Source organism: Primulina tabacum, chromosome 15, assembly GCF_025594145.1.
Source record: "Primulina tabacum isolate GXHZ01 chromosome 15, ASM2559414v2, whole genome shotgun sequence".
Classification (NCBI taxonomy): Eukaryota; Viridiplantae; Streptophyta; class Magnoliopsida; order Lamiales; family Gesneriaceae; genus Primulina; species Primulina tabacum.
The window spans coordinates 30771239-30822611 of NC_134564.1; the positions used below are offsets into that span (position 1 = coordinate 30771239).

General features: G+C 33.8%; 4 protein-coding genes and 1 pseudogene across 17 annotated transcripts; 2 read left to right on the forward strand and 3 right to left on the reverse strand.

The window, feature by feature from the left end:
* The window catches only part of LOC142526493 (3-ketoacyl-CoA synthase 1-like), a 3162-nt pseudogene extending 2462 nt beyond the window's left edge, over positions 1–700 (reverse strand).
* Positions 701–16991: 16291 nt separating this feature from the next.
* LOC142527550 (putative protein S-acyltransferase 12) lies at positions 16992–21966 on the reverse strand. The gene is given in 8 exon segments (XM_075632386.1): positions 16992–17243; positions 17628–17693; positions 18491–18576; positions 18670–18796; positions 19032–19123; positions 19600–19750; positions 19753–19848; positions 21581–21966. Coding segments are annotated over 8 exon segments (924 nt in total). The 5' UTR covers positions 21770–21966; the 3' UTR covers positions 16992–17126.
* Positions 21967–26398: 4432 nt separating this feature from the next.
* On the forward strand, positions 26399–31306 carry LOC142527039 (beclin-1-like protein). Of its 2 annotated transcripts, none has more exons than XM_075631743.1 (10): positions 26399–26714; positions 27469–27830; positions 27903–28073; positions 28496–28620; positions 28814–28913; positions 29333–29491; positions 29599–29684; positions 29998–30069; positions 30378–30527; positions 30884–31306. In XM_075631743.1, exons 1-10 carry the CDS (start codon positions 26564–26566, stop codon positions 31074–31076), a joined length of 1569 nt encoding a protein of 522 aa, XP_075487858.1. In that variant the 5' UTR covers positions 26399–26563; the 3' UTR covers positions 31077–31306. The 2 variants fall into 2 exon arrangements, with proteins under 2 accessions (XP_075487858.1, XP_075487859.1); XM_075631744.1 differs by having other exon boundaries at positions 26400–26714; positions 28865–28913.
* Positions 31307–36071: 4765 nt separating this feature from the next.
* Positions 36072–40655, reverse strand: LOC142527570 (uncharacterized). Of its 3 annotated transcripts, none has more exons than XM_075632412.1 (9): positions 40227–40654; positions 38962–39091; positions 38268–38441; positions 38072–38177; positions 37690–37921; positions 37391–37561; positions 36932–37257; positions 36586–36678; positions 36072–36348 (listed from the first exon to the last, which is right to left on the reverse strand). In XM_075632412.1, the coding sequence occupies exons 2-9, from the start codon at positions 38974–38976 to the stop codon at positions 36269–36271; spliced, it is 1197 nt and encodes a 398-aa protein (XP_075488527.1). In that variant the 5' UTR covers positions 38977–39091; positions 40227–40654; the 3' UTR covers positions 36072–36268. The 3 variants fall into 3 exon arrangements, with proteins under 3 accessions (XP_075488527.1, XP_075488529.1, XP_075488528.1); XM_075632414.1 differs by lacking the exon at positions 40227–40654 and adding an exon at positions 38714–38839 and having other exon boundaries at positions 37391–37556; positions 37739–37921; positions 38962–39088; XM_075632413.1 differs by lacking the exon at positions 38962–39091 and having other exon boundaries at positions 40227–40655.
* Positions 40656–42045: 1390 nt separating this feature from the next.
* Positions 42046–45440, forward strand: LOC142526694 (zinc finger CCCH domain-containing protein 1-like). Of its 11 annotated transcripts, none has more exons than XR_012815312.1 (6): positions 42046–42267; positions 42937–43778; positions 44074–44180; positions 44575–44632; positions 44761–44878; positions 45006–45440. XR_012815312.1 is itself a non-coding variant. In XM_075631241.1 (4 exons), exons 1-3 carry the CDS (start codon positions 42219–42221, stop codon positions 44176–44178), a joined length of 996 nt encoding a protein of 331 aa, XP_075487356.1. In that variant the 5' UTR covers positions 42046–42218; the 3' UTR covers positions 44179–44180; positions 45006–45440. The 11 variants fall into 11 exon arrangements, 1 of the variants encoding a protein (XP_075487356.1); XR_012815308.1 differs by having other exon boundaries at positions 42047–42267; positions 44074–44878; positions 45006–45053; positions 45166–45187; positions 45326–45440; XR_012815311.1 differs by having other exon boundaries at positions 44575–44878.
* The last annotated feature ends 5933 nt before the right edge of the window (positions 45441–51373 follow it).

Sequence of the window (51373 nt, forward strand, 5' to 3'; positions counted from 1 at the left end):
TAGCTCAACAACCATCTCAAGCAGAGGAATGGAAAATATTTGAATAATGGTAGAGTGAAAAATCAAAGCAAAATAGCCAATCTGCCAACCAAATAATAGGTAATGTTGTTGACCAAGTGGCCATGTAAGAAATGAAGAGAAGATGAAAGTGCTAGCATTTACTCATCTCTCCATATACTCTGGGACAACATTCACACCCATTGCCACCCCTGGCGGTCGTCTACAAATTTTTTCATCCGTGTCTATTTTTGGCGGGTGCCGAGAGACGATTCCATAGATTTTAGTGAAAACAAAACCCTTTTTTTTCCAATTGAGGGAGGGGTATAGTAGTTCTTGGAGTACCGTTTTTTTGCATCTTGTGAAAGTTTAAAATTATTTGTTTTGATATTCAAAACGTTATTGGGCGACGTATGATTTAAATCATTCATAGGATATTTGGATTTGATTTACATTTGCGTTTAAGAATGCTGAACACTAAACCAGTCCGAGATTATCAGAGTTGGTCCTTCTTGTAATCCCCTACAAACAATCAATTGGAATCAATGACGTTCTTCATTCTTCAATCGTCAAATCTAGTCCAAGATCAAAGACTGCACTTCTCGTATAGATCACAATATAGATTTAAACAAAATTCTACGTTGAGATTCAATGCAGCAGTGGGCGGTGGAGAGACAGCGGCATTGCACGACGGAGTTGTGGTGGTCTCGACCGTGAGGCGGGTGGCCGATTTTGTGAGTTGGAGAGAGCTAAGAAAATCTCTGTGTATATTTTTTATGCTGTGTTGATTGTATGCTATCAACTTTTGATAATACATTTTTATTAAAAATACTCTCTCACAATATTACTAGGATTCTTCAATTTTCATTATTTAAAAATTTTCATATTGTATTTTCCACTTTTGATAATACATGATTTAATATAATTAAATAATCATTATTTAATTACTTAATCAATTTAATTAATTAACTCTAGACTTTTTTAAAATATTTAATGAGAATTTTACATAGTAGTCACTATTAGTCAATTATTGTTTATTAGCATATTCTAATTTTACCAATTAAATAATTATAAACTTATCATAACTCCGATCGATGATGATACAAATCTCGTTCATATAATAAAAAACAAAAATTTCGAATGACAAAATTTCTACTGATTCATTTTTATAACGGTCTATTTTGGAACTTCCTTACTAAGTTAGGCAGTTGCAATCTCCTTACTTAATTAGCAATCATGTTAACTTCCACAATTTATAATAATAAAATATACTTATATATTCTTTTATAAGCAATACATTTGATCACCATCAAACTAAAGTCGTCAAATTCAAATAATTGAATTTGACTATCTCAACAGGAATACTTATCCAATACTTGTAAAATCTTAAATGGTTCGGGGAAACAACTAGTCGTAAGCTCACACTTTCATGTGATTCAGAACATTTGTACTTATACGGGCTTACCCTAATTAGCCTCGTTCTTTTCATCAACCCCTTAACCAAGAACGTCAAACTTAAGTCTTATTGCACCCATCAGATCATGGTAAAAGATTCTAGTAGTAACATCTCATGATCTTTATGTATCATTGATAGTGCCTGCATGAACCAGCAAGTTATGATTAATGTACAATATGGCTCCTTCACTCATATATCTCAATTGAATCTATAACCATTGATATATCTATAGTTGCAAACGAATTTGATAACGATATCATGTATCTTTGAGCGATAATAGTGTCATGATATGTGCAAATAATAAAACACATTTCCATAATGCACGTGTCTTACTCTGGCCAGAGATTCTTTTGCTACTAATAAATTAGATCACATAGAATATCAACACATGTGGGTGAGCGGTGAATCTCTGACTACAATACATTAGCTCCTACGTATTTTGAAACTACACCCAACCTCGCTACCTGGTGACCCTCAATGAAATCGGTAAACAGATAAAAGTGAATGCTAGTACATAAAGCCTTTATGTTGTCCTGATTCTAAGAACTAATGTTTACAATCATAACTGCATAGTTCCGTTCGATAAGTGGTAAGTAATTGAAAAATTCGACGGAGGATTGTTTAGTGTATCTTCAAATTAGCACACATGTATGAATAGATATCTCCATGTCTTTACCAATAAAACGTGGCGTTTACATCACAGATACTAGTCTCAAGCTTAAGCGACATTTATCATTTTTAGACGACTAAATCGATTAGGAACGAATTTAGAGTATATAGTATAATTCCTTATGAATTTCATGATCCATTATATTCGTGAACCTCATGATATTTATAGTATATTCAATGACTTTATCTATGCAGGTTACATGAGTATACAGATAAAGTAAATGTCATAATTGAATAACACCATAAAATATTATTAAAATAAGATCATTTTTATATACGAGCCAATATAACACAAACCACAAGTTGTCTTGCTTGGCATATACTCTAATAGTTGTCTTCAAGGTTCGAATACTCGGTTGAGTGGAGTATGGAGAACATTAGAGATGTAAATGAGCCAACTCACTTGTGAGCTATTTGAAGCTCGATTCTGTAAAAACTCAATTGAACTCGTTTAATGATGGTTCATTAAGATAAAAGAACTATGTTCAAGCTTTACGTTGTTCGGCTCATTAAATTGTGTATGTTTCTTAGTAGGATCATCAATCATTTCTTAAATGAAAAAATAATAGTTTTGATATTTGATTTTATGGTTTAATTATGAAAGAAATCTATTAATTTATTTATTAGAATAAAATTAAAATTTTAAAAAATATTATATTTTCCTCTAAATATATAATTTAGTTTTGATGAATTTAATGAATATATTTAAATTTATAATTTATATTTATTAAGCTCGTTTAAACTCAATAAAAGCTCGTGAGCCATGAATATATTCGTTAAATAAATTTCGAGCTCAACTTAATTATAAATTAGGTAAACTCAAACATTCCAGAGTTCAGCTCAACTCGATTATATCTTTTAAAAGCATTTTGTCATTGGTCTTGGCTGGTGACTAAAATAAAACTTGATTTTATTTGCATTAAAAAATGAAACTCAAAAACTTGACTTGGAGGCCGGTCACCCCGGATTGTTGCCATGATCTGTCTATGAGGGTCAAGTCTGATTGCCAGACCATTAGCCAAACATAAGTTTCAAGAATTAAAAAAAAATGAAAAGACGCAGCATGTGCCCATCACTACAAGAATAAATGCTTATGGTGATATTCATAAATGTCGTCATATTCAATATTTAGTGACACCTCCAAAAAATGTCATCTATCTATTCCAATGTCGTCTTAAACTTACTGACATTTTTTAATGTCATTATAAGATGTTAATGACAACTTCATACGTGTTACTAATTATTCATATAATGACAATTTTAAATGTCAGGAAAACTCATGTTTAAATACATTTATAGATGCCTTGTTATTATAGTAATAATGACAAATTTATATGTCAGTTAAAATCATTTATAATGACAACTAAAAGTGTCGTGTATGTTATTTATAGTGACAATAACAAATGTGGGAATATTTGGGTTGGATAAATATAGGAGGAGGGAAAATTAGATAAAATAAATGTGAGAATAAAAAATATATTAGATTAGTTATCCTGACATTTTTAATTGATGTCATTTTTTATATGGAGGGAGACAATTATTTTCCCTCCTCCAATATTTATCTAACCCAAATATTCTCACACTTATTTATAGTGAAATTTTTTAGTTTTTTAACGATTTTTTACGATGTGGGAAAAGTAATTGTTTCCTCCATATAAAAGATGACATCAATTAAAAATGTCATGATAACTAATCTAATATGTTTTTTTATTTTACACATTATTAATTTTTTACAAGTGTCATTATTAAGTATTTGTAACAACATTTAATTAAAAGTGTCTACAAAAAGTGTCACAATAGCCATTTATTGTTGTAGTGCGTGTTTATTATAAAAAGAAAAAGAAAAAAAAAAGAGATATTTGTGTACTCTTTCTTGCTGGCAGCAGAGATATATGTAAACTAAACGTGCACAAAAGACCAAAAACGACTCAAGAAACCCATCCAACCTTAACAATGAAACAGAAATCAACAGATTTCCTTCAACCAAATTTCACATATATGCAGGTATTAATCAAAAAATTACTTTATTATCAATAATATTATGAATCATTTGTCGATAATTAATTGGATCGATGTTAACAACCAAACCACACCAGCAGGGGCAGAGCCACAAGCTCCGGGTGATCCAATTTTTTTAAAAAAAATATATATGTAAATTTTGTATAATTTTGAAATAAAATGATATTAGTCCGGATATATCAATTTAAAATATTAAAAAATTCTAGAGTTTAAAATTTCAACCCGGGTAGAGCCATATTTCTGACTCCGCCATTTCACACCTGGTAGTTAATAGTTGGGATAGCAAAACCCGCAATTAATGCGTATTTTAAGATATAATCCCAGGCACTTAAATGAATCAATCAACTAAACATCTAGTTATGACTTATGAGCCATCCCTTTTAACATTGAATTAATATTACATGGTCCACACAATAATCTTGTTAAGAAAATTCAACACGGTAAGCTGTATAATCCAAAAAAGGCCAATTCATTTTGACCACAAACTGAGCAAATCATAAATCCATTCCTCTTCGACATAATTTTTGACGTTTCATGTTATATTCCAAGACTGATGCACATCGTCTGCTGTCAATATTTGACAAAATTACATAAAAACATATACATAAATATATAATAGGAATGATCACGTGCGATGCACGTAGGTGACTAATAAAAAAAATAAAGATTTAGATAATTTTTAAAATCGTCTGAATAACATCTTGTTTATAAGTATTTATTAATCTAAATATGTCAAAACACAATAAATAAAAATACATAATGACGATAAATCAAATATATTCATTTATTTATATAACATTTTTCAATTCGTGTGATTATAACATAATGATAGCTCTTTCAAATTAACAAAGATATTATAAAGTAATTTTCATTCTTTTTAATTTCTCATTAATTTCTTTTTATATGAATAAAGTTGAAATAACTCAAAATAATCAAATTATATTGCAAATAAAATATTAGAAAAATTTACAAAAGAGCATATAGAATTTACATGGTCTCAATGTCCATTTTCATTGGAAAAATACGATAAAGAATGACATTTTCTGAAGTTTGATATGTGTATTAAGACATTAATTAAATATCACAATTTATAAATTAAAAATAAAATAAAGTATCATATTAATGTGTTTGAAATATTTGTCGTCCATTCAACTAAAATAATCAAATAAAGTTATTTTTATTTTCAATATCAATCTTTAGATCAGAAAATTGAAATTATGTGTTTGTAATATTTGTTGAATGTTTATCGTCCATTCAACTAAATAATCAAATAAAGTTATTTTTATTTTCAATATCAATCTTTAGATCAAAAAATTGAAATTAATATGTTTGTAATATTTGTCGTCCATTCAACTAAAATAATTAAATAAAGTTATTTTTATTTTAAATATCAATCTTTAGATCAGAAAATTGAAAAGTCACATAATAAATAAATAAATAAAATATTAATGAAGTAATTGTGAGTGAAATGGTAATTAAGCAAATTCACAATTCAAACTCATATCTCACCTAAATAAATAAATAAAACATTAATGAAGTAATGGTGAGTGAAAGGATAACTAAGTAAATTCACAATTCAAACTCAAATAAATAAAACATTAATGAAGTAATGCCTTGATGAGTGAAAGGATAATTAAGTCAAACATTAATGAAGTAATGGTGAGTAAAAGGATAAATAAGTAAATTCACAATTCAAACTCACATATTTTTAGACAGTATAGATATATATACACACACAAACATACATACAAAAAAATGATATATAAAGGCAAAGACATTGACTTTCCACGAGAAAAAGTGATAGATTTATTTTCAGTGAATGCACTGTGGCGGCGAGCCAGGGGCCACTAGAAAATCTAATCTAAGGTTAGATATTAAAAGAGCTGGGAAAAATAGCTCGATCTTAAGGGGAAGGTTCATTTATAGAAGCATAGGGCTGCAATATACTGTATGATATGCAGTTATGCTATAGTGTAGGTCTCTTGTGAGACGGTCTTACGAATCTTTAAATGTGAGATGGGTCAACCCTACTGATATTCACAATAAAAAGTAATACTCTTAGCATAAAAAGTAATATTTTTTCTTGGATGACTCAAATAAGATTTATGTCTCACAAAATACGAACTGTGAGACCGTCTCACACAAGTTTTTACATATGTGCTATATTATTAAGGTTGATGGGGTCAGGTTAATTAACTTTGGGTCCTTATACATTTTTTTATTAATCAGAAATGCTCTTATTCTCAAATTAATAAATATTTCATTTTTATTTAATAAAAAATCATAAAAACTTATTTTAGTAAATTTGTATATCATTTATATAATTATAATATACTAATCAAATATTTATTATATCTTTATTTATAACTTTGAATTCTTAAATGATCATATCACTCATAACATAGTATGATTAATTAAAATATTTGATTTTTTAAGTTATAATAAAAATTTAAAACATAAGAACGAAACATAATTTTTTTTTTTGGAAAATTGAAGATAAAATATAAATGAAGATGAAGATGAAGATAAAAGTAATAATTATTTTCTAATATTTGTTTTTATGTATTTTTACATTAATGATATCAACATATTTAGTTATAGTTTTGAGTAACTAGCATTCTAGATAACTTATTTTAGGAATTGAAATTATTAATGAATTTATTACAAACAAAAACAATCAATTAACAGGTATGTCATATTTTAGCATAAAAATTAAAGATGAGTGTATTTAACAAAAAAGATAGTGTAATTAACACTCTACATAACTCTGCTCCTCTACTAGACTATGCCTCAGTAAGAAAATAAAATATTTTCTCCTCTACTAGGCGATGCCTTAATAGGAAAATAAAATATTTTCTCCTTCCCAACTCTGCTCCTCTACTAGGCGATGTCTTAGTAAGAAAATAAAGTTTTCTCATTTCATAATACAACAACATTCATGCACAGAAAAGAAAAACTTGATTTTATTGAATTCCAACTGTTTACAAGGGAAAACTCAAATATGAAATACATCAACGATAAATTCCGGAATGATATTTCCTAAGGTGATAAGCATTTCAGGGCTTTTTTAAAGCCTTGCCTTGAGCATTCTCCAAGTAATAAGCTCTATAATTAAATTTCTCAATCACTCTAAAAATACCCTCCCACTCTGGGTCCATCTTTCTCCTCTGTTCTTTTCTTGTACCTTCAACAGGGCCAAGTCACACACTTCTTCATTTCCTAATCATGTTAACCTCCACGCCCGCCCTTTTTCCCTCTTCCCTCACTACCCCTTCATAACAACGACTCGCGACTTTTTGGTCCCCGCACAAGACTCCAACTCATTTTCCCACATGAAACTTAAGCTTCTGATGGTAAGTGGAAGCTACAGTTCTAGAATCCTTCAGGGCTGATGATACCCCATAGATGAGCCCATTACTCATGGCACATCCTTAGCCCAAATGGAAGACAGGAACATCACGGGCTCATGTATTATTCTATAATATTAGGTTCGGGTGTGTAACTCAGGCATTCAATATATTATTTTTTAGGAGCACCCTTAATTGCTCCCTCCTTATATCCTCAGTCTCTGACTTGAGCGTCGGAGGGACTACATCGGGACACCCTCCCGGCCTTCTTCTAACGGTCTTCTTCGTGATTTCAGGCTCAGGGCAAATTCGAAGCCTGCAAGCATGCATCTGTACTAGTGGCATTTGCTGGAATCGGACCCTAAATCTCCCGTGAATATCAATTAGTTATTTCAAAAGGTTACAAAATTAGATTTTCAAATGTTATTTTATATTACGCAAGCTAAAATAATTTAAATGCTACCTTAAAAATTGTGTGTGTGTGTGTATATATATATATATATATATATATATATATATATATATATATATATAATTCTTAGTTCTAAGGGCATCTCCAACCCTATTCTCCATTTTTTCATTCTCTATTTTTCAAAATGGAGTATTGAATTCTCTATTTCAAAAATCTTCTCCATCATATATTCTCTAAATTTTGTAAATTCTTTATTTTTATATTTTTTATTCCAAATTATTTAACATAAAAATATTAATTATGTAATATGATATTAAACAAATTAAATTAAATGTGACTCATTTTTTAAAAAATAATTCATTTATTTTGACATCAAATTTCAAGCCGCATACAACATTAAAACACATACATGGATCGATATAATTATAAACTACACATGAAAGAAGAAAATAAAATATGGAACGCTCTATTGGCTTTGAAAGAAGAAAATAAAATATTACGGATGAACCCTATGTCTGTTGATGAATCATTTCGTGCATACTTGCTCAAAAAACAACAAAACATTTGGCAGAAAAGAGCAATGAAGAAATTGAGAATGAGGAAATTCTTATTCATACATATTTCCTACATATTACAAGTATATATAGAGATATCTCTAGTAATCTCTATCACACGTTAAAAATCTTAAGAATCTACATATACTAAAAATAGTTCTAATTACCTCCACTAATTTAGCATAACATATATACACAAGATATTATACACAAGAATATTCTTATATGCTCCAATACTCCCCCTCAAGCTGGATCCAAAGGATTTATGGATCCAAGCTTGCTCAACAGCCTGTGGAACTGAGTAGACGTCAACACTTTGGTGAACACATCAGCTAGTTGGTCATTAGAACGTACATATTGAGTGTCAATTAATTTGGATTGAACTTGTTGACGAATGTAGTGACAGTCCATTTCAATGTGTTTGGTCTTTCATGGAACACAGGATTAGCAGCAATGTGCATAGCGGCCTGATTATCACAAAAAAGTTTCATAGGAATGGAGCTAGGACAGCCTAGATCAATAAGAAGACTGTTAAGCCATACAAGCTCACATGTTGCGGAAGCCATAGCACGATACTCAGCCTCAGCGCTAGATCGAGCGACCACAAGTTGTTTTTTAATTTTCCAAGACACCAGATTACCACCAACAAACATACAATAACCAGTAGTAGAGCGAAGATCAAGTGCATTACCAGCCCAATAAGAATCGGTATATCCCATAATATTAGTGTGACCATTACGGGTCATGACTATCCCACGAACAATCGTGCCTTTCAGATACTGCAGGATTCGTTTTACCATGCCTAGATGTTGAATGGTTGGGGCATGCATATGTTGACTAACAAGACTAACTGCAAACGTAATATCCGGTCTCGTGATAGTCAAGTAGATGAGCTTTCCAACAAGTTTCTGATAATAGCTTGGTGAGTCGAGGGCTTTTTCTGTAGATGCAAGCCTCAATTTGCTATCGAGAGGAGTAGCAACGGGTTTGGTGTGTAATATTTCAGCATCTTGAAGTAAGTCTAAAATGTATTTACGTTGGTTAAGGAATAGCCCTTTGCTGGAAGCCGCCATTTCAATTCCTAGAAAGTACTTCAATGAACCAAGATCCTTGATTGGAAATATGTGCTGAAGTTTCGTTTTTAATTGAGCAATGGACTCATTATTATTCCCAGTAATAATGAGATCATCCACGTATATCAATACTACAAGTGTGTCAACTGAACCAAGCAAGACATAAAGGGACGAATCAGCTGAGCTCTTTTTAAAACCAAGAGCTTCAAGAGCGGTGCTCAGCTTGGCGTGCCATGCACGGGGACTTTGTTTCAAACCATAAATTGATTTATGGAGTTGACATACCAAGTTTGGATTTTCACTTTGAGGATGCCCAGGAGGAAGCTTCATAAATACTTCTTCCTCGAGATCACCATGCAAGAATGCATTTTTTACGTCCATCTGAAACACGGACCACCCTTTATTGATAGCAACTGATAAAAGAACTCGTACCGTGGTCATCTTGGCAAAGGGGGCAAAAGTTTCTTTGTAATCGACATCAAATTTTTGGGTGAAACCTTGAGCAACAAGGCGTGCTTTATGCCTATCAACAGAACCATCGGAGTTGAACTTCATTTTAAAAACCCAACGACTACCAACTGCATGTTTTCCAGGGGGAAGAGGCACTATAGTCCAGGTTTTGTTCTCAGCAAGAGCAGTTAATTCTTCAAGCATAGCTTTCTGCCAAACAGCCTGGGATTTGGCTTCATGAAAATTCTTGGGCGGGCTCCAGATCATTTGATATAGCCGTAAGGAAAGCTGTATGCGAAGATGATAGTCGTTGGTATGACATACAATTAGTGACATGGTACCTCACTGTGTGAGCAACATAATCTGCCAGTTTTGTTGGAGGGTGACGCATCCGCGGAGGATTACGTCGGGAAGATATTTGGTCACCTTGTGTATGGAAAAGACCTTGCTCGGGTGATTCTATAATAACTTCCCTGGAAGGAGCACTAGAGATATCCAAGCGATCATCACAGTTTTCTGAAGTACCTTGACTAGGATGTAGATCTTGAGTAGATTGATGACCATAATCAATGCTGGGCAAAGGAAATAGCTCGGGCAGCTTCTCCCCCTGACTAGGGGCCACAAAGTATGGAATTTGTTCAGCAAAACGGACATCTCTAGTCACATATAGTTTCTTGGAGAGAACGTCATAACATTTGTATCCCTTTTGTGTTTTAGAATAACCAAGAAATATACACTTAACAGCTCGCGGATCAAGCTTGTCACGATGAGTAGTTGAGACATGTACAAAACAAGTGCATCCAAAAACTTTGAGATGAGACAAATTTGGTGCTTTGTCCTGCAATACTTCAAGAGGACATTTAAAATCCAGCACTCGACTGGGTAAGCGATTCACAAGATAGGTTGCAGTAAGAATTCCATGAGACCAAAACTGTTTTGGGACATTCATTTGAAGCATTATGGCTCGAGTTTTCTCAAGCAAGTCACGATTTTTACGTTCGGCAATCCCATTTTGTTGAGGTGTATTGACACAACTAGTCTGATGCAATATTCCGTTAGAAATTAAATATTTTGTCATGTTATGAGACATATATTATGTGCTATTGTCAGATCGAAGAACTTTAATATGAGCTGAAAATTGAGTCGTAACCAACATGTGAAAATCCTTAAAGAACTCAAAAACTTCACCTTTTGATTTCAATAAGTACACCCAAGTAACCCTAGAAAAATCATCAATAAAGGTTACAAAATATTTAAATCCATCTAGAGAGGAGGAAAAAGGCCCCCAAACATCTGAATGTACAATCTCAAATGGTTGAGTAGTACGAGACAATGATGAGTTAAAAGGAAGCCTAGAGGACTTAGAAAAATGACATATATCACAGTCAAGTGTTTCTTTACGTAGGACTCGATTTATCTTGCTAAGAACATTATTTGAAGGATGTGCGAGACGACGATGCCATAGATATTGCTCAGTAATGGGAGAGGAAACATCTTGGAATCCCTTGGTAACCTGAGAGTTAGGAGAGAAGTAGTACAGACCATGCAAATGAAATCCTTCACCAATCATCTTCTTGGTGACGAGGTCCTGAAAGATGACCTTGTAAGGAGTAAATATAACTTTTGAGCGAAGATGTCATTTTATGAACAGACAACAACTGAAAAGGAAAAGATGGAACAAATAGAACATCAGACTCTATAGTATCTGAAACAAGTTTAATTTTGCCTTTACCCTTTACAGGAGCACTTTTCCCATTTGCTACAGATACCAGAGAATGTGTAGAAAAAGAACGAAATTCATAAACATGGGTTAACTTATTTGACATGTGATATGTGGCACCAGAATCAATGACCCATACATCATACAAACTATTAATTTCGAGTGCAATCAGAAAAGCAATATGAATACCTTGGTTGGTGTCAGACTTTGCATCAGCACAAAACCAGGAAAATGACTAAGAAGTGCGGCTGACTGATCTTTTTCTTGATTAATAGCTCTTCCTTGGATAGCTCCCTTACCATTCCTATCTTGTAAATAATTTGCGAAATCATTAAGTAAAGCAGCATGATTAGAAGAAATAGATTCAATGGAGTGTGTAGCCACATGTGCCTTATGATCAGGAATTCGTTTCTGGTATCCTCCGCCCTTCTAATCTTTGGAGAATTTGGGCTTCAACTCTGGGTGAAGTGTCCAGCAACGATTAATCGAGTGACCAGTAATATGGCAATGCTGACATTTGAGGTCGGGGCGTTTTCCCTTGTAAGACTTTTCTTCAGAGGATGAGCGAGTAATATACGCACGAACATCCGGAGGAGAGGGATTAATAGAGCGTGGCATGACTTTCCGGCGTACTTCCTCACGCTGAATGGTCGCGCAAATATTTTTGAAGGAAGGTAAATCGGTATTCATTAGAATATGACTCCTTAGATCCTCAAACTCAAGATTAAGACTCGTCAATAGCTGAAAATACGGTCCTCCTCTGTTCTCTTCCGCAAAATAGCTGCGTCAACTGTAGGAGGTCTATAAATCTCCAACTCATTCCACAAACTCTTCAGACTCCCTAGCAAACTTACGAATGGCTTCCCATCTTGATGAAGATTTGCAATCTCCCTGTGAATTTGGAAAATCCTGGCAAAATTATTTTGGTTACCATACATGTCACAGACAGCATTCCAAAAGTCCAAAGAAGATTCTGAATAACTGAAGATTTCTGCAAGATCACGCTCCATCGAGTTAAGAATCCATGACATAACCTGTTGGTCCTTTGACAGCCAAGCCTCATACTCCGGCGAACTAGATTCAGGGGATTTCAGAGAGCCATTAATGAATCCCAACCTTGATCTACCACCAAGAGCAATGGTAATTGCTCTCGACCATGGAAGGTAATTGAATTCATTCAACAATACTGAACTCAATTTTTGAGAGATATTGACGTCACTATCAACAATATCCTTCGACCCTCCAGTGACAACAATAGCATCCGCCATAATAATAATTAAGAGAAATATGAGCAGCGTGTAAGGATCACTGCTCTGATACCATGAAGAAATTGAGAATGAGAAAATTTTTATTCATACATATTTCCTACATATTACAAGTATATATAGAGATATCTCTAGTAATCTCCATCACACGTTAAAAATCTTAAGAATCTACCTATACTAAAAATAGTTCTAATCACCTCCACTAATTTAGCATAACATATATACACAAGATATTATACACAAGAATATTCTTATATGCTCCAATAAGCAGCAAAAGGGGATGGAGCCGACAGATCTTCTAATTTGTTTGGCCAGTTCTTCGGCGGAACTTCTCCATCCGGGTCCGATCTAGGAGAGTACTAGTGTTTACTCATCATTGCAGTGGAATAAAAATATGTCAATGTGTATTTTTGTATGATCGTCTATTTTATATGTTTTAATGTGAACTGTTTTTTATATTTTAACGTGAATGCATGTTTAATTTATCTCAAGTTAACTAATTTGATTTGTGTTCAAAAAAAATATGTAATGTATTTTTTCACAATCTTATTTAATTGTTATTTTCATTTGTTTTTTTCATCAAAATAATTCAATTACAATAAATAAATAAATAATAAAAAATGAGAAAACTTGAAATAAATTAAAGAATACCAAAAAATCATTAAAAGTTAATAAAAGTATTGAAATAAACATTTAAATATATGAAATGAATAAAAGAGAAAAAAAAAATTTAAAAGGGTGTATTTGCAATTTTGGAGAATGGCATTTTCGTAAATAATGTCATTCTCCAAAATATATGGAGATGCAGCTAGGATTCGGCATTTTTGGATAATTAATGTACATGTCTTCAAAATGGAGATGGTCTACAGAGAATGGTTGGAGCATGATTGATTCTCCATTTTCTCCAAAATGGAGAATGGTTGGAGTTGCTCTAAGAAAAAGATTACGCGGAACGCTTGAGATTCCAAGCACGATCATTACTAAAGGGAAAAGTGCACGGTAATAGGCTAGCAGCTATGTAGTTTTCTTTTTCTCTCTTTTTTGTTTTAATGCTAACCTAAATAAGAACTTTGAATTTGAAAAATTGATATTTTATGTTTGATATAGATTTCAATATATTTAGTAAATTCTTATCAAACTGCAGTTGGAATTCAGAAACTCGTTGGTTTTGAATATAATAGAATTGTTAGAAAATATAGAACAAACTTATTCATTTTTGAATTCAGCTACCTTAAATATGATGAATCCATGACTAAGAATATGGTCAAATTAAAAGGGACCCGTGAATAAATGGCAAAAACTTGTGTAAGACGGTCTCACGGGTCGTCTTTTGTGAGACGAATATCTTATTTGGATCATTCATAAAAAAATATTATTTTTTTTATACTGAGTATTGCTTTTTATTATGAATATCGATAGGATTGACCCGTCTCACCAATAAAGATTCGTGAGACCGTCTCACAAGAGACTTACTCATAATAAATTTATTAGCCTGTAAATGTTCTTCCTTGGATAATTTTACATACAAAGAGAGTGACTGCCCCTAATATATCCATCCCAAGATATATATGTAAAAGACAAATCAATATTCACAAGAAACTGCACAAAAGTTATCCGGATAATTTTGTGATACAAATTTCCGACTTGAGCTTACTCGTTTCATGCATTGCATACTTGTATAATTTTTTAAATTAATTTGATTTATATTCAAATAAAAGTAATATCATAATTATAAAAATTAACATCGAGTCATATTTATTATTTATTACATATTACAATTTGATTTGATTATATTCACATGATACATATACCATAATTGTGAAAACTTCGAAATAATGAATTAAAAGAAAAAAAAATCAATTAAATGTTTTAGCTGTGGAGTTTGAACCTACGCCTTCAATTAAACAGATGTCATATTCACTGACCTTGAAACATATATATATATTGGTTTTCTCTGAAAATGACCTAAAGCAGAACTCGAGGAATAGCCAAACCCCATATGCCAAATTGAGGGAGGCTTTAACTCAATTAATCCAATTACATGATTATGGTATCACTAGCAATTTTAGTAATATTTTAAAATCCAAAAATCTCTAGCAATTTTATTAATATTTTAAAAGAGAATTTTAGCGAACAAAAGTGAAATAAATTAGTCGCAAAATAATATATTTGATTTTAATAAATTCGAGTAATAATAATAATATACTAAAAGTTTAAGAGTAGATCTCTTGTGAGACGGTCTCACGAATTTTTTTTGTGAGACGTGTCAACCCTACCGATATTCACAATAAAAAGTAATACTTTTAGTATAAAAAATAATACTTTTTCATGAATGACTCAAATAGAGACTCGTCTCACAAAATACTACCCGTAAGACCGTCTCACACAAGTTTTTGTCAAAGTCTAAAAACTTTGACGAAATACATATAATTTATAATTAAACAAGATTATTTCAATAAATTAGTCATGAAAGGAAAATAAAATAAAACCTTGTTAATTAATTAGTATAAATAATGGCTTGATATTTTACCTTTCCCACATAATCCTTCGCCCGCACCCACCATGAGGACACCCACATTGGTTGGTTAATGGATGTTAATAACACATTAACACCCATTAATTTTCGCCCACCAATGTGGGCGCAAGAATTAATAATCTTGGCTGACATGGCAGCCAAGAAATTCATCAGAATGAACGGCGTTATTTCGAAATTTGCGACGGTTTTTCGTAAACCATCGCAACTTTGCGACGGTTTTTCGTAAACCGTTGCAAAGTGAAAAGCGTCTGTTTTTTAAAAAAAAAGGTCGCTATTTGCGACGGTTTTTTAACACCCGTCGTTATGTGCGACGGTTTTTCAAAAACCGTCGCTAATTATCACCAACGGCTATTTTCAAACGGCAAAATTATGCACCAACGGCTATATTCGAAATTACTCATATATATACTAATCAATTTCTACAAATTCATCCCACAAATCTGAAGCTAAAAAGAGCAAATATTTGCTTAAGGAATACGAAATCCTTTCGAAAGACACTTCACAAATGACGCCGGAGCAGCTTATAGCTCATGAACATCTGTGTGACCAAATTAGAGAGAAATGGAATATGTAATTTTCGATTGATGTAATTCTCTTTTCAATTATCGTAATTCGTTTTCTTTGTATTTTGTGTTTTTTTTAAAGAGATTGTGTTGAATAATATTTTAAATAAAAGAGTCCAACTTTTTTTTCATTTCTTAATAATATTTTAATGAATATTGGAATTAAGTTATTTTTAAAATAATAATACTATTTATTTTTAGTAATATTTGTTGTAAAATTTTAAAAATATTAGAAAGATATTGAAATATTAAAAATAAAAAAAATGAGTAAGTGGACACTGGGACTCATAAATAATGAAAGTTGAAATTAAATGAATGTAGGTGTGTGTTAATAATGGGAAAGTGTTAATGTAATGAATATGTGGCTCGTGGACCCCATCATTTTTTATGAGATGGAGAGTTATTAACATGGATTAATTCCGACGGATGCAGATGCCCTGATAAATTCAAACCAATTTTCTTGCGGTTGGTTTTGAAATTAATGGATTAAATATCTCCATCCAAACACACATTTACAGTGTGATTTAAATTTGTGTGAATACCAAGAAAGTCAAGGGGAATATCAAAAGTGATCAAAATTAAGCTATTCATAAAAGAGTTCAAATGAAAGGAGTCTGTTGCCTAATTTATATGGATATTGTCCTCATTGTCGTCATTAAAAAAACATTAATCTTGTACGAGTGTCCAAACAATATTTTCATTGTCCATCTTCGAGGTGGCCCTACATGGCACTGGATGAACGCGGACACCCTTGGATCTTTTGGTGCTACATCGCCCTAAATAACTATGACTAGATCCAACGACCTCAATGTATTTGATGCTATGTGGTCCATAACTTAATATGTGGACGTCATGACCCCAAATGTATGGAAACCGTTGGATCTTGCCGTATGCCTGATCGACTCAACCGATATCATGCATAATGAAATCTAAAAAAAAGAAAAGAAATAATACATGTATATTACGTACAGACTGTTTTTTGTTCACTCGTACAAATACAGTAACAGTACCTGCTGAAAATTCTAATGCTACACCACACCTGTATATCTAGAGAGAAAAAATTCTTCATGCTTCAATTTCAGAACGAGTGGGAAAGTCAATGCCGTGAAGTGCAGGTACTCTCTCCAAATCTTCTTTCGAGAACAGAGGAAACAGCCAAAACACCTTTCTATTGCCAAAGACCTACATGGATGGGAAAAATACAGCAATAATACTGTGAAAAAGATATCGAGACATGTAAAATTTCCAACATTGGTGATTTTCTATGTTTCTTGGATGTTCATTTGCACCAAATAACACATATCTAAAAGGTTTATGTGACGATTATCCAGAGCAGAATTTTTTAACCGGTAGCTAATCAATATTGCTGATTTATCGGAAAATCTCATGGTATGCTGAAGAGATGACATGTTACTAGAATTTCAGAGTGCTTTTTGAGGGGTGATGTTCATATGACTATGATTCGTAGTTTCGACAGTTGCAAATTAATAGAAAAAAATGCCAATATTAAAAAAGTAGAGCTAAATTTCATAGAAAAGTCAAGTGACAATATCAGATGCTTCCGACCTGTTCGATGTTTTTTCTCCATCCCAAATCATATTTCCACCGTACACCTTTTTGCTTCTCATGAACCTGAAACATCAGATAAAGAGCTGAGAGCAGTCAAATGCAAGTGAGAGCTTAATGCAATTCAAGAAAAAGAGCAGATGAAACAAAAAATAACACATACAAAAGTTCAATGACATGGAAGTGTGATTTTAAGTATTTACTGCCAAAATACAACCTAGCAGCTATACGGCGATTGATAGAAGAAGACAATATGAGAATCATACCACATAAAAACCACAAAAGACACATTTTTCCGAAAAGAAAGTGGCATTTCAACTTCAGTAGGCATAATGGCCAAGCATGAACCCGCAAATCACGAAGAGTGGACTACGACCAGAAGAGGGGGGTGACTTAACAAATTATGCTCAACTTCAGTAGGCATAGCTGCCAAGCATGAACCCATGAATTATGAAGCGTGGAGTATGACCAGAAGAGGGATGGTAACTTAATGCACACGCGATGCATGTGAATTTTTTTAAAAATAATTAAATATTTTGATTTAAGTCATCAGTGATATGTGCTTTTTACTCCGTGCACCGATAATTTACTTTTTTGAAAAAGGTGAGATCAATCAGAAGTTCTTTCTAAAATTATATTTCATATCACTTTAAATTGGAAGTTATTTCCCACCCTATACGTTTTTCTCATGTTCAAATGATTAAATTATCTAGGGTTAAATTAGTAATTTACTTTAGTCATACCAAGAGACTGGCAATCCCTCAGACCTTCACCACCCTCCCCTTTCCTCAAACTCAATCTAACCCTGATAATAATATTTTAAGTACCAAGTAATTGCAGAAGAATCCACGATAAATCTTTACCTCGACCGACGTCGTGTTGCTGAGCACCAACGATGCATGCATAACAACGAAACAAAGAAGACTGAGCGCAAAAGCAAGATTCAGAACTGCATCAAGGTACGCTCTGTAAGAAGTAGGAAAGGAATGAGAAAACAGACAGTTGGGGATACTAAGATGATCTCGATGGAAAGAAAAGTTACCAAAGGCCAAGAAAGTGACAGCCAGTTTCCCAGGTGAGCTCGAATGATGTTTTACTCCTCGAAAGAAATTTATGAAATTGGGAAGCAGCACAAGAGTATTCAGCAATGTCTCCAGAAAAGTGTAGAGCTATAAGACGTTATAGGTCATCAATTTAGAATCAAACATTTTGTTAGAGGATTTGTTTCCAAGTCAATTATGCCAAGGCTTCATAAATGTTGCTTGATCCTCTCCCGAGGAAAATAAGTATATATGAGATCCCTCAATAAATGACACATGTAATTTCCAAAATTAAATTGGACTATATTTTATTTGTGGACAACAAACTTTTCACAATACCTAATATAGAGATGAGAGATCTCACCACAAAAAGAAGAAAGAATTTGTAGTTTTGAGCCCCAACACAGTTGACAACCCATAAGCAATGATGATCCATCTTAAGAACACATCGTTGGCCTGCAAAACCGACAGCACCATATTTAAAAGTCGAGATGATAAATAATTTTGTGTACCATCTAGTGAGAATCCGAGTGGGTAGCATAATTTACCACAAACGGTTACTAGATTGAAAAAACTGTGGTGATATTTAAAGTATGACGGTATAAGTTCGTGTCAGGTTAAGTTAATTGTGCTAAAACAATTTTATAAAGGGAAAATAAAATGCCAAATGTTCATTTCATGCTCACTCGAACCTACAAAATAACGAGGAAGGGGAATAGAGGGTAACTCAGAATTTACAAATATATGTCCATCAACAATGATCTTAATAATAGATCACAATTATTGATATCACCAGACATAATGAATCCAACAAAAAAACAAATTAGTGATCAACATGATAGAAGATAATAAAAATTTGGTCTAGAATGTAACCTACTAGGTGAATCTTATGATGGTCCATTTTCTAATGTTGGAAAAAAAAACCAGCTTACAAATAGAGCAATGATGGCAGCGTGGTGGCTTGCCATTTTGGCATCGATCACAGTAGCCTATTGGTTTTCTTTCCAACCCCTGCGAAGTATTCGTGGTTGCTGAGTTTGTGATCACCACCGAAATTGAAGATACTACAGAATTGTCGTCCTCAGCAGAACATTCTGCTGAGGCAACATTTTCCAGTTAGCAGGAACTGAACCAGGATCCTTTAGGAGAACCATAAAATAGCTCCACGACAATAATACAAGCTGCAAAAGTGATCAGCACTCAGAAGAGATTATACAGGTAATTCATCTAAGTAACAATGGGATACATTTAATCTACTGTCATGCAAATACTTAGTTGAACCACTTCTTTTCGCTGGAGCCTCAGTTAATCTCTTATTACTGTATCAACACTAAGTATCTGCATCGATGGGAATTAACATTAAACTATCCATACATTGAACATCAGCTTTACTGCTGCTGCTCTTTATTATATATTATGTTATTGTGTGTTAAAACTGAAATGCTGCCTCAGTCTCGATACCTTAATTAGCACTCTTGACCTTAAACATGTCATGTTGCTTTCTATTACTTACTGCACATGCAACATAGAAGGCATGACATGACAACCATGATTTAATGGAATGCCGTGATAATGGACTGAATGGAATGTGACGGCTACCACTGTTCAATAGTTCCATGCTGTAAAGTGTAGAGCATGAATCGAAATGAGTCGGCTGTAAACAGATGAAAAGGACATGCATCGATATCATGGTTGTCAAAAGCACAAGGCGCATTAAAACGCTCACGTGTCTTGGGGCTTAAAACTCATAGTGAAGCGTATGCTTTACGAAAGCGCGATACAAAAATATTATAAAAAGATAAAAACAAAATCAATTTATTTTAAAAAAATATGAAACATGTGATATCAAATATTAATCATCATCATTTTCATCTTCCAAGTATCAAATATTAAAATGTGAGCGCAGAAGATAAAGGCGACGTGGGGCAGAGGCAACGAGCGGCATAGAAAACAAGATTTTAGATCTTCTCCTGCTCTATTTTTTAATAGATATAGGAAAAATCACACTTTTAGTGTGCTATTTCTCATCTGTAACATTTTTGAAAACAAAAAATAAAAACTGTTCTTCTATGAAGCGCACAAAAGCACGTGCTTGCAGGATGTGCGCTTTGTGCTAATGCGTGCTTTTGACAACTATGATCGATATGGAATGGCGGAGAGTCAGTTTTAGAAAAGAATATTAGTCAAAAGGCGAAAAAAGTGAAATATGATGAAAAGAAAATAAATAAGAATAGGACAGAGAGATAAGAGAGAGTAAAAAAAAAGCTCATGCAATACAAAATAGGTAAAAAAAAAAAAAAAGCTCAAGCCATACAAAACAGGTAGCAATATACTCAATATTATAATCGGTGATGGAATATAAAAAAGTGTGTAGCGATCTGTCAACTAAACAAGAGTGATCGAGAAACAACTTATGGTTTCGTACATTCCACCACTGCACAAGTTATTAGCAATACATACCATATTCTAAATCGTTATGTTATATTTGTAATATCCGCAGGTGACATTCAATATAGAAGAAGTATAAATATCTTTTTCAAATTATTCCAGTGCTTACAAAGTCTATTGGCTTTGATAAATTATGATCATGTTTCCACTAAATAAATTTGCAACTTTACATGTTTTGATATCTTTCGAAAAATTTCAAAAGAATTTGTAACAGATGTATGAACACCTGCAACCATTCCATTAAATCACTATGGAACTCCGCGGTCACCGCAAAATCCCACGCGGCCATCCCTGTGATATATAACCACTACAACAGCAAATTTTAACCTAAAGAAGGGCTCAACGATTAAGATAAGCATGACAAAGAACATAACCTAAATTTAAAACAAACTGTTGACAAATCTATGGCAACAAACAATTCGCAAATAAAGGGGTAATGATTAATGAAGTTAAAAGTACAATTACCAGAACATGAAATAGAGCGAGCAGCACAACAGATAACAAGGTCATAGCTCCGCCATCGAGGAGGTGCGGGCCAAGGGTAAGCACAACAACGGCGTCGTATGAGACTCCGATTATGCCAAATACCACAATAATCATAAAGTATCCCAGAGACTTCAACGGGGAGCACATTCTGAAGAGGTTCAGATCCATTCTGATACCGAATATCCTCGACCCGATCGACGGAAGTACTAAACGGTGTGATCTCCGGATTGTAACCAGGCGTCGCAAGATTTGTGGAGCCAGATTTTGCGCATTTCCTCACTTCGCCGGAGCAAATGATGGGTCTCTGGGGGGATATATTTCCCGACAAGTTCAGCTTGTATATGATAGAAAAGTTAATGGGCTGATTTTTTGAGGGCTTTAAAGTTAACTAAGATGCTATTTCATGGGCCTAAAAGAAGACCATACAAAATTTATATATGTAAATATTTATATTAGAATATTTTTTAAAAAAAATTTACGTTGCATGTGCATATTTCGCCTTCCGTGAGTATGGTTTCATTTTGCATCAATGGAACCTTCAAAGAATGCTTTGAAGACTGCAAAAGACGTTTTCTGGTTTATATGTTAGATATAATTACTGGGGAAAACTCATAAACTGCAGAATCTATCATGCTAAATTATTAAGAATTTGACTGAAAAACTTAAGTGGAGACGTACCTGAAACCATGTTTCTGAATTCTTTAGAACGTGCTTTGATCTTCCAGATCTACGCGCTCTTTCCTTGAGAGAAACCTTTAGTTTTCTCATCTAAAATATTTTCTTAATGGAGAAGAGAATAGGGAACTTGATAGAGCGTGATATGGGGACTATGACCCATATATATACATAATATTTATCATTATCTTCTGATATTTCTGTTTTAGCACATCATAAAAACAAAAATTACACTTATGTCTCTACACATTAAAGGCCCACAACATATTAGATACATTAAAGCTCAATAACCTGAAATCTTACTTGATTACTTTATTTTGAGTTTAACTTAATAGACAACCAACAACGCATAATTATTTACGTATAAGCTCGTATAAATAAAATTGATCTAACAATCTATCACTTGAGTTATATGTGCAACCTTACTAGGGGTATTCAAATTTCGGATAAAACCAAAAAAATTGGCCGAACCGTAAAATTTGGTTTTTTTTTTGTTCGGTTTTTTCGGTTATTTGACCGGTTTCAGTTTCGATAGTACGCATTTTCGGTTTTCCGGTTCGATTTTCGGTTTTTTTTAAAAAAAACGAAATAATCGAATATGTGATAATTCTTTGTTCTTTTTATTAAATGGTACTTCGAACATGTCCTAACTTAAAATTAAAAATAAAACTTAAAAATAAATGAATAAATAATAAACTAATTTATTTAGGTTTTGAGATTGACGTTTGAAATTGACGATTCTGAATTTTAGCCACACAAATCAAGATTGGAGAAAAAGGCATTGCTTCGAGCCTTTGTTGAATTGTCGTGCATGCGGGCTGCTTCACACCTTCCTTTTTCAATCAACCAACAACAGCACAAGTCTAGATTGGAGAAGAAAAACATGTGTTGCTTTGGCCTTCAAGAGTTCGCTACTCTTAGTTCTCTGCTCTTTAATCTCTATATTGCTCATAGTATTTTTTATGATAAAATTATTCTCTTAATTTCTTTTACCGTGGATTGAATAATTAAAAAAGTGATTAGACCTTCCATCTTGGGACTCCGTGCATTGAGAAATATCTCTGGCGATGAGAAAACGAACGTATGCAAACCACGTTATATCATATGTGACAAGTTCACCCGAGAAAATGTTGGCAGAGATAATCAAATTCATGATAAACATTCACATATTACACCAACTCTAACACCTTGTGACACGTTTTTAGTTCTTTTTTGAATTGTTCCCTAGTTGTTATGAGATGTTTTCTTGTTCGTATATATTTTTATTTTAATACCTAACTTAAAAAATCATTTTTATCAAGGTTAATTATAGACTAAAACTTGGTGCAATCATAGTTTTTTTCTTTTTGAACTTACAGAAAGGTTGATAAAGCATTGATTGAAAAGAGAAGTTGACCGTTTAACATAACAACGGTATTTTCAAGGAAGGGTTAGTCTTTAAACTCTTACACAATGAAAGTCATCCTCAAAGTATACGGGAAAAAATCCACATGCTCTACTAAAAAATTTATTAATTGTCGAAAATTGGTTTGTCTTTAAAACTAATTTTACATTACTAAAAAAAAAATCTAATTCTACAGCATCCATACAATAATTTTACTTTATTTTTTAATACAAAAATCCCAAACTGTCAAATTTTTATTTGACTGCTTTGAATTTCACAAGATTGATAAAGAAAACTAAACAAGCAACATTGTTCCTAGCTTGTAAGTTTGCTTAGGGATGACAATAAGCAAGATTCGAGTAGGATTTCGCGTCATTTGTTCTCATCTTCATTTATTATATCAATACACCACATCATCATCAAGTATTCAACTTTTATCTTTATCTCATACCAATTGGAGGATCCAGAGGTGGAGCCATCCCAAAGCTGGGAGAATAGGTCTCTTGTGAGACGGTCTCACGAATCTTTATATGTGAAATGTGTCAATCATACCGATATTTACAATAAAAAGTAATACTTTTAGCATAAAAAATAATATTTTTTCATGGATGACTCAAATAAGAGATCCGTCTCACAAAATACGACTCGTGAGACCGTCTCACACAAGTTTTTGCCAAGCTGGAGTGGGCTCGGGATGTTTTTTTTTTTTTTTATAAATTTAGCTCATTGAATTTTTTGTGTGCTACTATGTATGATAGAGTCATAGACCACTTTTCTTATAAATATTTGTTCTCAATTAAATAAAGAATGAGAATAAATAATTTTAAAAAAAACTCTTGATATGCTCCAAAATTTTGAGAGCCGGCCTACCACCATAATATATTTTCTTAACTATTGCTTACCAAAATCTTGTTGCCAAATATTTATTAGTATTGTCTATCTGAAAGGTGAGTAGTTTTCTTGAATAGAGTTTTGTTTAGTTTGAATGTTTTTTTGGGCACATCAATTTCTATTTTTAGTGATATTTTTGTTGAATTCTTGGACTATTATTGGTAACATATTTGAGTTTTTGTATTTCATTGAGAGTTTATTGTAAATATCTATACTGATTTAATAATCATTGAGTTCTATTTTATGAAAAAATGTATGACACATATTTAATAATTTATATCTTGTTCGTGTCGAAATATTTGTATTAAATTTTTGTAAGTGTTATTTAATTATAAATTAGTTTTTTATTATAATTTAATTTTCAAGGACTTAGTTCATATTTTTTATTTTTTTTTATTCGGAAAAGTCGGTTCACAATCAAAAAATAATTTCTGGTTACGTCCCGAGAGGACAGGATATCCATGCCCGATTACATATATGGGTAGGAAAAAATTGATTCGTAAATCATGTGTAGGGAACCTGATTCGTACATGAGCATTTGATTGTTTCTCCGATTATGTTCCAAATCATTTTATTTACATGTAGATATAAATTCATACGCAGCATGTAACGGCAAATGTATTTTTATTTAAGACTGTAAATATCATTTAAATTTTTTATTAATTAATATTATCGGACAGTTTATTATAGAAGTATCTTTATTTTAAAACATATGTTGCTAAGCATTATTTTCTTTTTTTTTTAAATAAAAAATTAACAAATAAAAGCTATTTTGTGTTTGAATAAAATATGTTTCTTGCCCCAAAAAGAAGTGTTTTCTGGAGAAAATACAGAAAATATAACATTTCTGCTTCAACTTTTCCTTGAAACTTAAAAAAATATTGAGAGAAACATTTATTTTTTTTCTTAATAAATGATTTTTATTAAAAAAAAAATTGTATCTAAACTTACTATATTTTTTTATTAATTAAATGAGCATTTATTTTTATTTTTTGAAAAGGAACTTTGATCACTGCATGTTGTTAAGGAGAAAAATAGGACATTCTAAAATCCAATGGGCTGGCATATATTTAATATTTTTTCGTTTTCTATAAATAGAAAGGTACCTAGTGGGGTACAAGATTAAAATTTAGAAAGTGTTTGGTAGATGATTCTTCCTAAAAAATTGAAAATAGTTGAGAATAAAAAATAACTAGTGTTTTGAAAATAATATCTTAAAGTTAATACAAGCTAAAATTTGAATGTTCGGAAAAAATTGTTTTCAACCTCCTCTTTTTTTTTTAAAAATACAATAATATTCTTAACATTTGAAACTCTTAAATAACTCATATATAAATAAAAATTTAACATTTTAAAAAATCTCCAAAAATATTTATAAAAATCGAGGTTGTGTTTGAGTTGTTATATTTCAAATATATTCAAATTTATTTTTGTAGTTTTAGGAAAATAAGATTATAGACGTTATATTCATATCTACCATGTTTATATATTATTAATTATGATGTATTTCAATTGAATCCAATAATAGAGATATTTGAAACTCATTCTATTTTGGGTAACTAACTTGCAAATAAGTAAGATGTTGATTTAAAATTTCATCTATTGTTTTATTGTTAGCAATGAAAATATAATAAAAATTTATGAGTTTAAAATCCATTTTCATGGATGACCCAAATAAGAGATTCGTCTCACAAAATACGATCCGTAAAACCGTCTCACACAAGTTTTTGTCAAATATAATATGAGAGTAATTGTGAAAATATAAATTTTTTAAGATTTCAAATGTTTAAAACATTAATAAAAATCTCAATTTTGCTTCAGGTTTTTATTAAAAGTTGATGTAAAAAAGCAGGAAAAAAAATAATCAAAGCTGCATGTTGATGCAGAAGCTAGTCTTCGAAACACTTCCACCTATCACTCTCTTAGAAGCCCAATTGATAATCGGAGGAGAAGGAATTGGAGTTTGGAGGATTGATTCAATTCAACTGATCGAAACAAATATTTGATCGAGCATGAAGAAAAGTGGAAGCGGGAGCAATATGGTGGATAAGGGTCGGATCTTACCGGCGGACCCGAAACTACCACGGTTCCTCTGCCAGAACTGCCACCAAAACTTATGCTTCATCGGAGTCGATTCTTACGCCGATAAATTCCTCGCCTCCGGTTTGGTTTTTTCCCCAAAACTACCAATTTCTTAATTTATTAGAATTTTAGGAACAGAATTCTGTTTACGTATCGGTGATGTCAAATTATCTATAATAAAATATTGGAACCTATTTCTTTTGTAGGAAAAAAAATTAAAACTTTGCTGATATAGTTCTCACCGCTAAATTTTGTGAGTTTTATTGAGAATGTGCTGCTCTAAGTTATCGGGCATGTTTGCGTATAATACATGTGAAACAGTTTAGAGCATGCTATTGAGGTGATGCGAGCTTTCCCAAATCTTTATTTTTTATGCTCGAGGACCTTTTGTGGCTGCTTTGCCGTGTCCGCGATATTGGTTAGAGATTTGGTTGGGTATGACTTCAATAATTTCACTATGGGATTGATATAGCTTTACTGCCACTCAATATGGTTTATGAACTGTTGAGGCTACAAACATGTTGTTTTCAGTGATTTAGTGAGGACTACAACTATAATTTTTAAATCTTCTAGTTTGATTTATGAAAATATGAATGTTCTGTAATCTGTATTAGAAAAGTGTCTCTCTTTTTTTGCTTCATGCGACACCTTCAATATGTAGGCCGACACATTGTTAAGCGTCCTAGCTTACCTAAAAGAGATGGCATGAAAACATTGATAGTTGATATCGAATCACCATTACTTAATTTTTATAACAAAATAAGTGCTCAATTTAGTGTTGTCTCGATTAGCTTTGTGATTCTTTTGCATGTGTAATGTTTAGATTCATGTGCAGGGCAAGGTTCTTCAATCCAGGGCACTGGTAGTATTATAAGTTCAACTAGGATGGACAATTCTTACATTGTGTTGCCAAAGCATAGGAATCAAATTCCTGGCGTCCCTCCTCGTCCTCGAGGTGAACCTGTGCTTCCTGATGCTAGCCAGTCTGGGAAAGCAATAGATGAGTCATTTGTTGTATTACCTCCACCAGCTGCTTCCCTGTATAAATGTGAACCTGGAACTGGTGGGAGTGGGACCAATTTTACATTACCACAGGGTGATCCCATTAACACTCCTATGCAACAAAATAATTCAGGTTTCCACTCCACTATAACAATCCTAAATCGTGCATTTCATATTGCCACGACACAAATACAGGTACTCAATATACTTATATGAATCATAATGATTTATCCCGCATTTTTCTCATCATGCACATATTTTCTGCAGGTTGAGCAACCTTTATGTCTTGAATGCATGAGAATATTGTCTGATAAACTTGACAAGGAAGTTGAAGATGTGAATAGGGACATACTAGCATATGAAGCATGTCTTCAACGTTTGGAAGGGAAGGGAAAAACCGTTCTTAGTGATGCTGAGTTTCTCAAGGAGAAACTGAAGGTCTGTATTCATGTTTGAATAACTTTTTTGTAACAAAAATAAATACCATAGAATGCATCTTTTATTCTGGACGTAAATTTTAAAACGGTATTCCCTATTTGTTTCAGGTTATGGGTAAAGTAGATTTGTAATTTATTATCATTTCTCTTTCACTATTTTATGTTTCCTTTACATTTTTCTATCGAGTTTTGGGTGGAGGGATGCAAATGTCGATTTGAACCCCACTCTTAATTCCGAGAAGATGTCCGGATGATTGGTTTGGTTGAGCATAAATAATGCCAAATTCCTTTAACGAGGACTTGAATTTTCTGATATAATGCACGTGTCTTATTTTTAGACATTTTATTTATTAGTTGGTTAGCACCCTGGAACGTTACAAGGAATTCAATGAGTGATTTTATCATGTCTGGATCTTATATAAGATAGAAGAAGAAGAAAGAAAACTTGAAGCAGCAATTGCAGAAACAGAAAAACAATGCAGGGAAGTGACCAGCGAACTAAAAGAACTGGAGTTGAAGTCTGGCCGTTTTAAGGAGCTGGAAGAGCGGTAATGCCGGAATGAACTTCAAATCATAATGATTTTTGAATTATCCAGATTAAGTATTATGAGCGCAAATGATGTTTTGGATTGAATCTTCTGGTTTTTGGATCGATTTCATCACATCTGAATGAGTATAATATATTCTTAATGAGTATAATATATCGTGTTGGAATTTGTTTTTTTTTTTAAATTTTTACAGATACTGGCAAGAGTTCAATTGGAATTTGTTTTTTTTTTTAAATTTTTACAGATACTGGCAAGAGTTCAATAACTTTCAGATTCAGTTGATCACACATCAGGTTTTGTTCGGCTCTCCTTCTTTTTATGAAATTTATGCAAATATATACATGCATATATCATCTGTAAAAGCAATTCTCTGTGAACACTAAAATTAGTTGTAATTTTCTTATTTTTCAGTTGACTAGTTGACAATGAGGTGATGCCTTCCTCTTATTCCATTCTCTTGGATTCTTTTTCATATCTCTAAATTACCATCAAGAGGGCAACTAAAAAATATGTGTTGAGGTTTTGAATAGTTTGGACTTCAAACACCACGACACATGCACGTCCTGGAGGACATTGGTGACTAATTTTAAAAAATTATTATAATGATAATGCAGAAGAATAATTAGTGGTGTTGCTTCTATTTTATGGTATTTACTTATCTTGGAATATTTTAACACAAACCGGAATATTAACATAAATTTATGGTCAACAGGAAGAGCGGGACGCTATTCTGGCGAAAATTGAAGTTTCTCGAGCTCATTTAGGGTTGTTAAATCGTACCGACGTGCTAAATGATGCCTTTCCTATTTGGTATGATGGAGAGTTCCGAACCATCAATACCTTCAGGCTGGGAAGACTTCCCAAAGTTCAGGTCTGTAGGTTAGAATTAGATGGTGAAGAACTTATAGCAGTTACATTGTCACCAATCTCTAATAACCTGTCTCTGATTGCATTTTTTACTTCCTATGTAATGCTTAGGTTGAGTGGGATGAGATAAATGCTGCATGGGGACAAGCTTGCCTTCTTCTTCATACGATGGCTCAGTACTTCTGGCCAGAGTTTCAGTATCCTTTTCAAAAGAAAATGTATTTATAATGTTGCTGAACTTCCTGTTTGGTGGTAATTTTTGTTTTTCATTTTGGAAAGTAACTTTCCAATATAATTCCATCAACAGTTCATCAGATCCAGATTTAAAGCAAAATTGATTCTAAATGGAATAGAATCTACAAAATCAATGTTAGTTCCAAGTCGAAGGCCTTCAGTAGCAAGAATATGCATGACTTGGTTTGCCTGTTGGTGGTGGTTCTAGTTTATACTGACATGAAGCTGGTAACTCCATGATGATCCTTTTGAATTGTTCTTAATTTCTTCATTCAGATACCGAATTAAGATTCTTCCTATGGGGAGTTATCCTCGCATAATGGATAGCAGTAACAATACTTATGAACTGTAAGTTTAAAATAATGTTCTGAACTGTGATTGCCCTTTTTATGTTTACTATATTCATTCTACTGTTTGAATTTTTTTTGCCGTTGCATGGCCATCTATAACCATGAGCAAAATAACCCAATCATCTTCTTTGGGATCACCTGCTTTGATGTTATCATATGTATTGAGAAACGCCTCATGTTCTTTGCTCATATTTATCTTTACCTGTGCAGTCATCACCATGCTATCCTTCAATTATTCTTATCGTCTCTTCCATTAATATGTTCTATTTTGCATATTAACTCATATCTAATGTCTGTGTCTCTCAGCTTTGGCCCTGTGAATGTATTCTGGAGCACTCGTTATGACAAAGCCATGACATTGTTCTTAGCCTGCCTAAAGGAGTTTGCAGAGTTTGCAAATTCAAAGGATAAAGAAAACAATATTCCTTCCGAGAAATATTTTAAGCTTCCATATAAGTAAGTTGTTTAGATTTCTCCTGCAGTTGACTGACATCATTTTTCTTTATTTCTTTTGGTAAAGATTATATTCATTATTTGTTATTTAACTCATTTAAACATATATGCAATCTACCATTGAAATAATATTCACAAAACACGTAAAATGAGGGGCAATAATTTTCAATTTTGGAACATGGGCCCTACCATCTTAATTTATCATCTGTCCCTGTCGAGCCACAAGCATCGAACTTGAAGTGACCAAACACTAGTTTTTTTTTTGGTTTTGATGTATGCTAAAATGAATAGGCAAATCACCACCCAATATTTTGGCTGAGGAATCTGAATGATCTTAAGCATTCGACATGTTTTTGCAGGATTGAAAATGATAAAGTGGAAAACTACTCCATTACGCAGAGCTTCAACAAACCAGAGAATTGGACCAAAGCTTTGAAATACACCCTTTGCAATCTGAAATGGGCTCTCTACTGGTTTGTTGCCAATACAGATTTCCAGCCTCTGACTGCTTCTACTTCTTCTCATTCTGTATCAGACGCTGGTTCGCTGTAGGGTAAACATCCTTCTGATTCCAAGGTACAATCTTGAAACTCTTCACGTCCATGATGCAGGCTATTTGTAAATACTGGTAACACAACAAAATGTAAAGATAAACTCGGGAGTTTGGTTCTGGTTAAGTGAAATCACTTTGTAATGCCATTACGAACTTCTGGTAATCAATTAAATGCAAAGGGTAATACCCAGTGGAAAATACAATGAACTCATCTTTAAATTTGGGTAAATCGTTTCGATAGAAAAAAGATGAATAGGAATAGGCGCTAAGTGCTCGCTTGGCGCAGATTCATACACAAAGGGATGAATGTTTCTTGCCGCACCTGTGTGATGCATTGCATTCTCCATGATGTGAAAAATAACATGCATTTGAATTGGGCATTCACGGATAATAAATACTCTGTCCACCGTTGAAAATAATGTGAATTAAATGGGATATTTTATACATCTTTTCAAGTGTTCTATATCGACAAATATCATTCCATGTTATACATGAAACGTAGAAAATAAAATATGTGAATATTTTAGTATGGGGTCGACACTTTTTATATCAGGCCAAATTGAAATTACTGCTACTGGCATCATTCCCACAATCTTCTCCTTTGTCTTGGTGTAGTGAATTTGAAATCAAAATCATTAATCACAAACCACAAAAGACGAAAATTTAATCTTGTTTGCTGCACCTCAAAAAAGCAATTACTCTTTGTTTGAACTTTTTTATTTACACTAAAATATTTAATCAAGTTTGTAATTGATGGATGATCATTCGAAGCTTAACGCTCAAAGTCTCCATGAGCATTGGTCTTTTTTTTTTTTTTTTAAATCAAACCAATCTATTAAGACTTGAACTGATCTCTCTTTCGTTTAAGGCTAGTTAGAGTAAAAGAATTAGCGGAATCGTAAATATAGAAAAATCACTCAACAGAGAAAACGACATTCCTCCCCTCGATCTTCTGACTTAACTTAACTGTAATTATGATAAGCAATCCAGATGCCACGGAGGAAGAGAGGGAAAGGGGGCTTCTTTCGCTTTTGTTGTTTCTAGACATGATCACACTCTTTAGAATGTTATATTTCCATTATCATTATCACATATCTGACGGGCGGCAGGCGAGCCTCCGGTTGGCTTTCCAAGATCGACGGGGTGCAACATCGAATCCTATTACTTCGAATAAAATCTTAGCCCACCTCAGCTTTCAACCAAGCAAGGACCACCTCAGGAGGTCAAACCAAGGACCTATGGAAGTTGGGACTAAGCCACGGAATTCAATTTGAATCTTACTCAAATAGGGAAAATGAAGGAAAAAAATTCTCATACGGTCACACACTGAAACGTCCTGCTCTTTTTATTGCTTTAAAAGTACTAGAATTTTTTTTTATTTTAAACTTCACTTAGCATCGGCCGAACCATAAAATATTTTTGACTTCATTTTAAAAATAAACATCCAACTGCTATTTAAAAATCCAAAGGAAAATATTTTAAAGCATAAAATCGTCAAACATTTTACCAAACCTAAAAAGCAATAATTTGAAAAGTTAAGCCCATACTAAACCTCTCAAAAATCTCTCAAAAGCATAAATAAATAATCTTAAAAATCTTTAATCATAAAGCTTGAGTCAAAAGTCATAATGCGGAAAAAGTAGAAGCGCTGGTCCTCGGGTTGTGTGCGCCTTCAGTCCAGTCAAATCACCCATCAAGTCCTCCCTCAATACCACCTGCATCCATCACACCTAATGAGTCTAAAGACTCAACACATCATAATCTTGATGACGAGTAATACGTAATACAGTCAACATATAACGGTGAAAAATATTTGTACTTAAAATATCGTTTTCATGAAGATGCATAAACATAAACATTTTCGTAAATATTTTCATGATGCATAAAACTTTAAACATAAACATTTTCATAAAATACTTTTCCATGACATGCAATCATAAACCTTAACTTTTTCTTTTTTCCTCAACATAACATGACATAAAACCTTTAACATGATCATGAACATTTTCCTTTTCTTTTCCTCTTTTCTTTTGTTGAATTCAGATCATTAATTGTGACTTTCCTGATCATGCTCATGAGGGTCGATAGATCCATCTACATAAAACCACAGTACTGGGCGGCGGGGGACACCAGCAACACTCTCACCGGTCAACTGGGCCCTGGCCTATCATGATTCGAATAGAAATACGATCGTCGGGGCTCCCTCTGGGGCCTTTTCCCATAAATGGGCTCCCTCTGGGGCCTTTTTCCCTCACGATATTCTCATTCTTCCGTTACCACAAAACCGTTACCACATATCCGTTACCACATATTCGCAATGATGGAAACACGATCGTCGGGCTCCCACTGGGACCATAACCCTCACGACGTCGCCAACATTAACGAATTAGTCACAATTATTTCACATCCTTCAACATTTTTCATTCACATCACTTTAGGAAAAAAATCATGAATATCATTACGTTTTTCATTTTTGAAACCAAGCATGCAACATGTATTTTAAATGTCTTCTTAAATCATAAAAATCCCTTAGACATTTAAAAATCATCATTTAATCATGAACAATTCATAAACATTTAAAAATAATCATATTATCATAAAAATAGCATTTATGGCACTGCCATGACCTTTACAAATTTCTAGGTGTAAAAAGACCTGTTTTACCCCTGGACTCGACATTTTACGTCTTCAACTTTTTTCTTGATTTCATGACTCTAACATGTCTCAAATAATTATTTAAGCTTACGTGAATTTTTTTCATAATTTATTTGGCTTAAATGTTAGACTTTTTCAATTATCTTTTCTTAATTATTTTGACGGTGTTTTAATCCCGAAAAATACCAAACTTTAATATAAAATTCCTAAATTCCAAATTTGGTCTTTTTATATTATTTTAGTCCTTATGGACCACTGACTCGACCCCCCCGTGAGCCGTTTTCCAATTTTTCTTATTTTAAAAACCCTAAATGACACATGAATTTCACCCCCGAGCCAACTTCTGATTTTTACGAGTTCCCCCCGAACCATGTTGATCCAATACTTGACCAACATCCTAAACTACCCTACTGGACCCTAAGTTCACCAAGAAACCACCCCAAACCATAAAAACGAAAATCTCCTAAGTGCCCCTATGCTGGCCGAGAGGTGCACCAAGCATGGACTCTAAGTTGTTGCAACCAGGACCCTAGCCGACCACCCAGCCCCTGAACCAACCTGTCGTGAACCCTCTTAGGACCCTAGTGAGACACCCTAGACCAGCCTTTGGACCCCAGGCCGCGCGCTTGACTTCTATGCAAAACATGTACCCTGCGCGTACATGGGAGGCTCTCGGGTAGGAGTCCTAGTGGGATAGGACTCCTCCCAGCCCTCTGGACTCGGACCCTTACGTGGTTAGGACCCTATCCCTGACTCACCCACCCCCTGACCGAGCCCTGGTCTCAAGCTGTGGCTCCCCTGCCCTCACACCAAAGAACCCGATCACTCCAAGATGTTGACAGCAAATCGGCTTCCCTGGTGTGTCACGGTTTCTGCTTGTTCTTGCTTTAACTTTGGTGATTATGGTGAGTAAGTTAGGATCTTAAGACATGCTTAGACACCCCTAGTTCATACTTAAGACCATGGCAGCCCCTTTTTACGTACAAGGCATGAATTTTGTGCACAAAAATCAAAAGTTCAAAGCATGCACATGAGAAATTCGAAAATTCTGAATAAAATTTCATGATCTTCATGCATACATTAATTCAAAACATAATACGATATGATGGATGAGAAAAGGAAGATTAAGGCGTGCCTTTGCGTATTTAACGCACGAAAAACCGTTGACGTCGAAGAACGGATCGAAATCAAGGCTTGAATTCTCTAGACCCCTTCGAGTTTCCCTTCAAAAAGTTGTGCAAGTGTGCTGCCGTGTGCTTGAGAGAGGTGGAGAGTTCTCAGAAAATAAAATTAGGTGGCCGATAGTTGATGTTAGGAGTGTAGGGTTTTTGGGAGACTAAATCATGTATTATATACTAATTATTTGCTAACATGGCTTTAGGCCCATTAAGCCAACAATTAAGCCCATTAGCCTTTAATTAGAATTAAATAAAATATTAACAAGGTTTTTGTTTAAATAAATTTGTGAATTTATTAGCCGGGTTGCCAAAAAGCTTGTATTTTAGTTGAAAAATCAACACCGATAAAATTTACGTCCCCGGCGTATAAAATCACCTCAAAACCCTTAATTTCACAAAAATACTAAAAAGCATCGACCATCTTTTAAATAATTAAAAATAATTATTTAATAAAAATATTTTACGTTTTCTTCGGCCCTCGGTCCCCGTTCCTCGATCGTCACTTGAATATTCCTAAAAATACATTCTTTTTATGCATGATGACAAATAAATCTCATTTAGCATATAAACAAGTACGTCACATAATTAATTAGCAACTAAAATCAATTAATTACTCAATTTTTCATAATTTCCTAGATTCGCATGCAGTTGGATTACGTCGTCTTAATTTTGGACCTTACACACACTGAGCTAAGTTTCTCATTAAAAAAAAAAAAGAAGAGAAATTGCTCTTGTGATTCGGAATGAACCCTTCCCGGTCGAGGAAAGGAATAGCAAAGTGAGGCGGATTATCACCAGACAGATCGAAGAGCTTTTCCTAAGATACCAAGTGCCAAAACTTGTCCTGTTACGAGAAGTTTTCAAAAAGAACTAATATTGAAGTTTTATATTATACTTTTGAAGTACCTTTTCTTACAATACTTTTAATAAAATGTACCAAGTGTTTTATAAAATCATTCAACCAGGTTATTCCGAATTGGGTAAAATGTCATTGCACCAATCAAATTATTGTCTTTGCTTTTGAAGAATATATTAATACAATCAGTTGGTAATCGATTGCTTCTAGCAACAAGAAAAAAAAAAACAATTTAGACGGCTTAATTCATCTTCCCTTTGGGTCATCCAATATCATTAGCATCCCAAATAAAACTGCAAGGAATATACGAAGTAACATAATAAAATCCAGAGTTAAAAGATTTAATCATGTTGATCATTATACACGATTCAAGTTTTCAATAAAGGAAACTAACGCTTTGTTACACAACAAATAGAACCTGTATCAGATGAATCCTAACACAGATAGATAGCTATCTTTCATTGAACATGAAATAAATCTAGAACTAAACTCAAAACAAGCTTCATGGAGATGCATGTTTCTCTTCATCCGACAGTTGGCACTGCCCTGGAACTATATGAGAATCAACAAAGAACTCTTCCACTGAAATGAAGACATTAGACCAAGAGTGAGGGAAAACAGTGCCATAATTTCAGGTAAATGTTGAAGAAAAAACAATAACATAAAAAATTCTCGTATAATTTAGTTTTGGTTGCAGATAAACAGTTTGGTCCGATATATAACTTGGTTTGGGCAAGTATTGGTCCCTCATGTTACATTTCTTTACCCTACAAGTCTAAGGAAGCTAAGAATATCTAGCGAACCAGGATAACATGTTACCTCCTATATCATCTTGCTCTGCCGAATCGAGTAGAATATCTGAATCAGAAGCCAAAAAAGGTGAGCCGGGATAGTTTCCAAGAGCTCCTAGATCTGCCGCAAAAGAACAATAGACACCACAAGTTAACACATTTCAAGAAAATATGCAGTTCTCTACATATAAAGATTCAAATATCCCCAGTTGGCCTAGTTCCCTTTCATTAACACGACACGATAGTGTAAGTCTTGCCCTCCCAGATGGCCCTAGTTCCCCTTTATTAACACCACATAATAGTGTCTAGTCTTGCTCCAGATGTTACAAGATATCAATTTTTATGAAAAGGTATAAACATTAGATTTGAATTACCTTCCAAGTTCGATAAATCTGCTGTCAGGTCCGAGAGGCTAAAATTCCACGGGATATGGTCCAAGGATCTGAGAAAATCTCTAGAATTCTCAGCTCTGTTTTCTGGTAGAAGATGCAGTTCGACTGAACTAGCCACATCTGATGTAAATGCAGTGTCAAGGGCCGAAGTATCAACTTCCATGCCAGATATCTCTGATGCAGTAAAGGGAAAATGGCTAGTGGATGACACTGAAGTTGGGCTCACAGGCATATCCGACATGGATGGAATACTGTTGCTTGGTGGCATAATGGGTGATACATCAGCCCCATGTGTGTCCATCGCTGTGCTGCAGAGAAGTTAAACAGCATATAACAGGCTTTTAAATGAGGTGGCAGTTAAATGAATCTAAAGATAACCATTTTTTCATAGTTATTTTCATCGAATTGGTTTCAATGTTCTTGTTCAAAGGGAATTCTCACTCGTTTCCAGGATTCATGGGCACAGGAAGATAATCTCCTGGAGCGGGAATTCCATTGACAATGTGAAAGCTAGTTGTAGGATAGCCCATTGGATCAATATGAGGTTTTCCTGTAGCAGCAAGTGAAGGCTGCTGCATGACAGGGTATCCCACAGGTAAGTTATTGGCTGCACTGTAAAACGTGACATTAAGTATCGATGATGATATAACATGGGAAAAAATGCACCTCTATGGCTCTATACACAAATTAGAGAACGTTATTTTCAATATTTCTATGACTTGTTTCTATATCCCCCTTACCTCAATTCAAGGAAAAAAGGGAACGAAGGTACATTCTCAAGAAGTTTACCAGGAACTGAATGGATCCCGTTTTGCATGGGCGCCAATGGAACCTTAGGGGACACTGGATACTTCATCATATGATACTGGTGCGCAAGCAAGTTGTTGAATGAGATAATTTGCTTCTTCAGTTTCAGCCTTATGTAGTATGCCCGAAAAAAGTTGGGATTTTCTTCTTCCAGTTTCTGCCACACTGTGAATCGGAAACAACATGAAAAATTAAAACTTAAGCATTCGTGTAGCATCAGTATCTGATCTACAGGACCATTAACCAATTGTTATCCTAAAGATGTTGCTTAGACTCGGAATTCACACTTGCTTCGATCACTTGAAAAATACATACCTAAATTTGTGAATCTAGGATCTATCCTGGCACGGTTCAGTAGGGTCTTTACCACCACGTCTTTATTCATATACAATTGTAGGCATCGTTCAATCAAATTCTGAACCTACAACAGGTTAAAAGATTGTGAGCTGTAGACAATTGCAAATTATAAAAACAGTCGATAAACCGTAAATGCAAAGGATGACTCTCTTACAAGTTCGATGTCCTCACGGGAAACTTTCTTGTTATCATTGCTTGATACTGAAACGGAAACTGAGTCTGGTACAGGAGTCTCTGCAACATTATTTGGCAATTCACTTTTGCAGCAATGGGAAACAAGATTAGTAGGCTTTCTGTCCTGAGAGTTTTGTGGATCCTCCAACAGGTTCTAAACATCAATCAAATTACAAAAAAAATCGACAAAATAAGAAGTTTTTGAAATTTGAAATAGTACAAGATAAAAATAATCTAGCATCCTTATATTGATAGCTCAAACTTTGTTAACACAAAACATGGATTCATTTTATGATTAGTTATATGATGCTTGGTATGTGAGCTGTGTGTTGAACAAATATCAACCACGCCAAAGAATACCAATTACCATATAGATGATAAAATTCATGAGCATTTGCTAAGAACAACAAAAGGAAAATACCCCACCATAAAAATAGATGAGGGCATCAGCCTTTCCATTCTTCTTCTTCCATAATTATTTTTCATTTCGATAGATGTTAAAACAATGATGAATTAGTGTTCCTCTATTTTCTATTCGTTTTCTCCTTCAATCTTGAATTTGCAGCCAAATGATAAGCCGTCAAATACAGTCCATTAACCCAACAAACAGATAAATAAAGAAACAGAAAATATTGTATAAGAACATAGGAGCTTTTAACATATAAGAATTCCACCTTTGTGCTCTTCATTTTAGCTAAGGGCAAGCCGATAGTGGTTCTCCATAAAGCTCTTGTATCTTACAGTCGTATGTAGCTCAATAAAGTCTAAAAGTATTAACTAAATCATGAATTGGAAGCACTCCACCTGGGAAAGAGAATTTGATGTTACTAGTTTTTCACCATCCATTGTCAGACGCCAAATGAAAATGAATATGCTACAACTAATGAATACGCATCTCAACAATCGTCTTTTTATCCAGTTTAAAGCAAGTGACAGATATTTTAATTGGCTGATACCAGGAATGATCTCACGATACTGTCATAAGCAGCAACAATTGAGCTTAAATGGAGCATTGTGTTACAAGAAGTTAACTTCATGTAACTTATAATAGCACGACTAATAAATCTCGTAACAATGTGTGACTTAGGCTGCAGGATGGATGTCGACCGAGAGAAATAGATATAATCTCTCAATGAGGGAATGATCAAATTTCTGGGACATTGAATCTCATTAAAATGTTTTAAACTTAACTCCCAGCATCACAACACGTAATTCACTGATTTAGTAAACCTTAACTCTGATACTGCTACTTGTGTGTTTAGGATTCACAAAAATATCCTTCTCACTGCTACCCACTTCAGACTCTTTATATAATGCAAGCTAATCATCTTTAAGTCCTAGTTGGTTTTTCTTGCTCAAATGTGATAGCATTACCCTATTCAATCCTTAGTTTCACGGGGCTCCAATGTCTATGTTTCTCAACAAATTCAATGAAGTCGATCATTTCTTATTTAAAAATTACATGTCCCCTCCTAATGATGTTCTTTTCTACATAATTTCACTGCAAAATGACAATGCTCATTAATCCCATGTTACAATGAAATCAACCAAATTACTGTTACAAGAATCATTTTACTATTTAATCCACGACAAAGCCAATATTAAGCGTCAAGATGCACTTCTATCAAAAGGAAAAAGCCCATCACTCAAACAACACTTTGCTTGTTACATATAAGACCGATTAATGTATAAGATAAATAAATAAAACAACAATTTATGATTCATTAATCTTATACTAATAGAACATCAAATCCTCAATCTCCAGCACGGATGCTCATCATCATCTTGAAAATCTCCGACCATCTTCTAGTTTTAACTGAAACTTACAGATGCATCTAAATCTATGGGTTATTGTAACTTATTTAAAATATTCTAAAGTTTATACATCAAGTATGACATGGATAACTTTTTGGTAACAAAAAAAACAGATGAAGAATACCTTTCTCATATAGCTTTGCAAATGTTCAAAAAGTTCTAAATCTTTAAGGTTATGTCGACAAATTATCCACGTCCAGAAATTTCATCAAGATTGGCCGCACAACACTCGAGATTAATAGAAAGGAGGAATCTTCTCGAGCTTAGCTTATAGCTAGCATCTTGAAGATCAATAGAACCCGTGCTGATTAATAACGATTAAAAAATGGCAGCACTAAGATAATCCTTGGGAGAAGAAACTGGATTTTTTCAAAAGTTGAGATGTTGGTTGCAGAATGGCAGAGGATTCAAGAATTGTGCTTATGAATCTTGTGAGGAGTCTTTTCCCTGGTTCAGTTGTTTTTCCCTTTGTCAAAAGGGGATTGTGTTTGTATGTGAAAAGAAGAAACTGGAAGTAGACGACCCAACGGCAGCTGATGTTTTGTTTTCATCATCATCATTTTCAAATTGAAAACATATCTTCTATAAATACAAATTTAATGACTTCTAACTTTGAGTTAGATCAACTTAAATAAATTCTTGTTGATTTTGTGAGCTATATTTTATGGACGAGTAGGTCTCTTGTGAAACAGTCTCACGAATCTTTATTTGTGACACGGATCAACTCTACCGTTATTCACAATAAAAAATAATACTCTTGACATAAAAAATAATATTTTTCATGGATGACCCAAATAAGATATTTATCTCACAAAATATGACCCGTGAAACTGTCTCACATAAATTTTTGCTTTTATGAAATTATGTAGTTTTACAAAATCATTTCTCATTTGGTATAGAAAATAACAAAAAAAGATGATTACATATGAAAATTATTAATGAGCTCTTATAATTCATTTGTCATAAATAAACAATGAAAATCGGTAATTGGAAATTGGAAAAGCAATTTTTTAGAGTAATTTGTAGAAGAGTTTTTGCGACACATTGAATCGTTGGATTGCGTTGAAATTTGGTCATGTGATGAACTAATATTGATAATAATGTTCACATTTAAATTAAATTAAATTAAATCGAATCGAATTTGTGAATATATATTTTTAAATATTTTATTTGTGATTCATTATTTGAATTTTAATTTTAAATATTTAATATGATAAGTTATAATTTTTAAAAAGAAAATTATTATTTTATATGTACTTCGTGTATGTACCAACACACCCTCAAATTTTTTAAGGCTCAACATAAAAATAAAATCAAACTACATTTAATTACATAAATAATTTGCGATTTAGGATTTTATTTGTTATTAAAAATAAATTATAATCTAATAATTTCTTTTATGACTCAGCCGATAAGAAAAGCATAAATTATATTTTGACATTTGAAGTATTTTAATATAAAAATTTGATAAATTAAGCTTCTGAGAGTGAAACATGATTCCTGGTTTCGTTAATATGGCATGCGATTGATAAGATTGTTAACCAGATACTTTAATATATATTGAATTTTTATAAAATATAATTAGATTTAATATTTTATAACTAATAAAAAATATTATTAGATCTGATATCATATAATTAGGTCGAAACTTTCGGAACAAAAACATGTGTGTATATAATACAAAAATTTGTGTGAGACGATCTCACGAGTCGTATTTTGTGATATAGATATCTTATTTGGGTCATCCATGAAAAAATATTACTTTTTATTGTGAATATCGATAGAATTGACCCGTCTCGCAAATAAATATTCGTGAGACCGTCTCACAAAGACCTACTATAACAATTATATAAGTAATAAGTGAATAAAAAAAATTTTATGATATATATATATATATAATATATGATAAATATATAATATATCAAAATAATATAATATGTCACAGATAATGTTGTCGCTTGGTTTGTAAATAATTAAGAAACCCCCGGTTTAGATAGGAGTTGACGCCGCCATGGTTTCATCGGTGAAGGCCATCTGCACCACCTGTTTTACGCTCCTGTGAGGAGCCCAATCAGAATCCTTTCGAGAAATTAACAAGCCGCTAGATAACGTCTCGATGACGGAGCCGGAAGAGACTCCTCCGCAGCCTCAACAATCGGACCAAGGTTTGAACGTTTCCAGCCTTTTTTTTTCTTCCCGTAGAAGTATGTTTTCGTTATAAGAGTCGATTTTTATAGCAAATCAGTGCAAAACATATGTCGTTTTGGTTTTCTAGGGTTCAAAGTAGAGTCGCGATTTCCCCGTCCCATTTGAAATTGGGGCAATTTAAAAAATACGCTGACGGAAAATATGGGTTTATTGAGCGTGGATGACTGCATACGTTAGTAGTTAGTAAAGCCTGCGGAAATTGAGTAACATATTATTATTGCTTTGTTGATTATCGCTGAATGGGTAATGTATGCAAATACTTTTTGTTTGCCTACTTGATTCTTTGTCTGTCTATGCATGAATTTATGTGCTATGATTAGTTTTTGTGCTGGTCTAACTTGTATTCTATAGAGTTCCGTCTGGGTTTTTAAATATTATGTCACTGTTAAGTAATTAGCAATTCAGCTTAATTTTTTTTATTCTTTTCCCCCTTTCATTTCTTTCATCATGTTTGCAAGTTTTGTGGTTTCCTTGATTTGGCTTTCTGAATTTGGGCTTGTGCATTCCATATCAGTTGTTGCTAATACTCTTCCATGTACTTTTGTCTCGACTCTTGAGGTTTCTTATATTTATTCTTACGCTTTAGTTATTTCATTATTGGGTTAAATTTGGAACTCTTTCTGCAGTCTGCAATTTCTTTAGGAAGATATCAAAGGGCAAGAACATTAGGAAAAGAAATACTGTAGAAGAGGGAGAGGATGGAGATGAAGATTCTAATATTGAGAAGTCAGTGCTGTTCAATAAGAAGAAGCAAATCGTGGCTGATAACAAGCTACATTTCTCCAGTGGACCCGCAAAGCGATCTTTAACCTCAGAGGACGATGTTGAAAGTACAAAAGCAACAGTTTTTGAATTTGAGTCCTCGAATGAAATACAGATTCATAATGATAGTAGAGCAACATCCACCTTGGAAACAGAGACCGAATTCTCGAGAGATGCTCGGGCAATCAGAGAGAGGGTTCTAAAGCAAGCTGCAGAGGCTTTGAAAGGGAATAACAAGAGTGATAGCGGTGAAAAGTTATATAAAGGCATACATGGGTACACAGATTATAAGGCTGGGTTCCGGAGGGAGCAAACTGTAGCCAGCGAGAAGGCTGGTGGATCTCATGGACCTCTGAGAGCTTCCGCCCACATAAGAGTTTCAGCTAGGTTTGACTACCAACCAGACATTTGCAAAGATTACAAAGAGACTGGTTATTGTGGGTATGGAGATTCATGTAAGTTTATGCATGATCGGGGTGATTACAAGCCAGGTTGGCAACTTGAGAAGGAATGGGATGAAAAAGAGAAGGCAAGGGCCAAAAAAATGGCCATGGGACTGAAGGACGATGACGAGAGGGATACAGAGATAAGTGATGAAGAAGATGAAAATGCACTACCTTTTGCATGTTTCATTTGCAGAGAACCTTTTGTGGATCCTGTCGTGACAAAGTGCAAGCATTATTTCTGCGAGCATTGTGCATTGAAGGTGCTGTTACTTCATTTGTGCTATTTTTACTAATTTCCTGAATTTATTGGGTGGACTTGAAAATTATGTATTGTATTGCTGATCTTGAGCCCTCTAGAAATTTCTATTCTATTCACCTAGTTCATTACTGATCTTGAACCTTTTAGAAATTTGTATTCACCTAGTTCAACTTATAGTGCCATTTCTTCCCTAAACCCTCTGGTGTGCCCAGGTGGATGTGTGACTCGATAATGCTATCTGCTAGCATATTGAATTTGATTTTTGCTAATTAAGATTTTTTTTCTTTGGTTCACAGCATCATGCAAGAAATAAGAAGTGCTTTGTTTGCAACCAGCCGACAAATGGCATATTCAACACAGCCTTTGAGATACGCAAAAGAATGGCAGCTGAGAAAAAATGATGGTCTAATTGACTTCATAAAATCGTATTTCATGAGAGAATGCCTGTATTACTTATTGCTAATGCACATATTTTGATTATGTTCAGAAGAATCTCTTTTCTGTAATATGTGCTCAGTCTCTAACCCATTTAGTTAACTATCCTGTAAGAATGAATGCAGCAGTAGAAATGGTTGGTGATGTGGAGTCTGTTTTTTTGGAAGTACATCTGTTGGGATGATATATGGAACCAGTTTAGTCAGAATGTATGTTAGAAACCAGGAGCTTATCATTTTTTATGTTGTTTTCTATTGGTTGGATTAGTCTGTCATTTGTTTTTGTTGCTTTTATGGACGGGAGTTATTTTCATTGTCAGTCTAGTCATTGTGAACCTAGTGCTTGTTACTGTTTTACTGAAGCTGGGGATTTACTTAGAAGCCACAACAACGATCTACCACCTCTTTCTAAACAACTTGGGTATATCATCGTGACCTATGATGAAAGTTTCTCAGCATTTCTATTGTCGACAAATGTGCCGTCTTGCGCTGCAGTATGTGTGATATTATTTACAAGATAAAATAATGAATTTTTCAAATCACTGTCAGAGCCTACACATATGCAATACACTGCAAAGACCTTCAGATGATCGTCATTACCCGTTTAGTGGCTTCTGGTCTGTCACCCGTATTACACGTAAAACTCCATGCTTGTGGTGATCGTAAGGTTAGGCAGCTACAGTTGGTCCCCCCACTTGCTTTCGGAACTACAAGCTGTTGTTGCTGTTTTTGTAATTTTGTTCACTTGCTCAAAATAATTGATTGAATTGTGGGTCCTGTATTTGTACCTGCAGAATCATTGGCTTTAGGGTCACTTACTTCAAATGAATGAGGAGAATCAAGTAAGGCTTGAAGAACACTCCTTAGGGCTCATTTGGTTTGTCTAAGGCATGATGCGGAGGATGCAGTGGAGAAAACTCATTAAGCTGGATAATTAACATTTTTCATTTGCAGAGTAAATCAGTTCCTGGATGAGGTAACATCAATTTTGGAGGATGATTCACCAAAATAAATGCTGTGTGCGCTTTAAAAAGATGGGATTTAAAAATCTAGTCTAGTCAAATGTGGGAATATGTTGTCCAGATCCCAAAACTCTTGCATTCTTATCTATTAGGGTGGAAGCAGAAGCTATTTGTTAAAAGACTGAGTACTTGTAAACTAAGTCTGGGACAACTGCACGAGAAAGTTTCTGTTAATGAACATGGTGCTTGAATACCGTTTTATCCCTAGTTCCTGCTCGAATTTTCTTATCGCATAATTTGAGTTCCCTCTTAATGGATTTCGGAGAAGGATATGTCAGAATTAGGTGCCTGTATTTTCAGAGGAATGTTTGATTGCCAGGATGCCAATGAGTAATTCCCGCAATTCGACCTGGTAATATTTGTGATATGACCTAAGCTGCTGCTATTCTTTCATATATCATCTCTAACAAAAGCCTAGTTTGCATCAGATCTGTTTGCCGTGTAACTTTACTGTTTTCGTCGTCCTCTGGAGAAAATTTTGTATATGGATGCTGTACTAAAGCAGTTCTCGTTAATAACTCTTCAACACAGTCCTCCCTTCCACTTTGTGTTAGATAATATCTTTCTGGTTACTGACGGGATGACCCGTGGAGTCCACTTCTATACGCCAACGTCCATTTATCATATCATTTTTCGAACATCTACTGTGTTAACTTATGTAAGCAACGATAAAGTGATGAATAGTTATTGGATATATAGTTTCATCACATCTAAAAAAAGGACATTACACCGGGTGTTCACAAGTAGGTGTGTAGGAGATCAAACCTCCCAATTTATTTTTCTTTCATCTGAAAAGATAGATCCTAAAATCGTAGAACTGAGACCACCGATGTTGCTGCCTTGTATTTCATGGATCAAACTCAACATCATCTAAGTACCCTACCCTAGGGGTTGCACTTGGATTGGTGATTTGATTTGGTAAAGGAGTAGGACTCCTTTTGAGTTTATATGTGTAAGGTCTGAGATTTGATCATTATAATCCAGAGTTAATTAATTGATAATTGATGTGATTATAGAAGGATTACTCTGAGACAAGATTTTGGGAAAGCATGGTTATTGTGAGTATTATTCCAGCAGACCTTGCGCACATGCGCGGAGATGAGGCGTGCATATGCGCGAGAAGCAAGTGCCGAGGCAGAAGACCTCGCGCGTATACGCGGAGACGAGGCGCGCATATCCGCGAGCTGCTATATGCCGAGACAGTAAGTCTCGTGCATATGCGCGAGACGGGGCGCGCATATGCGCGAGCAAGATTTATGTACAAGCGCTGAGACAGTAGGTCTCGCACATATGCGCGAGACAAGGCGCGCATATGCGCGAGCATGTAAAATCTCCAAGTGCCGAGACAGTAGGTCTCGGGCATATGCGCAAAGACGGGACGCGCATATGCGCGAGCAGATGAATTGTTATGCGCCGAGATAGTAGGTCTCGCGCATATGCGTCGGTGATGGACGCGCATATGCGCGAGACGTGCTGTATGAAGATTGAGCCACATGTCTTTGCCATGCATATAATATGTAAATTTATTCATTTCCTTCAGAACTTGAAGCAAAGAACGAAGAAAGCTCCATAGGAATCTTCAAGTCTTCTTAAATTTGAGAATTGTGATTTTGCGAGATCGGTCCGTCAGAATTTTAATCCGAGTTTAGTTCCGTGCTCATCTCGTCAACGGCTTCAAAAGTATGTGAGTTTATTTACTTTTCAGCATGGTTAGAAAATTATTGTTGGGGGAATCATAATTTGATCTATAATATGTGTTCCTGAGATTGTGGTAATCGTATAATCGAAATCAGATTGAAAAACGGACAACCTATATAATTAATATCATTTTTCAGTTATATTCGAATGGGGTTGTATAGATTTAGTATTGGAATTGTGTTTTGATTGATTATGGGTTGTTGAGATTGGCCGTTTGTTGTTGTATTGTCGGTATTTCGAGATTATACTGTTATGCCATCGAAACAAAATTAGATTGAGTTCTGATCATATCCAGTATTGCTTTGAGTTGTATATTGATATTGTACTTCTCGAATATATGATTCCAGAGTTGGTATTGAAGGCTTCGAAGACTGAACAGAGCCAGATTGATATTTGATTTCGTTGACCAGACTGATCTACGAAAAGAAAGGTAAAAATCAATGTTAAACCGGGAAGATACAACTCGAGTAAAAGATAGCTTGAGTTTCTCAAAATCACGTACTTTATTGTAATTGCTTTGATGTATTTGCTATTCTTGAGATTGATATGCTTAGTCTATTGAGTTATAGCAAAGCATGCATTGAGTCTTTGGCAAAGGTGCCAGGTCACTGGACATTTGGTGTATATCGATGTGCTTAGGAGAAGATCGACTCCTATTGTATAAATTCGATACAGAGGGCCAATGTCTGGGAATAAGAACGTACCACCATCTAGCTGGGAAGAGTAGGTGGGAGACTTGTTACGTTCTTATTCAAATCGGGATCCCTAGATAAGAATCGAGTCAAGATTAAGAGTTTGATTTAAAGCTTGATATTGCTTTATGTTTTATTAGATTGTGATACATGTATACAAATATTGTATGCTTTTATATATGTTGTATGAAATGCATGTATACATTGTTTATACTGGGAATTATAATTTTCACCGGAGTTATCCGGCTGTTGTTGTGTTTGTATGTGTGCATGACAATAGGTGGGACAAAATCAGGGTCGAGAAGAGGATGAATGATCGAGATTAGAGTGGAGATCCGGGCCTAGATGTAGAACTGATTTTCAACACTTGATATGTAGTGGATTAACTTTAGTTTGTTATGACTTTCTTTTATACAGGACTTGTAATTTTGATCATGTTGTAGATATTAAACTTGATCATGTAATTTGAATAAGATGTGACCTAACTTGTTATAGAAATTTGTACACTTGTTTATAAAGTATTCAACATTTAAAAAAAAAATTTTGCGACCCAGATTATCTAATTGGATTCATTGAGAATCCTAATGATGATCGGAAAGAAATGAATTAGCGTACGAGTCCCCACAATATGAAACTTGTCATAATTATTCTTAAAATTGCATTACTTGTCATAAAATTCACTTCAATTTTGTACGTTCTTTTTCTTTTCTTTTTTGACATAACGTCCATTCTGGGCCGAGCTGGAAGAGGAATTCTTAATTCTTATACGGATAATGAAATTCAAAAAAGAAAAGAGGTTCGAACAAGTCAAATATTTAAAATCAATGAATTTAAAATATATAATATGTAATATATCGATCTAAAAATAAAAAAAGTTGGTATCTCCAAATGGGCCAAAATCCAAAAATCAGATATTAAATTATAAATTATGATGTGTTAGTTTTACCTTATTCTTCGATGTAACATGGTACGGGTCCTTGCCGTCTTTATTGGTATTAATATAGATTATTTTAGTTGAAACTATTCCAATATTGGAATATCCAATAAAGTGGGCAACATCAACCCCCCTTCCTTATCCAAATTTCCAACACTTTGCCACGTCCAATAATTGTTCTCTAGCTAAACTTCCAATCCATCCTTAGCCAAATTTCTCGCACTTTTTACCATGTCCAATTATTGTTCTCGAGTCCCCAGCCCGGCGGTTGGGACTAATTCTGACGACTACAATTGGCTCGTTGTCGTTGAAGGGTGGGTGCCCAAACCTTCTTGTTCCTCGCATCATACTTGTTAGGTGGATGGGCACGATCCAAAATTTTTCTATCTAATTCTCCCGTACAGTCATTGGTTGCAATAATTCTCCACGCTCTATTTGTCCCAAAAATGGAATCAAATGTGATAATGTTGGAGAATATGTCAGACCTATTTAAGGTAGAGCAATCGCATTTTTTTTTTGCGGTTAATAAATGAAACTATTCAAAATTAATGACGAACCTGAAATTTGCAGAGATCATACATTGAAAGATAATTATTGTAAAACTCGAACTAAATGCGAGATGTTTCAAGAACTGAGGAGAAGAGAAGTATAAAATTATTGTACTTAAAATGGATTGAGGTTCCAAACTTATTGTATTATATATTCCATTGAATCTTTTAATTGACCTCTTAGAATTTTTAATTACTTAGCATGAAAAAAAAAAACATGAACACAAAGATGAAACAACAAGATAGCGAAATAAAAACAATGGAGGAACTTATGGAAGCAAGAAATCATTATGAAATAACTGGAAGTACTTTAAGAAAATTTATTATGCTTATTCTCATACACGCAAAATTAAGAGAAAAGATTGAGAAGAAAATAGTAATAAAATAATACAACTTTTTGAATGAAAATCAATTGTTTGTTTTGACAACGGAAAAACATGAGGAAAATGAAGACAATCACTACCACGTTGGCATATGGACAAACGACCCATCCAAAAACACAGTACGAACTAAAATAATAAATGCTTACCCATCATATCCAACTTTCAAGCATTAAGAAACGTTTCAAACGTAGATGACTATCATAACAGATTCCCAAACATATCATAAGATTCTCTTATTCTTGAAAATCCACACTTTTCCAAACCTAAGACGGATTTATAGGATTATTTCTTGAGAGGAATTATTAATGTTTCAAAAGTGCAATTTAACCTTTCACAATTGAAAAAGGCGTCGCCTTTCACCCACAATAATATATATTTTTATACATATTTTATTTTTATAAATCTGAAAACTGTTGATACGCTTTATTCTACATATGTCAGCAAGGACAAACAACTCTTTTTTTCAAATTGGAAGATTTTTATTCATCCACACCTTTTTATATGTTGAGGTGGTGCTATGGCTGATTCGTTCCAATTAGAGATGCAATCGAGTTGAGCCGAGTCGAATTCTTGAATATTTGAGCTTGATTTGTTTATAATCGAGTCGAGCTCAAACTTTATTTAACGAATATATTCATAGCTCACGAGCTTATTCAAGATTTTATCGAACCTAAACGAGCTCAATAAATATGAATTGTACATTTAAATATTCATTAAATTCATTAAAAAATAAATTATACATTTAGAAAAAAATATAATATTCTTATTAAAATTTGTCAATTTATTATAATAAATAAATTTAATAGATTTTCTATATATTTCATAATTAATGTGGTAAATCAATAAATTAAATATCAAAATTATTATTTTTCATCTAAGATATTACTTATGAATTTACTAACGAACATGTTCACAAGCTAACGAGCCGAATATTGTAGAGCTTGATCTTAACGAGCCTCATTAAACGAGCTCAAACAAGCTTTTATCGAATCGAGCTTCGAATAGCTCACAAACAGTTTGGTTCATTTACATTCTTAGCTCTAATTAACACTTTATTTGGATAGCAAAAAAACAGCTTTGACACTTTAAATTATCATACATATATATATATATATATATACCTAAATGTCTTTAAGTTGCTTTCTTTTTATTAGAAATATGCACGTGATGCAAATGAGTAGGTCCGTTTTGAAGTAACTCAATCTGATTCAATATCGACGTCGTATCGGACATATTACTAATTAATTAGGTCCAATAAGCCTACTTAACTCATGTGGCTGTCGTTGGCTACTCATTTAAATAAATAAATGCCCCATAATAAGTATTCCCCCCTACCTAGCTGGATTAGTTGCGGCGCAACGCAATCCATTGCGCTAGCACATTAAATTTTTTTATTATCCAGTCCTTTTATCCAATCCTGACCATACATCAAACCATTTTATCCAAAAGGGATGCGATTCATGTCTTTCTCCCGGACATAGTAAATGCCAAGGGATTCCGTCGACGTCGTTTTCTGTGCGAAAATTCATGATAACCTTTAAAATCAACGGAGTTCCAAATCACTACGTTTTTGGGATCTCTCGTCTTACTTCTTCACGCTTATCTGTTCAAAAACCAATTAGATATCGACACGTCTTGAGCTCGAGTGAATCTTGTACCTTCTGTGTAATATTTATTATTACATGTGTATCTCTCATATACATGAATCCCAGTTCAAGTTCACAACCTTGTACTTACGTTTGGCATATGACTAGTTAATTGACTTAGTTGAGCGTGCGAGCACCTGCACGAACCATTACGTCTAGCTATAGCTACGCACGGATCATCCATTTCGTATATCGGATAGTTGAGAATTTGTTGATCGATAACATATTGGCCCCGAGGG

Coding starts and splice junctions, on each gene's coding strand:
- LOC142527039 (XM_075631743.1), top strand. CDS start 26,564: ATGAAGAAAAGTGGAAGCGGGAGCAATATGGTGGATAAGGGTCGGATC. Junction 27,831..27,902: donor TTGCCACGACACAAATACAG/GTACTCAATATA, acceptor TATTTTCTGCAG/GTTGAGCAACCTTTATGTCT. Junction 30,070..30,377: donor AGTAACAATACTTATGAACT/GTAAGTTTAAAA, acceptor TGTGTCTCTCAG/CTTTGGCCCTGTGAATGTAT.
- LOC142527570 (XM_075632412.1), bottom strand. Junction 38,178..38,267: donor CCCGTGAGGACATCGAACTT/GTAAGAGAGTCA, acceptor AACCTGTTGTAG/GTTCAGAATTTGATTGAACG. Junction 37,922..38,071: donor TCCTAGATTCACAAATTTAG/GTATGTATTTTT, acceptor TCCGATTCACAG/TGTGGCAGAAACTGGAAGAA.
- LOC142526694 (XM_075631241.1), top strand. CDS start 42,219: ATGACGGAGCCGGAAGAGACTCCTCCGCAGCCTCAACAATCGGACCAA. Junction 42,268..42,936: donor GCCTCAACAATCGGACCAAG/GTTTGAACGTTT, acceptor CTCTTTCTGCAG/TCTGCAATTTCTTTAGGAAG. Junction 43,779..44,073: donor GCGAGCATTGTGCATTGAAG/GTGCTGTTACTT, acceptor TTTGGTTCACAG/CATCATGCAAGAAATAAGAA.